The 72,089-nt window shown below is 38.0% G+C and overlaps 1 protein-coding gene across 2 annotated transcripts; it reads left to right on the forward strand.

Moving 5' to 3' along the window:
* The first annotated feature begins 9,414 nt into the window (after window positions 1-9,414).
* Window positions 9,415-32,615, forward strand: FAM199X (family with sequence similarity 199, X-linked). 2 transcript variants are annotated; one of them, XM_029240864.1, is made up of 6 exons: window positions 9,415-9,918; window positions 17,706-17,925; window positions 27,813-27,962; window positions 28,344-28,505; window positions 29,595-29,732; window positions 31,141-31,935. In XM_029240864.1, exons 1-6 carry the CDS (start codon window positions 9,722-9,724, stop codon window positions 31,309-31,311), a joined length of 1,038 nt encoding a protein of 345 aa, XP_029096697.1. In that variant the 5' UTR covers window positions 9,415-9,721; the 3' UTR covers window positions 31,312-31,935. The 2 variants fall into 2 exon arrangements, with proteins under 2 accessions (XP_029096697.1, XP_029096698.1); XM_029240865.1 differs by having other exon boundaries at window positions 9,539-9,918; window positions 29,595-29,861; window positions 31,141-32,615.
* The last annotated feature ends 39,474 nt before the right edge of the window (window positions 32,616-72,089 follow it).

Genomic DNA, 72,089 nt, shown 5'->3' on the forward strand with positions numbered 1-72,089 from the left:
ATTGTTAAGTAGTGCTGGTATGAACATTGGGGTGCATGTATCTTTTCAAATTAGAGTTTTCTCTGCATATGTGCCCAGGAGTCGGATTGCTGGATCATATGGCAACTCTATTTTTAGTTTTTTGAGGAACCTCTATACTGTTTTCCATAGTGGCTGTACCAATTTACATTCCTACCAACAGTGTAGGAGGGCTTCCTTTCCTAAGACTTTATTTTATCTCATGTTTATCAGAGGACTAAGCAAGCAAGGCCCTCTGTAGGCCCCCCATTGTAGGCAGAACAGTCATAACCATCTCTGGGGAAGCCAGGGGTGAGTTAAGGTGCAACTAGATAGGGACCCTCAAATTAAACTTGGATATATGACCTAACAAATGAAAATGAGGCTCAGCCTATTCGTAACATCTCTTGTCTTGCTGACATTAACAGACTACATTCACTGAAATTAGAAATAAAAGTAAATTCTTTCATGCTTCATTGTAGTTCTTTTTCAATACAGAATCTGAAAAAAATCTTATAATTGTTAGAAAAAGCTATGTGACACTCCTTAAAAATTTGGTTAGATTGTAATTATTTTGTGATAGATATTCTTGCTCTAATAACACACATCTTAAATTTATCAGTTGTTGGTTGTTTCATTTCTGTTAACTGTAAACCGTTACCGAAGATGGCCAAAGAACAAGCCCAAGGTTGGATACCCGATAAGGATGCTCTTATTAATCTAGAAGTGTTAAAAAAAAAACAGGCCAGATTACCAGTTTGCAAATAATAAAAATATATCCTAATTTAATAATTCTGCTATGACTCAGAAGACATATTGGGGTCATTATTATAAACCTTGATCATAATATTGTAGAAGTATATAGGTATTGGTTGAGTAGGGTTCAGGTTGAAAAAGGGTTTAGGTTGAAAATGACCAGATTTTTAAAATTACATTTGCAGACATACAAAGTCCTTAACTTCTGGCATCACATTCAGTTTTTTTCCTCCAACACATAAATCCTATTATATATCCTTTGTAAAGCCACCCATACCAAAACAGTTAACTAAATATCACTCTTCTGGCTTAAAATAAAAGAGCCAAGGCAATTCTTTTCACTGGGATTATCCTCTCAATTAACTTCCATCTAAATTAAGACCTAAACATATCTGAAAACTTATTTCTGTATATTTGAATATATTCCTTTTAGTGTGACCTCTCATCATTAATTCCCTTTTTTATTATTTTTATTTATTTACATGTATTTATTTGTATGTTATTATTTATTTCAATTCCTTTTTATTTGTTATTTAGCAAAATATATTGATTGTATCCTCCCTTGAAAAAAGTCAGATTATGGCGGGTCTTTTAGGTGGTTGTTTTTGATTTGGTAACTGAAATAAGCATTTCCTATTTCATAAGAATAAAATATCATTATTAAAAAATTTATACTAATCTGAGAAATATTGGTTGTTTCTGAAAAGCCCTTTCTACATTAGCCAAATAAATCTCAATGTTTATAGGTCTTATGTATTATTTTAGTTCTGTACAAGGTTTTCAGTATAGCATAGGAAAGAATACTATTTTAACTTGCATAACACAGGTATACTGAAGAGGAGAGATGACTTTCTTAACTTACTTGTAATAATGGTTAAATGAAGTCTTGGTAAGAGCAATTGAAGAATGGAGAATTACTCATTAAAAATTTTAAAGTGCTAAAACATTGGAATGGATAGAATTATACAGGGGAATAATATATCTTATTTCATTTTCAGAAATAATAAGAAAATTATATGAGGGCAGATATGTACATTTTATTACAATAGTACCCTCTGTTGGTATTTCTCAAACATTTTCTGGCCACCAACCCTTAAGGGTTTCCATGATTGTATATGATTAATATCACATCATCCATTTCTAATAAAAAACATTTGCTAAGTCCTTCATCTTTCAACATTCATCAGTTTCACCACAAAAATTATATGAAATTTCAGTGTCACTGTTTGATCCAAAATGCCCATCTTTCCTGGCCTAGTTGACAGATACTCATATTCTAAAATCCCAGGCTAAGTGTCACTCCCTCTGTGAAGACCTTCCCAGTCTCCTTTTTCCTACGCAGAATTCATCCTTTCCTTAAATGTGCACTCCTAGGTCTTTATACATACCTCTTTTAGACCTTACATCTTACTATATTATAATTATATGTTGTATCAATTAGCAATTGTGTTTGCCTGTCATTAAGAAACCCATTATTTTTCTATCACATAAAAGAAATCTGAAGGTAGGCCGTTCAATATTGTTACAGCAGCTCCTTTGATCTTCTTGCTATGTTTTCCAAGCTCAAGCTCTGCCTTCCTAACTCAAAGTTTCCTCAGTGTAACAATATGGTTGCTGTAGTTTCAGCCATCACACCCGTGTCCTAGGCAAGAATGAGTAAAAAGGTAATGCCTCCCAGCTTAGCAACTTCATAAGCATCATCACTCCTCCTCCCCTACCCCAGTGCATGTATGTGCACACACACATACACATGGACAAAATTATGAAGCTTTCTAGGAAGCCCCACCCAACAACTTCCACCTATGTACCATTGACCTATATTTAGTCACATGGGCACCCCTATCTGAATGGAAGGCTGAGAAATTACATTATTTCCCATTTGGGTACATAGCCACCCCCCAACAAAACCACATTTTATCACTTAGAAAGAATGGGGAGAAAGGTATGTGATAGACAACTAGCAGTCTCTGTCACATTTTTTTCACTTTTTAAAAAATCATATATGTTTCCTTACCTAGATTGTAAAATCTTGGATGGTTTAGAGTATGTCATATTTATTTTGTATTTCCAGGGCCTAGCATAGTGCAAGACACTGTTCACTGTTTATTTCCTTCACCTACAATATGAAGGGTTATTCTATGTAATCTGCCTAGATAAAAAAGATTTCATGTTTTACCAGAATAATTTTCCGTGCTTTGTATTGACTTTATCATGTCCTTGATTATTTAAGAAAACAAAGTTTCCTCACTTATGAAAGAGCTAATGTTCTTGATAGTCATATTACTTCTGTTTATTTTTAAATGCTTTATTGTTCCTTTCATATGAATAGCCAAATATTGTTTCTTTTCACCAACTCTCCTATTTTAAGTATCCAAATCCCCTGACTTTTGATTTTGTTTCCTTCCTAAGATTGACTCCTAAATGTAAAATGAAATAAAATAACTTTGAGGATATATTTTCTACCAGGCCCCTGGACAATCAAAAACTTGTTCTTTCACCTTAGAAAAAGATGCTAGAAACTATTATGTTTATTCAATATTACTATTGATGAGATGCATGGGAAGAGTTATCTAATCAGAAGAGATGCTCAGCCTTCTCCAGGTTAAATTTGTATGGGCAAAATATTATTAACATAAAAATTTCAGAATTGTATGCTAAATGGGAAGTACCTAGAGATTTCTCAAGGCCCTTGGTCTCCATGTTGTTTCTATTTGTCAGAGTCCTGGTGATTCTTTGCCTGAGAATATTAGGCAATAGCAGTATAGCATGATCAGTTATAATTTCAGTTACTATTTTAAACCGCTTCTTGGCCACAACCTTCCTATTAATTTGAATCTAGCATCTTCAAGGCCAGTGGTTTTTAAATGAGGATGTGCATCAGACTTAACCTATGGATTTCCATTAAAATAAAGTTTTTTTGGTAACTGCTCCAGATTTACTGAATCTCTTTAGTTGGTATTCTTGATATCCTGTCAATATATATTCTTCCTGTATGTTTGGTATGTTCATGGTATAGAATGTACATTATATCTCTATTATTACTTTTCTTACAGTTCTTTCCTCTAAAAAAACTATGTTCATCTCTTTTTGTAAATCAGATGTAACATTTACTGTCTGATGAAAATAAGCTCAATCATTATCCTTATAGATATTTTGTCTAAAACTTTGGGAATTGGCTTTATTATTGGGATTGTCTCTTATATCATACATTTTGACCCATTGGTTTGTCTTCTAGGAAAAAGGATAAGCAGATAATTTAATTCAAGAAAGAAAAAAAGGGAGGGGGACTCTGACTAGAGAACTGAAGCCCTAACTACTTTTGGGGAATTCTGGATTTCTTTTTTCTCTCCTCAGACCTCTTAATTTCATGCTTTATAAGAGGCCCAGAAAGTAGAGCAAATCCTACATGCTGTGGTTCAGGGACTATCAAGCGATTTAGACAATGCCACTGCAGTGGGCTGAATGGTAACCCCCTGAGACATATTTCCACTTCCTAATCCATGAAATCTTTGAATATTACAATATATGGTAAGCAAAAAAAATGATAAATTTAAGGATTTTGAGAGGAGACCTTATCCTAGATTATCCAGGTGGGCCCTACATCCAAAGACAAGTGTCTTTATAAAAGTGAGGCAGAGGAAGATTTGACAGACACACAAAGAAGGCAGTGTGATGAAGGCAGATGTTGAAGAAATGTAGCCAGGGCAGCTACAAGAAGCTGAAAGAAGCAGGGAACCACTTCTCCCCTAGGGCCTCCAGAGTGAGTGTGGTCCTGCCAGATTTCAGATTTCTAGCCTTCACAACTGTGCAAGAATAAATTTCTGTTGTTTTAAGCCACCAAATTTGTGGCAATTTGTTATAACAGCCTTAAGAAACTAATACAGCCACTAAGATGATAGAACTTCTTGCCTCAGAAGTTCATAAAATTGAGCAGGCCATGGTTCAGAATTGAACTGTCTTAGATACGATTGGCTTCTTGAGGGAGAATGTGAGCTACTTTAACAGTAGAATGTTGTGCTTACATCCCCGCAGACTTCTCTGAGATCTGTGATACTACTAAAAATCCAGGAAGTAAACCAAGAAATCAGAATTTGGGTAATCTGGAGAATGACCTCATAGCTGGTTCAGCAGACTCTTCAGATCAGGCATGGGATATATTCCCTTGGTTTAATACAGGCACTCTTGGCTCCTGGCTGAGAAGTGTACCACAAACTCTGATCATAATCAAACATACAAAATCTGATCATAATCCTTCTTTTAGTGTTTAGTATTGTTTGTTTTGCAGTTTCAGATTGATGATCTCCATCACAGCTGTTGTTCCATCAAACAATTGAGCAAATGATTATATAGCAGAAAGAGCAGAAAAACCTGATACAGAGATATAAACCACTGTGGGAAACTTGGAGACTGGAACAACCATAGACAGAAACTTGACATGTGACTGTGACACCTCAAGCAACAGTGAAAATCCAGAATGATCACGCCTTAGACATTAATGATGTATTTAAGGAAAAACTGAGAGCCCAAACTAGCCCCACACTCAGCCTGGACTCTGAGAATCAAAACTATGCTTTACTGTCTATATTAATATAACTTTGCTGTTCCTCTGTCTTCATGAGCATCTCTTTATTTTCAGGACTGTCCTGCCCAGGCAAATGGTTTGATTGCTCATCCCAAGAACTTCCCCAGGATACAAGGTTAATATACAAAAGTGTCACTTTCCTGTATACCAGCAATGAACAAGTGGAATTTGAAATTAAAAACACAGTACTGGGGCTTCCCTGGTGGCGCGGTGGTTGGGAGTCCGCCTGCCGATGCAGGGGACACGGGTTCGTGCCCCGGTCCGGGAGGATCCCACATGCCGCGGAGCGGCTGGGCCCATGGGCCATGGCCGCTGGGCCTGCACGTCCAGAGCCTGTGCTCCGCAGCGGGAGAGGCCACGGCAGTGAGAGGTCCGCGTACCGCAAAAAAAAACCCAAAACAAAAACAAAAACAAAAAAAACCCCACAGTACTATTTACATTAGCACCCCCAAAATGAAATACTTAGGTGTAAATCTAACAAGATATATATAAGATCTATATAAGGAAAACTAAAATTCTAATGAAAGAAATCAAACATGAACTGAATAAATGGAGAGATGTTTCACATTCATGGACAGGAAGACTCAATATTGTCAAGATGTCAGTTCTTTCCAAATTGATCTATAGATTCAATGCAATCCCAATCAAAATCCCAACAAATTATTTTGTGGATATCAACAAACTGATTCTAAAGTTTATATGGAAAAGCAAAAGACCCAGAATAGCCAACGCAATGTTGAAGAAGAAGAACAAAGTCAGAGAACTGACACTACCTGACCTGAAAACCTACTATAAAATCTACAGTAATCAAAACAGTGCGGTATTGGCAAAAGACTAGACAAATAGATCAGTGGAACAGCACAAAGAGTCCCAGTTTAGACCCACATAAAATAATCTTTAACAAAGGTGTAAAGGCAGTACCATGGAGAAAAGATACCCTTTTCAACAAATAGTGCTGGAACAACTGGACATCCACATGCAAAAAATTTAGTCTAGACACAGACCGTATACCCTTCATAAGAATTTCCCAAAAGACTCACCAATTCTTCACTGGAAAGCATCAACAAAGTTTGCACCCTAAGTTTCTCTGAATTTCTTACCTCAATTCTTGCCTTGCTGCTTCCACCACTCTTGGACTGTTGTATCATGATTCTGAATCCTAATTGAGTCTCCACACTGAAATCTCTACTTTAAACCAAACTTCCAATTTTAATGAATTCTATCCTTACCTCTTCCCTCTGAGACACTGCCAAATATTTGTGGAATAGATGTTCTCCCTTGCTGTGATAAGTAATATCCTCAAGCTTTGTTTTTCAGGTTGTGTTGGTGATATTTGGGGAGCTGATTATATATATATATATAATATATATATATTATTTAATATATATAGATGTAGATATAGATGTAAATACATACACACTCATACGTTGCATCCATCAATCACATGAAAGAATTATAAGGGTTAGATCATAGATCATTGGGTCAAGTTCAATATTTTTCTATCCAATAGTAACTACAACGATAAAGATTGGTTGGCAATTCTCAATCCTGTGCAGTCTCTCACAACCCTCTTGCAGTTCATCAACTATCTGGGTACTAAGTTATGCATCTGAGGAAGGTAGATCACTCCAGAGTTTCCTTCCAGGCCCAGACCCTCAAAGAAGGTAGGGAACTAATACATACATATTAGAATTATTCCATTCCATTATAATGGAAGGGAGGGACGAATTGGGTAAATGCATTCAGACTAGGTACACCCAAGGGACAAACCAAACAAATTGAAGTGGGGCAAGAAGGGAGGATGCACAAGAGTTATCAACTCCTAGTGGCTAAGAGCATAGTAAAGATGTATTAGTACATAATTACCACGTATTTAAGTAAACATTACACACATAGTGCACATACTCTATGTACTGTCATTATATCACTGTTTCTCAGCTGAAAATTATATTCAAGGGAACTCTTAAAAGAAAAACATTCTCTCAGACCCAATCATTTATGTAAATTCTTTTTATACTACTATTTCTTAAATATAAACAAACAAAACTAAATATGAACTCTGCTGTTCATAAAGCTATTATACAAATTCAACACCAAAGTAAATTTACAAACTATGCACAAATAAAAAATAATGTTCATTTAATGTGATACATGATGTTTGCTGAGACAAAACTGCCCTTAGAAACCTGAACATACTACTGACTGGCCAGTGTGTGCTCTTGACCTTCAGCATGCTTGTATGTCTTGTGAGGACTCTCCTTTCCCATCACTTTCCTCTCGCAAACTACTGGAAAATCTTCATTTGTACAGTAAGCCATGAAGTAGGAGGTTCACCTCACTTATTTTCTCACTAGCTTATGACAAAGTAGTATTACCTTGTGCCAACTTGATTTTAAAAACAGACTCAAATACATGTCCAAATTATGTGGCAGCTGTTATCATTCAGTCATCCAGGTACTCCAGAATATGCTTGAAACTGGATGTAAAAGTAAGACATACTTGTAGAAAAACTCAGACTGTCATTGGATTCCAGTTTGAAAAACACTGTCCTATTAAAGTATGTGTACAAAATATATGTTTAAATTAGGCTATTTTGTTAGCTTCTTATTAAGACTTTCTGGTGCTATTACCTGAGTACCTACATTATAATGCAGCACTTGACTCTTGCTTCATTTGGACAATCAAGTCTCTTGTTTGTGGGGACTAAGCTATGGGCCATTCTATCTCACTAGTCCCAGGCCCCTGAGAATGGGTGCATTGGGACCACAGGTCAAACCATCATCACTCTCACTTCTACAATCTCTAAATTAAGTTAAAGAAGACACACATACTCAACAGTTGGGTAAACAAATAACTGAAGCAAGACATAAATTTTAAGGAGTGCTTGAGGAGTTGTTTTCATTATAAGTTGCATTGGTAGGACAAGGCACCGAGTTTAAGACTGTTTGGGGCTCGGGTGAAAACTCCCCACTTCTCCAACCCCCTTTCTCCTTCCCTTCCTCCTGCATTCTTTCACTGTTCCTCTTCTTTCCACCTACTTTAGTTCTATGCTTCCCTCAAAGTTCATTGTGATGTTTTCCCGTGAAGCTAAATATATTTTTATTGAGAGATTATGTCCTTATCATTTTATATTAAAATGTTCTTCCTTTTATGAAATAGTAGTAGGTAGTTTTAAAAATTGTCTTTGTTTGGCAAAATAAGTAATTGGCAATGTTGTGTTTTCCTCCGACTATTTTTTAAAATTTTACGCGTCCAAGATCTGGAACCACTGTCTAGAAAACAGAGAAAAGGGAAACAGGAAGAAAGAAAAGCATGTAAGTTGATTTAAGTTGAACAAGTTTAGCGCCATAATATATCTTCTACGGGAGCATTGGCAGAAATACCTAAGTCTCATTTGGGAGTCAGGGAAGGCTTCACAGAGGAGGTAACGTTTGAGCTGGGCTTTAAGGATTAGCAGTGGAGAAACAGCAGGGCATTCCAAGCAGAATGCATAATGCGTGCAAGAGCACAAAGCACAAAAGAACACTACGTGTCCAGCAACTCTAAGTAGCCTGGTGGCTGTTGTGCAGTTCTGGGGTTAGGTGATCAAGGGTGAAGCAGGGACTATTTCTTCCTACTTGGCCCACTTCCCCTGCAGGTCATTGCACAGTGCTGGGCACACACACTTCAGGAGCTCAATAATTACTTGTTGAATTGGGACAGGGTGATCGAGTGTGCTGGGAACCAGAGCCTCCGGATTCTTTCTCACGCACCGCAGTGTGACCTTGGCCAAGTCCCTTTTCTCAGGACTGCGGCTTGCTGCTTAGTAATCAGCCGAGGGTGAGAAAGCGGAGGAGGAGGTTGGCCTGAAGCGCCTGGCCTTTCCAGCGTCTGGAATCCCTGATTCGACGCGTGAAGGGCAGGGCGGGGCGGGGCGGAGCCGGAGGCGCGGGCTGCGGCGGGCGGAGATTCAGTTCCTCCTCCGCGCCAGCAGGGGGCAAAGGGAGCGGCTTCCCGCCGCCTTTCCCCCTCCCTGCGGGTGTCGGGCAGACTGCTGCAGTTGCGAGCGGCGAGCGCAGTGGGCGGGCCGGGTGGCGGTGGCGGCGCTGCACTGACTGGGTTGGGCCGGGCAGCAGCAGCAGCGGCAGCGGCAGCGACGGCTGAGGTGCTTGCAGAGGCCACTGAGGCGCTGACTGAGTGGCCGGCAGGCGCCTGTAGCTTCAAGCAGCCCCTTCGTGCCGCCCGGCAGTCCCCGGGCAGCGGTGGGCCGCGGTGCGCAGCCTGCCAGGGAGCTGCGGCGGGCACACCCCGGCGGCGGCGACAGCGGACAGGTTAGAGTGGGGGCAGGGACGGTCGCGGGAGCAGCTGGGGGCCGGAGAGGGAGCCCGAGCCAGGCCATCTCCAACCATGTCCGACGAAGCGTCAGCCACCACTTCGTACGAGAAGTTTCTGACCCCTGAGGAGCCCTTCCCGCTTCTGGGACCCCCTCGCGGGGTGGGCACCTGCCCGAGCGAGGAGCCGGGCTGCCTGGACATCAGCGACTTCGGCTGCCAGCTCTCGTCTTGCCATCGCACGGATCCGCTCCACCGCTTCCACACCAACAGGTACAAACCTCCGCTGAGGGCAGGGGCAGACTGCCCACACCCCTGCTTCCAGCCGGAGAACGCCGGATTCCCCCCATTCTGGCCCTCCGCCTCGGGTCTGCGTTTCCAGTCGCCCCCTCCCCCACCTTCCTCCGCCCAGCGCTCATTCCCGGGCTCCTTCCCTCTTCCCCTCCCCATTTCACCCCTGTCCTCCGATTTTCCTTTTGGCCGGCATTTTACTCTCTCTCTTTTCCCCCATTCATCTTCTGACCCAGCGACTCCTCCCTTCCCCCTCCCGCCCCATCTGTACCCTGCGAATCGCAAACCCCAACCCTTGATTCTTAGATGCTTCCCTGTTTTCATTCACCCTCAAAAGTTTAACCCCTTCCATTTCCGGTACAATCCAATCCTCCATAGAGAGGATTTCGGATGGCTCAAAATCAAAAGTCGATCTTTTTGAAAGGTGGCACTTTAAAAGCTAGAATCTTCCTTTTCCCAATTTTTAACCTGTCTCATAGCCCTATTTTCACCCCCCAACCCCCCATTTTTTTAGTGAAGCTCTAGGAGACCAGGCGATTCTTTTTTTTTCTTTGCTCTATGAACTCTTTGCCCTAGCGCTTTAGGCCCTGCCAAAATGTATAAGCTTAAATCTGGAAGATTCCTTCCTGAAGCACATCCTTTGGTTTGCTCCCCCAGTGGAAGGATGCAGCGAAGCTTAGGATGGGCTTGCTTATACAAATTTATTCAGAGGGTGCATCCCCTAACTGGATTTATTGGAAGGTAGAATGTTCTGGAGAATTCTCTCATGCAGGCATTTGTGTTATATCAAATGTGGGGGATTTGAAGATGTTTTACACATACCCCAACCTATAACATAGGTGCATATTATATGTATATGTGTGTATACACACACACACACACACACACACACACAGAGGCCTGGGGGGGTGGAGAACAAGGGAGGAGGGAGAGAGAGAGGGATTCAGCTATGGAAAATACTGGAGTTGAATTAAGGAGTCTAGTTCTGATTTCTGGTCCACTTTACAATATGAACATGAACAAATCGTTCCACATTTTAATGACTTTTGCATGCTCCCCCCCAACCCCTTAAATCAATCTACAGAGTTACTAACCTTCTACCAAGTACAAGGAATATATAAAATATGATTCTTACCTAAAAGAAAGTTATAGTCTGGAAACAAGGTGTTACGATTAAATAATCATACAGAACATCGCTATAACACGTGTGAAAAGAAAACGGTAGTAAACTTGTTACAGCTGTTCCAAATCCTCATTGCAAAAATGAGGAAACTGAGGCCCAGAGAGAAAAGACTGTGCCCAAGTTAATAAAACTGAGTCAGGCAAAGCCAGGATTACTCCTTCGGAGCCAGTGATGAAACTTGGAACAGAGCTAATGGCTCTAGTGTTATAAATGGTTGTTATGGTTTCTTAGACTAACTCACAGAAACCCATGATGTGACTATAGCATGAATGTAACATATTTATGAAATCAAGTGTGCTTAGAATTGTTTGCATTGGAAAATAAGGTAAAAGAATACTTGTGCACATATTTGATGTTTTAAGTTTTGCAGCACTGGAATAAATCATATACACAGGAAAGTTAAATGATCTCAGAATTAGCCTGCTCTGATGGTGAGGGCAAGGGAGTGGGGACAGAGGCTGAGGGTAAGTGCTGCCAAAATGTGTGGGGGTGATGGGGAGTGAAGCATGGTGAATAATACATTTCTTACAGCTTGTTCTGTTCTTTCTCCTCCTCCCAATTTTATCCTTGTGTTTTTCTACCCCTTGTCTTACAGACCTTGGTAGGGTCAAGGTTGTTTTCCATCATGAGGTGGTGAAGGTAGAGGGGGAGGTTCTTGTTCAGCCCCAGTTTTCCCAAGTCAAGCATTTTTTCTAGTTACTGCCTGCTTTTTTAAACCCCCCTCTCCTACCCTACTTTTCACAAGGCTTGGAATGGTAGCAGGTCTAGTGTATCTTGCTCTGTACCCTCCTCAGCGGAGATAAGGGGAAGCAGAATTAGCAATTCTTACAGCAGGTGATGTTTCTGCCCTAGGCTACCTTGCTTTTTAAATCTTTTCTCCTTCTGGAACGTTCTGCCTTCTTACCCGCTCCTCAGGATGGCGTTTGAGAGGACCATATGCTTCCAGTCATTTCTTTTCAGGGAGAAGAAAACAGCTAAATCATGTATGTGGGCAAAGTTTAGTTTAGGGAGTTCTTTTATTTTGGAGTTGTATGGGTCACCGCACATTCACCAATTCAAGCAACAATCCAAAACAGAAATCAGATCTGAATAGTTGAGTTCTGATATCGTGCCTTGGGTTTAATCATTATAAAACAAGTTTCATTGAAAATAGAAAGCTTGTCAGTGGGTAGGTACTTGATTTACCTTTATTTTGCTTCTTCCTTGTTACCGGATAACAAAACTATGGAGATTGTTTAAATAATGCTGTTGATAAGGGCCTTATGATGATGATGATTTTGTGTCTGCTCATTTACTGGACTCTGGGGTATCTATGCAGTCTTCGTTAATCAAGAGAGTCAAGGCACTATTACTTATGATTCCTAAGTTTGAATGTTTGTTGCGTTTAGAGTCACCTGTGAGTTAGATTGGTGTGTCACTGGTCTAGGTTCAGTGGAAAATAAATTACATGAACATAGCCAGCTTCCTGAGAATTCACTTTTCTAGGAGTATCTTTTAGGATTTTATGACCAAGTTGGGTTTGTCTAGAATTTGGGGGGAATAAAATAAACGTCAGTAAGCCAAAAAAACTTAAAACTTATTTCATTTTTAATTGAAATATCAATATGGAATATATATATAGTTTTAAGGCTTTTATTTTAGTTTGGGGGACAGGATTTTTCTGGTGTAATTGTGGGTTTTCTCTTAGCATTTGTCCATGGTAACTTCCACTGTCATCAAAAAAGGATATCATTTAGCAAATTGAAAAAAATATAATGATATTGGTAGGTCCTGTAATTAAGTTGCGAGATGAAGGAGGTTAATATGAACTAATCAGTGTGTTATTCTCTTCCTCTTTCAGGAGTGCATCAGTACTTTGACATTGAACAATTGTGAAAAGCATGTGGGAGGACAGTGCCTCACTTTTGTATACCCTATTGGCAGGATACAAAATGAACTACATATTGTATAAAGCAGTTACTCAGTTCTGTGATTTCAGAGCCCCATTTTCAATCACCATTAACTAGAAAAAGCCCAAGACTACCGTGTGCCTTTTGTTCTACCCATAGTTTTCCTGTCTTGTTAGAGAATTAGAGGTGCAGAAGAGTTGTGAGTACAGGTGGGAGAATCACGTTTCATGAAGTGAGATATATTATAGAGGCAGGAGGAATTTGGTTTGGGGGCTTGTTGTGACAAATTGAGAATGGGGATCAGGCTTTGGAGAACTATTTAGGCTAGAAATGTCGATTTCTAGAACAGAGATTCCAGTAGTGTGATAGGAGTGGAACTGTGGGGTTACAGAGGCTGAGAGAATAGAAGACACTTTTCAATAAATTTAACAGGGAAAGGAAGGAGAGATGTGGTAATTTGAAAAAAAAAGTGAAGGTTTCTTCATTTGTTTTTTTGCCTTGTTTATTTATTTATTTTCCAAGAACAGATGTTTTAGCTCCTTAGAAGCAGCCCACAGGAAAGAGAGAAATTGAAAATACAAGATCAGGTGGGATGACAGGAGATGGATGGGATTAACTCAGAAGGCCAAATGGAAAAATTAGCCTTAGAAATGACATGGAATGTTGTTTACTTCCCAGACTGTAGAGGGGGTAGGAGGGATGGGTAAGGATCCCAAGACAATGGAGGTCCCTGGGAGGAGAGTTGGAAATTTGAATGAGTAAGTAGGGGGGTTGTGTCATCTGCTCTAACTTGGGACCTTGATGTCCTGTTGGGCTCCAGAGGAGTAGCAGAAGTCAGGGTGGCTGTATGGGGATTCTGGCAGGGAGTCAGTGATGAATACAAAGAGGACTGTTAACTGAGAATAAATGGCATGGATTTGGAATGGCTTTCATCAACTTGACAGTAGGACTGTATTCCACAGTGCTCATTGCCTGGATTCTTATCCTGAGAGGTAATAGGTCTACCTGAGAGTGAAAGGGCTGCAGAAGAATGTATGTGGTGCACATGCTTTTCTTAATTTTAGAAAAATACCACTGAAAGCCCTTCATCTGTGTATTCTTGCTGAAAAGCCTTGCAGATAAATGTTCTTGGCTTTTTATTTTTAATTAAAATTTGGGCAGCAAGCCTAGTTATTGAGTTAAACCCCATTTCATGGATTCTTTTCAACATTTCTTTTAAAATATGGAGAAAGTCTCCTTTGTGAATAATTGCATGGTTATAGCTAGGATCTTAGTGTTAGGTAGTTTTCTCTTAGTGGAATAAGATGTAAGGGCTTTGTAAATTTGAAGAGTTCAGTGCTGAGCACACGTACACAGTGCTCTTCCATTACACATTTGAAACCAACAGAACAGTCTAAAAGCATCTCTTAAATTTCTATTATAAAAGTTCATTATAGAAAATTGTCGGCATATACGAAACTATAAAGACCACTTATGATCCTTTTCACTAAAGATAACAGCTGTCAACATTTTGATGTTGTTACCGTTTTTGTTTTTGTTTTTTGGCTGTGCCACATCGCTAGCAGGATCTTAGTTCCCTGACCAGGGATTAAACCCCCACCCCGGAGTGGAAGCACCGAGTCCTAACCACTGGACCGCCAGGGAATTCCCTGTTGTTACTTTTAATGTTATTTCTTTGTACATAAATAATTTTAAAAATCAGGATCCGGCTATATATATAATTTGTGACTAGGTTATTTGCAGTTACATTTTATTTTCTTTTTCAATAGCCTGAAAATATGATTTTTAATGATTTTTAAAACACCATTATTCAGATATAGATATATCATTTAATTATTCCCAGTGTTTTGGGGGCATTTGTTTTTCTTTTTTTTTGCTATTATAACATTGTTTGGACATGTTTGTATATACATATTTTTTCCAAAATTCTATTTGGGGAAAGGGATAGATTCTTAGCAAGGCAATTACTGAGTCCAAAGGAATGAACCTTTTTAAAGCTGTTTGTATATACACTACCAAATTGCTTTTCAGAAAGATTATGCCAGTGCCAATTTAACATTCCCACCAGCAGTGGATGAAAGTACTTCCTACTTGGTTTTTATCTACCTTGTCTTAAAATAATAAGAATATTTGCATATTAGAAGATAATAGAATTTTTAAAAAACTCAAAGTACTAGTTTTCTATTTTGTAAATGATTGTTTCAAGTATGAGACCAATTTCCTTGCCACTGTTAATTTAAAGAAAAAAAAGAAAAGAACAAGGAGCTAAGGCTTCTAAGAATACCCAGAACCTTGCAGTATCTGTTATAAAGTTATAGATCTGGAAAACTGAGGAACATCCTGATTTTGCCCTAAGGTAAGAGCACAAAACCAAGCAAATTCCTGACTCCCTTGTCAGTGATGTAATGATTAGGTTATTAAATATGGCTTAGTTTTTAAAAAAGAGTCATTATTACTCATGAAGGGAAACACATTTCTACTAAGTTTTCGAAGCTAAAAAGAAATTCTCATTAAAAACGATTATCTAACAGCTTTTCCTAGTACACATGACACAGTGCTTTGGCACATTGAAGATGCTGACTAAATGTTTGTTGAGTGTGTGAAAGGACAGAACTTTCACTGTAATTGTCATTCACAGCTTTCTATTGCCTTATTGCATGACTGAGGCAATTTGGTTAATTCTACCAGGTTTGTTGATTTTTAAAAAATGAGGATACTGCTTACCTAGCAATCACGTGATGAAACTAGGTAATGTTACAAGGTATTCTAGGATTCTTAGGTGAGTTTTAGGTTTTTGCCTATTTATAAAAGTTTGTTGACTTCTGCTTTTATATTACTGAACTATAATAGTTTAGAGTGTGTGTGTGTTTCAGTACTTTAAAATACTTTACCTTTAGTACAAAGGAAAAGGTGCCATAAAATTGTCAGGATGCCCAAATTTTGTAAATCAAGAACTTTGGAATTAAGATTAGCTATATAAAATAAGAGGGGAAGTTTAAAAAATGAACACACGATTCAGGAAAAAACTGGTAATGAAAGGTGAGAAACAACCTAATGATAGGTAATAACAAGCTTTTATTCAGGAAGTCATTATTTTAGTACCTTATTAGTATCAGATATACTAAATCATGTCTTAAGGGTTAATTTCCCTAGGCTACTGCCAAAGCAATGAAGATTATCTCATTAATAATATAAAGCTAGTGGAAATTTATAAAAGAAAACAGATTTGTAGATTTCAAGATAAAAAAATTTAAAAAATATATAACCCTGCAACAAATAATACAGACAAATGTTAATGTCCTTAACATATAAAGAACTCTAACAAAATCAACAAGGAAAATATTAACACCTAGTAAAATGCTGTAGCAAAATAGCTAATAATTATTTTTAATTTTGCTCTTGCCAGTAATCAAAGAAATAAAAATTGATATAAAAATGTTTTCCTCCTAACAGCTAGGTAAAATTTTTAAAAATGAAAATTTCGGTGCTGTTAAGGTTGTGGTGAAATGAGCACTTTTATGGACTGCTTTGGGGAGGGCAAATTAGTGCAGCCTTTTCGGAAAAGGCACTTGGCTAAGTATACTGTCACCCTTAGAAGTGTTCATATTCTTTGACTCAGTAATTTCCTTTCAAATAATCTATGTTGAGAGATTATATATATTTATATAAATAATTATAAACAAAACGGTTTCATCTCAGTATTATTTGTAATACCAAAAAAAGAATTGGAAACAGCCTAAGTACCTATTATTGAAGGAATAATGTTAAATAAATTATGATACATTGAATCAGTGGAATATTATATAGGCATTAAAATGTTTTCAAGTAATATAGTTGGGTAAATGTTCAGTATATATTGTTAAGTGAATAAAAGTAGGATACTAATATCTATCTACACACACACGCACACACACACAATGCTGATTCTGTAAAAATGTACATATTCATGTAGAAAAAAGTGCCAAAACATTATGGATCATTTATTGTTAGTTAGTGGAATTATTGGCCATTTTAGTCTTATTCATCACTCCTTTCTTGTTCCAGCATCTTTGCAATGATCCTGTATATCATTGATATGTAAAAGTTATTTAAATATAAGAAACACTTTGAGCTTCTACCTGTGTACTTTGTTGGTGCTTTTCTTGGCCCTGCACTGGCTACTCTCTTCCTTTAATAATAATAGCTGCCATGTATTGAGCACATTTTATGTCTGCTGAGTGCTCTGTATGCATTCTCATATAATGTAAATAGTAACCGCATTTTAAAGATGATGACCCAGGCTTGGGGAGGATTTGTTTCACTTCAGATCAAACAGCAGGCAAGTGACAGAGCAAGAATTTGAACTCAGTCCGGCTCCAGTCAGACCGATAGGAAAGTAGAGAATAGTGTAATGAACGCTATATACCCATCATGCAGCTTCAACAATTACATATGGCAGTGTGCTTTATCTATACCCCTGCTCATTCCTCAACCCCTTCCTTATAATTTTGAGACAAATACCAGACATATTCATTCATAAATATTTTAGTATGTATCTTTAAAAGATAAGAGCTCTTTTGAAAATAATCACAATATCATTATCGTATCTAAAAATATGCTCATATTCCTCATAAATGTAATAATCGTATCCTATTTGTATCTTAAAATTGTGTGGATTCTGTAGTTTCTGTTGTGATTTCTTTTGTGTTGTTTTTAAGGTGGAACTTAACTTCCTGTGGAACAAGTGTGGCCAGCTCAGAATGCAGTGAGGAGCTGTTTTCATCAGTTTCTGTTGGAGATCAAGATGATTGCTATTCCCTATTAGATGATCAGGACTTCACGTCTTTTGATTTATTCCCTGAGGGGAGTGTCTGCAGTGATGTCTCTTCTTCTATTAGCACATACTGGGATTGGTCAGATAGCGAATTTGAATGGCAGGTAGGATTTTTTTTCTTATATTGCCATCATTACTCCATAAGTAGAAGTATGAATTTCTGTTTTGGTATTTTCATCTCTACCTCAAAGTAAATTTCTCCAATGTTTATTCAGTCCTGGAGATTCTCTGACAGCATTAAGAATTAGAAGAAATATGTATCCTTTATTTTTGCTAATGTACCTTTTAGGTGTCTCACGCTACAGATACCTTTTGTACATTTTCATGTAATTTAATACTTGTATAATGTTCCTATTATTATATATCATTAGTACCTTTCTGTGCATTAATCCAAGCAAATTTTCTCTTTACTGATAAATGGCCTTCATGTCCTTATAGGCACAATACCTTTACATCAAGGTCACGTTATATATCTAAGATCACAAACCACTGCATAATACATAATTTTTCATTGTTATTAGGAATATAATTTCTCATTTTGTATTCTCTTCATATGTAGAGTTGTTTTTCACCTAACAATGTTTTTTCTTCTGTGGCACATATACCACATAAAATGGCTTTGTGGCAAATTGTACTCATCATAAGGCAGCATTTCCAAACAGTCTTTCAGAAAATGTAGATCATGTTATGGCAACATCCATTTTCTGATTGTAAAACACAATAACGTTTGAAGAAGCTTTCCTTGCATACAGCAACTGTTATATTCAACAAATACTTGAATATCTACTATGTTTGAAAGCCATCTAAATACTTGAAGTTGTTTTCCAAAAGATGAATCAAACATTTTATTTCAAAAATATTTTTTTTAATTATTTATTTATTTATTTTTTTGCGGTATGCGGGCCTCTCACTGTTGTGGCCTCTCCACAACAGTTGCGGAGCACAGGCTCCGGACGTGCAGGCTCAGTAGCCATGGCTCATGGGCCTAGCCGCTCCTCAGCACGTGGGATCTTCCCGGACCGGGGCACAAACGCGTGTCCCCTGCATCGGCAGGCGGACTCTCAACCACTGCGCCACCAGGGAAGCCCTATTTCAAACAATTTTTATTAAAATATCAAATAATACCAAATAGCATAAAATTAAAAATAAGTCTCCAAGTCCCACTCTTCTGTGGTTACCACTGATAAGAGCTTGTGCAGATACAAGTGTGCTTGCACAGCGTTAAAAACACACAGAGGGACTTCCCTGGCGGTCCAGAGGTTAAGACTGCGCTTCCACTGCAGGGGCCACAGGTTCAATCCCTGTTTGGGGAAATAAGATCCCGCATACTGCTCGGTGAGGGCACCCCCCACCAAAAAAAAAAAAAAAAAAGACACACAAAAATGGGATCATACTTCAGCCACTGTTTGGCCCTCTGCTTTTTTCAACTACCTGTACTATATCTCATTCTTTTTGATAACTGCATCATAATTTAATCAGTTCCCTAATGATGAATGTTTAGGTTGGTTTCAGTTTTTTCTTGTTATAAACAATGCTATACTGAAAATTAAGAGGTTTTTAAAGAGGAAAATATAATCCACAGCCCCTCTGTTTTTAAATTTTATTTTTTTTCAAATGCTTCTATTTCATATACAGTTGTAAATATGATTTGGATAAAAATTTTTTAAATTTGAGATAAAATATACCATTTTAATAATTCTAACATGTATAATTCAGAGATTTTTAATATATTCACAGTGTTGTGCAGCCATCACCACTATCTAATTCCAGGACATTTCTATCACTCCAAAAGAAACCAATGCCTGTTAGTAGATAGTCCCAATTTCCCCCTGCCCCCATCACCTGGCAACCACTAATCTACTTTCTCTATGGATTTACCTATCTGGATATTTAATATAAATGTACTCATATAATATGTGGCCTTTTGTGTCTGGGGTCTTTCACTTAGCATAATGTTTTCAAGGTTCATCCATGTTATAGCATATAGTATTTCATTCCTGTCTTAAGTCAGCTCGAGCTGCTGTAACAAATACCATAGACTGGGTGGCTTAAACAACAAACACTTATTTCTCACAGTTCTGGAGCCTAAAAGTCCAAGATCAGAATGCCGTCATGGACAGGTTCTGGTGAGCACCCTCTTCCTGGTTTGCAGATGATTGCCTTTTGCTGTATCCTCACATAGAGGTGGAAGAGAGAGATAGCTCTGGTCTCTTGGTCCTCTTATAAGGTCACCAATCCCATCACACAGGCTCCACCCTCATGACCTCGTATAAACCTAATTACCTCCCAAAGGCCCACCTCCAAATATCATCATGTTGGGGATTAGGACTTCAAGATATGGATTTGGGGGGTGACAAACATTTAGTCCATAACAGTTCCTTTTTATGGCTGAATATTCCATTTTATGGATACATAACATTTTGTTTATTCATTCATCAACTGATGGATTGTTTCCACTTTGGGGCTGTTATAAATAATACTGCTATGATCATTCAGGTACAAGTTTTTATATGGATGTATATTTTTAATTCTCTTGGGTATACACTGGAAGTTGCTGGGTCATGTGATAACTTTATGTTTAACTTTTTGGAGAACTGCCAAAATATTTTCCAAAGTGGCTGTACCATTTTACATTTTCACTAGCAATACATGAAAGTTCCAGTTTCTCCACATCCTTTCTAACACTTGGTATCGTCTGTCTTTTTTATTATAGCCATCCTACTGTGTGTAAAGTGGTATCTCATTGTGGTTTTGATTTGCATTTCCCTAATGGCTAATGATGAAGAGCATCTTTTCATGTCTTATTGGCCATTTGTATATCTTCTTCGGGGAAAATGTCTATTCAGATCCTTTGCCCATTTTTAAATTGCATTGTCTTTTATTGTTGAATTGTAAGAGTACTTTATATGTGATGGCTACTAGGCTCTTATATACATGATTTGCAAAAATATTTCCCATTCTGTAGGTTGTCTTTTCATTTGATATAGTGTCCTTTAATACACAAAAGTTTAAATTTTATAGAAGTCTAATTTATTTTTTCTTAAAGTTCTGTTCTTCTGATGTCATATTTTAAAAACCATTGCTTATTCCAAGGTCATGCAGATTTTTCATCTTTTCCTTCTTAGAATTTTAGAGCTTTAGTTCCTACATTTAGATCTTTGATCCTTTTGAGTTACTTTTTATATATGGCATAAGGTAGGACTTCCAAGTTCATTCTTTTGCATGTAGATATCCAGTTGTCCCAGCACCAGTTGTTGAAAAGACTAATTTTTTCCTTATCTAATGGTCTTGGTACCCTTGTGGAAATGAATTGGTCATAGATGTTTATAGGTTTAGTTCTGGACTCTCGATTCTATTCCATTGATACATATATCTATCCTTATGCCAGGATATCCTTATCCTTATGTTTTGATTACTCTAGCCTTGTAATAAGGTTTGAAATCAAGAAGTGTGAGTTCTCCCACTTTGTTCTTCTTTATCAAAGTTTAGGATCAGGTTGTCCATTTCTGCAAAAAGGGAAGTTGGAATTTTGATAGGGATTTCATTGAATCTGTAGATCAATTTGGGGAATGTTACTGTCTTAACAGTATTATTAAATATTTCAGTACATGGGCTGGAATGTATTTAAGCCTTCTTTAATTTCTTTCAATGATGTTTTATAGTTTTCTGTGTTTAAGTCTTATAGTTCCTTGGTTCGGTTTATTCCTAAACATTTTATTCTTTTGATACAGTTGTAAATGAAATTGTTTTCTTAATTTCATTGTTTGGATTATTCATTGCTAGTGTATAGGAATACAGTTGAGTTTCGTATATTGATTTTGTACCTGCAACTTTGCTGTACTTATGTATTAGTTTTAATAGTTCTCTTTTTCTGTGTGGATTCTCTAGGGTTTTCTATATTTAAGATCATGTCATCTGTGAATAGAGATGGTTTTCCTTCTTCATTTCCAATCTGGATAGTTTTTTTTTTCTTGCTTAATTGCCCTGGCTAGATCTCCAGTACAGTGTTGAATAGAAGTGGCAAAAGCAGGCATCCTTGTTTTTTTTCCTGATCTTAGGGGAGAAGCTTTCAGTCTTTCACCTTTGAGTATGTTAGCTGTAGGTTTTTCACAAATGTCCTTTATTACCATATTGAAGCATTTCCCTTTTATTCCTAGTTTGTTCAGTGTTTTTATCTGAAAGGGTGTTAGATTTTTTTTGTTTGTTTTTTTGTTTTTTGTTTTGTTTTGTTTTTGTTTTGCTGTATGCGGGCCTCTCACTGCTGTGGCCTCTCCCATTGTGGAGCACCGGCTCCAGACGCGCAGGCTCAGCGGCCATGGCTCACAGGCCCAGCCGCTCTGCGGCATGCGGGATGCTCCCAGACCGGGGCACGAACCCACGTCCCCTGCACTGGCAGGACTGTCAACCACTGCGCCACCAGGGAAGCCCCTACATTGATTTTTGTATGATGACTCACCCTTGCATTCCTAGAAGTAATCCTAATTGGTCATGGTATATAATCCTTTTAATTTGCTGCTGGATTTGGTTTGCTAGTATTTTGTTGAGGACTTTTGCATCGGTTTTCATAAAGGTTATTGGTCTGTAGTTTTCCTTTCTTGTGATGTCTTTGTATCACCTTGGCCTCATAGAATGAGTTGGGCAGTGTTCTCTTTTCTTCTGGATAAGATACTATAATAAAATTCTCATTTAACATATAAACTTCTTCATGATCTGCAAATTATTCACTTAATGACTACATAATAGTCCTGGTACTCTAGTATGCCAGAACTTATGAAACCATTCCACTATTTACATCTGTTTCAGTTTTTTTTTCTATTATAGATAACACAGCAGTGAGCATCTTTGTGTGGGTACTTTTTTATTTTTCAGTGCCTCATTTTTAAAAAAATTTATTGAAGTATAGTTGATTTACAATGTTGTATTAATGTCTTATGTACAGCAAAGTGACTTGGTTATACATACATATATATATATATATATATATATATTCTTTTTCATATTCTTTTCCATTATGGTTTATTACAGGATATTGAATATAGTTCCCTGTGCTATACAGTAGGACCTTGTTGTTTATCCATCCTATATATAATAGTTTGCATCTGCTAATCCCAAGCTCCCATTCCTTTCCTTCCCTACTTCCCAGTGCCTCATTTTTTTAAAGTGCACACTTTGTATTGAAAATAAGACCACAAGGATTCTTAACACAGTATAAGCAAATGGAGTTCTGATAATTCTGATAAATATTTTTTCTGCTTATTTCATGTGACTTAATTTAGAGTTATCATCCATAATGTTGCAAAATGGCAGGCACTTTTTAATTTTAATTGCTGACTTCTTCACTCATTTTATGAGTAGAGTGGAAAACTATCCCCGACCACTCACTGTTAATGCACGTGACTGACAACACTGAAACAAAAATAAGGCCTGCCTTAGTAATGTGTTTTCCACTTCTGAAATTGGAGTGTAGGTACTCTGTTACCATGGATATTTGCTGTTTAAATATGCTGAAAGGTTTAAAATGCTCTCTTGTCTTTGTGGGATCTCATAATCATGAACAGTAAATTACCCCAGAAGATAATTACAAATTATGTATTAGGATTAACGTAGGCTAAAAATCGTTGACTGTAGTTTAAAAATTCGTATTACCTCTGTTGTGATTAAAATCTGCATCTGTTTAAATCTTTCTTTTAGACAGATGTTTCAGTTACTACTAAAGTAAATATAAATGATTCATAGATTCTCTGGGAAGAGAAATGCTAACTGCTTGGCAAGGCAGGATTTTAACCTTAGAATGAAGTAGCATTTTAGCATTTGAAGTCGCATGAAAGCATCTTGCCTTGTTGATAGTTTTCTTTGCTTGCAGTCCTTTTACTATTAAAGATATATTTGACTAGTCTTAGAACTTGAGAAATTATTTTATTGTTGAGCAGGAAAGCATAGAAAATTTAAAGAGTGAGTAATTCAGCTGTCATGCTTGAAACCTAGAGGTACAATTTGAAATTGCACATCAGCTGTTAAAGAAATGAGCTTACTCATAAAATTTTGCTGCATACTGCAGAAAATATGGCAGAGGTTTGATTTAATTCTCCTTACTTGTCACAATTACTGATTCTAATATAGATATACCAAATATTGTTGTCCATCAAAAATACGAGATGAGAATTATTAAGCATTTTTATCCTGAAATATATTATCAGTTATAAAATGGAAAATTGCTGGTCTAATATATACACAGGAGCACATACAGTTAATTCTCCTGTATATCTGCAGCTCTAATCCCCTATCTCCAATTGACTACTTGACATTTCCAGTTGAATGACCTTATTATTTAATGCTAGCCCATTATCTGATGCTGAGTCCTTGATCAGTAATGCAACTTCCAATTACAGTGTTTCCATGGGGGAAAAAAAAAGACTCTGCTTTGTGACATGTCTTACAGTGTATTGTAAAATGATTATTGTCATTTCAAAGGACACTTGTACTTGCTTTTCTCATTATCACTGCAAACTCTCCATATCCCAAATTGCATTCTTCTCTCATTCCAAACTACCTGCAGGGCAGGACAACCTGACACAGTCGAAAGCACTGGACTTGTGTCCTTTGGATGGTGCCACTAACCGTATGACCCTCCCTGGATATCATTTTTCCCTTATTTGTACAATGAGGTGTAGGACTAGAAGATCTATATAACATTACTTCAGGTCTCTTGCCATAAAAAATGAGGTCTTTAAGGGTTGTATGTTAACCAGGGTGGGTTGTATGACCGTGAAATGTTGCCAGTTTTCTTCTGGTCTCACATATGGCCATTTGACTATTATCCTTATCCATTCAGTTATCAAATAGTCTTATAAATTGTATTTCATTTGAAAATTTCCCTATCTGCTCCCATTTTTCTTTCCATTTTTGCTTATCTTAGTCCAGGCCCAGATCACAAGAAAAGAGCTTCCTAATTCCAATCTTTCCTCTATTTTGTCCCCATACTGCTTTTTAACTCATCTTCCCTCAAGACCAATTTCATCATTACTACTCCTACTTAGAAACGTTATTGGTCTACTTCTTCATATCATATAACAGCTCTAGTTCGTTTGTTAAACTTTCAAATCCCTAGCACTGATTTTCTGTTTTAATTATATTGGTCTCCTTAACCTCATCCTGTGTTTTTTTCTTCCACCTATGGTTTTATTAACTTATTCTCCTTACCTGAATACCTTTTCCTTTTCCCCATGCTGTCATTCCAAGAGACTACCTTGTGAAATTTAACCCAGCCACTTTAGCAACATGAGGTATTCTCTGAGGGTTTATGCTCCTTTTTAAAAAGGGTTTAAAACCATGGCAAGGTATAGAAAAAGGGACATACTGCGATTTATTGAGTATCACCCATGTGCCAGACATGTTACCTTTTGTAAATCTCTCAACAGTCCTTTGAGATGGATGACAGTAACCATAACTTACTGAAGACTCTGAAGCTCAAAGAAGGGAACTAACCTACACAAGATCACATGACTAGTGAGCAGTGGGGCTGGGATTTGATTTGAACTCTGTTTGGGGTCTTTTAACCTCTCCCCAGAAAAAAATGGCCAAAGAACCATTAATTGCTTATCTTTTTCCACCCCCCCCCAACAAACATGTAAACATAATTAAAGGCACAAATTAGGGGGCTTCCCTGGTGGCGCAGTGGTTGAGAGTCCGCCTGCTGATGCAGGGGACACAGGTTCGTGCCCCGGTCTGGGAGGATCCCACATGCCGTGGAGCGGCTGGGCCCATGAGCCATGGCCGCTGAGCCTGCACGTCCGGAGCCTGTGCTCTGCAACGGAAGAGGCCGCAACAGTGAGAGGCCCGTGTACCGCAAAAAAAAAAAAAAAAAAAAAGGCACAAATTAAAATGCTTAACATACAGTCTGGCACTTAGCAGATATAGGCTACAGATGAATTCTTTTCTTAAGTTTTGAGAGTATAGATACTTTTAGAGTTCCTTTCTCTACCTAATTTATCAAAGGAGCTTGAAGTAGGGGAGGCCTTTTATCTGACAAGGAGCATCTCATTTTGTTTTAGGAACCCCAGGGGGATCTTTAACATAGTAATGTTGTGATTTGAAGTTTTTCAAAGGGAAAATAGCAAAATGTTTTACTGACGTTAAAGGCTGAAAAAGAGATGGCCTTCATGTGTGCATTCAGCAATCATTCTTTCATTACACTGACTAGATAACATTTGAGCTAAGGGTGAACAAGAAGTGTTAGTTAATGAGATTTTAAAGGAAGTCGTACAGATTGTTGGATGTCACATATGCTTAGATTCATCAATGACAGAGTGAAAATGTGGTTTTTAAGAGTAATAGCTAACTTGGATAACTTCATTCTAAACATCATGGTCACCTTGCGTAGTGATCAACCCCCTTTTTGTGGCTTCACTCATCTCTTCTATGCAATTGACTCCCCAGTGCCTGCCCCCTTGTAGTTCTCTAAGCTTTAATCTTGTAGCTTCAACTCACGCTAGGTATTTCCATTGATGACTTGTCATCTCAGACATGTGTTTGTTATTTGCTATATTTATATTATAGCACAAAATTATATGTTTGTCCTATTGTATTATCTTTTCAATTAGAATATAAAGTTCTTATGTAAGGACCATGACTTTTGGATTCCCTGTGCCTGTTACAGTGCTGTGGGTACAATAGGAGGCCAAACACATGTGATTGCAGTAATCTGCATGGATAAAGTGGCTTTTCTTTTTGGTAACTTCAAAAGCCTAGTAATCACCTAGAGTTCAGATATAATTGCAAAGTCTGTAGAACCAAAACAACAAAAAGGTGCTGTTTTGTACATTGTAAAAATGAAAACTTTTTTTTTTAATTTTTATTTTTTTGTGGTACGCGGGCCTCTCACTGTTGTGGCCTCTCCCGTTGCGGAGCACAGGCTCCGGACACGCAGGCTCAGCAGCCACGGCTCACGGGCCTAGCGGCTCTGCGGCATGTGGGATCTTCCCAGACCGGGGCACGAACCCGTGTCGCCTGCATCGGCAGGCGGACTCTCAACCACTGCGCCACCAGGGAAGCCTGAAAACATTATTTTTGAAGATTGTTATGTACTCATTGTAGAAGAAAATATTTTATCTTTCTGAAAAATGACTTAAACACATTTATTTAAAATTAAATCCATTCTGACTTTTGGAGGTGATGGATATGTTTATTACCTTGATTGTGATGATGCTTTCATGGGTGTATGCATATGTCCAAAGTCATCAAATTGTATATATGAAATATGTACAGTTCTTTGTATATCAGTTATAGCTCAACAAAGCTGTTAAAAGATTAAATCTTAAAAAATTAAACTGATTTTTAATAGGCAGTATAAAATTATAGCACATATTTTTGCTGATTTGATTTTCTGTGTGTTAGGCTTCTTGCTTTCTCCTTTGTCTACATGTTGTCTCTTGCCATTTTTTTCCAATTTTTCTTTTATAATACTTCTGGTCTTTAAAGTATTTTTCTTTATATTAACAACATATTTTAAATTAGTTTAATTGTCTCGAGGTTATGAATACAGACATGAGGACAAGGGCCATGATTTGTCTTTATATTGGCAGTATGTCTAGCACAGTGTCTGGCAAAGAGCCAGGTGGTGGCAGATCACTCAGGTCTCTTGAGATGGAGGCTACTGCTCCTTATTCATTATGCTGTGTGGGTCCTAGCCTACATTCACATTATGAATTTAAAACCTTAATGATGATTGACTCTCAAGTTAGCATTTTAACAAGCCTTGATTGTGACTTTAAGCTTTTGGAAAATATCTCTCATTGAATAAGTGACTGTACATACAAAGAGTATGTTGATGTTGCTGCTTTGTCTAAAATAGGAGTGGATCAGAGTTAATGTCTTCTGATTCTGTATTTGTCATTAGTCTTTTATTAAAGTCATTTTTAATCAATACAAAACATGTGGCATTTAAATTTTAAAAAATTTTTCTTTCCCTGCCCCCTTCTCCTTATTTTTATAGTTACCAGGCAGTGACATTGCCAGTGGGAGTGATGTACTTTCTGATGTCATACCCAGTATTCCAAGTTCACCTTGCCTGCTTCCTAAAAAGAAAAACAAGCATCTGAATTTAGATGAACTTCCTTGGAGTGCAATGACAAATGATGAACAGGTAGCGATCTCAACATTCTTAATTAAAAGCATATATGTGGGGGACTTCCCTGGTGGTCCAGTGGTTAAGACTCCGTGCTTCCAATGCAGGGTATGTGGGTTTGATCCCTGGCCGGGGAACTAAGAGATCCCACATGCTGCCTGGTATGGCCAAAAAAAAAAAAACAAAACACATATATGTGAAGCTTGATTTATTGCCTATTTAAAGCTACTGGATAAATGTGGATTGCTTAGTAAATATGAATTTGAGCTCTAACTAATTGCTTTGCAGGGAACAAATATAATATTAAGTGCTTCTGATATTTAAAACATTAAAAATTACACACTAAAAGATCAGAGGTTTTGGCATTGATCTTGTTTATTGTAATTTTTCATCATATAGGTGGAATATATTGAGTATCTGAGTCGTAAAGTCAGTACTGAGATGGGTCTTCGGGAGCAACTTGATATTATTAAGATAATTGATCCTTCTGCTCAAATATCCCCTACAGACAGTGAGTTTATTATTGAACTTAACTGTCTCACAGATGAAAAACTGAAGCAGGTATGTAAAGAAAATACAGATTGTACAGCTATTGAAAATACCATTGTTTTATAATATGTATACTTGAATAGTCATATGTAAATACATAAATAATTAAGGTCAAAATCACTGCTGTGAAATGTAATATTAGAACATGTGGTTTTAAGAGGTTTTATGTACATCTTACCTGGCTGTACCTTTCTGGGACCATGTGGATCTAGAACCTGCTTTTTAGTTATGCAGGTTTTGAAACCTAATTTCACAATTTAAGGGGTGGTTAGGCTAAATTATAGATTTATTCTAACTCAGTTTACAGAAGACCAATTGACAGAATCAAAATATTGATTATTGAGAGCTGTACTTGAGTGAACATCTGAGCTGGGGGATTTGAATAGTCTTATGCAGTAATTGAGCCTGGCTAGGGTAAAACAATGAATTTTCCTTCCGCTATTCTGAGGTACACATTTCTGGTATCTTCTAAATATAGGCTTTACTTCTCTTTCTCTGATACATAGCTGAATGAGTACTTATGTTCTACTTTTTATTTTTTTGCATTTATCATGATTTATGAAAAATTTCTCTCAGTATTTCTCTCAACAGACATACTATAATTTTCTACATTCCAGCCCATTTTTCATTAGTATGGTAAATTGATGCCTTGCATTTGAAGACAGGTACTGTGGGCCCCTAGCTAAGATCTAGGAAACACTCTAATCTTAGATATAATCAGCAGCTTACTTAAATCATCTTAAGGTGCAACCTTTAAAAAATGCCTACTCTTATGCATTTTATCTTATTGTTAGTTTCTATTTCTGAGTGTTGTTTTCTTATAATCCTAAATTCTATAGGCTAGTAGCCTTCCATTTACTGATTATATTTTATATGCTTTTAAAAATCTAACTTCATAATATGTATTCTAGAATTTTGAACATTGTCAATTTTTCTGGTACTTGTTTCCACATTTAGAGATTTTTTTTGTCTTTATATTCTACCTATGTGCATCTGTAGCACATTTGACAATTTTAAGTACAATATTCTTCTTTTCTCCATTATTCTGAAGGCAGAATGTCAAGGAACAGCAGTAACCAATTTTTGTCTGTCTGTTCCAAGGTCAGAAACTATATCAAGGAGCATAGCCCTCGCCTACGGCCTGCAAGAGAGGCCTGGAAGAGAAGCAACTTTAGTTGCGCAAGCACCAGTGGAGTGAGCGGTGCCAGTGCCAGTGCCAGCAGCAGCAGTGCCAGCATGGTCAGTTCTGCAAGCAGCAGTGGGTCCAGTGTTGGAAACTCTGCTTCAAACTCCAGTGCCAACATGAGTCGAGCACACAGTGACAGCAACTTGTCTGCAAGTGCAGCAGAGCGGATTCGGGATTCAAAAGTAAAACGTCTAATCAATACAAAACTTTACCTTTCAATATTAACATTAGTATTCCTTCATATAAATTTCTTGAAGAGTTATAATTATCCTGCTGTATAGATGCCTGTGGGTTTTGGTTTTAATTGAACAAGCAGGATTCTCTCCTATTGATCAAAGCCCTCTAGGCTGAGTGCTTTGAAATGCTGTTTTGACCCACAGCCATATTACCTTCAATTTTATCTGATTTTATGTCTGTTTTAAGTAAGATAAATTGATGGAAATGAGTGAGTCTCAAGATTGCAATACTGACTGCAGCTTACTACTAAGCGGATCTTACTATGTTGCTGATGTTGCTGTCTATTAGCTCCTAAAAATGTTCTGTATGTTTTTTGTGTGTGTTAAATGTTTTCTTAATGTTTTAATCTTGAATGTTTCTTCTTAGCTCTTTTTAAAATGTAATAATGCTTTCTCTAATTTCTGTCTACTCTTCTGACAGTTGAAAAAATTCTGTATAATATTATTGGGCACATAAATAAGAAGTTTAAATGTGTACAGAATGGTTCTGTGATGCTTAGCAGGGGAGTTCGGTTCCTTGCAGTGGCGACAGTGTGGAGCCAACTTATGGATGATAAGGGTTTCTCTATAACTCTTTGGGAACCCAGTGGTGACAAGGATACACAGTGATTTATTCCCTGATTCTTACCAAAGTAGCAGAAACATAGCCAGCTTTGTTGGTTGCCATGTGTTTCCTTTGGATATGTGGTCATTCCTTTTTGGCATCAGTTTACCAGTGACAAGGAATAGAGTACCCACCTCGTTTCTAATGGACTTTTAAGATGGTATTTGCTTAATATGAAAAAGACATGGTTCTTTCCCAGCCATTGTAAAATTGCTAGTGCTTTTGGATGAAAGGCACCTTAAAAGCATAAGCATTAGAGATTTTGACAATGTTCTCTATATTTGTATTCAGTATTGTTCACTACATGTTTCCTCTGCACTGACACCAGTGTGCCTTAATTTGATATAAAAAAGTCTTAGAAATGATTGGTTGTCCATAACTAGTCAAATGATGTTTCAACCCTTCCTTATAAGAAGATTCACTAGTCAAATACCATTGAAATAGAATCCTGAAGAATCGTTTTCATGTCTAAGCTAATGGCTCACTTACTGGAACCAGGATTGTACTGCAGAGGAATTTGAACATCTCTAATCAGAAAATATAGAATTTGATCCATAAAATACTCTGGGGTAGATAGGCCAGAACTGAACCTTACTGATTTAGAAATTTTTATTTTGACAGAAGCGATCCAAGCAGCGGAAGTTACAGCAGAAGGCCTTACGCAAGAGGCAGCTGAAAGAGCAGAGGCAGGCTCGGAAGGAGAGGCTCAGTGGGCTATTCCTTAATGAAGAAGTGCTGTCCTTGAAAGTGACTGAGGAAGACCACGAAGCAGATGTAGATGTTTTGATGTAATAAGGGTGAATTTATCAGCATTCTTTCTAAGCATTATTCTATCCTTATTTGTTTACATGCATCTTGACCAAACTTTTGTTGGTTAGGGCTGTGCTGATGTACTATTCATAATTTAGGTCTGTGCTTCTCAGCAGGTGGTCCTCAGACCAGCAGCTTCAGCATCAGCTGAGAAGTTATTAGAAATGCATACTCTTGGGCCCCACCCCAGACCTAGTGAATCAGAAATGCTGTGGGAGGGGCCTAGCATTGTGTTTTAACAGGCACCAGGTTATTCTGCCACACCCTCTAGTTTTAAGAACCACTGATTTAGTAAATGTTTTGACTATTTAAACTTCAGGGTGGTTAAGTGGGCTTTTTCATAGACTAGTACTTTTACAGTTTAGAAGACTTTAAGGTACTGCTGACAAATAGTTTATTATGTCAGTATACATATGTAGAGATCATAATTCAGTTTCCTTCTTAATGTTATGATTTCTTAGTTTAGTTTTTCTAAAGGGCCATAGCATAATTCTCAATTCCTAGTGGACATCTTTTTTCCAGGTTGGGGCAGGGTGTGGATTGCTGTTTACAATAGTGCCTTCATTAGGTTTAGTTCTATCTGTTTTCATTAATTATTAACTCAAAGGTGTAAAAACAGGCCCTGATATCTTTCGTTAGGTTTGTTTTTGTTTTTCACTTTATGTAAATTCAGAATCCTTTCTGCAAGTGATGACTACTGAGAAAATAATGTTACTAGTGGCGAATTTTAGACATGATGCTATGTTGATTAATATTCAAAAGGAGAAATCAATTAAGCAAAACAACCAATTCTACTTTTCCACTGCTTTTTGAAATTTTAGGCTGTGAAACTGCCTTAAAGGCAGAAAATATCTCTATCAAGTTCTTTTGTAGGTCTTTTTATTTTCAGCACAGCTCTAATTTTTAAATATTTGGTGTAACAGCTTCTGGCATGTGAACAGGTTGATGTTCAAAATTAACTAAAGAAAACCCTTACAGTTCTGCTAAACTCTATAAATCGCTAGAAATACACTGAGCAGTGAGATATAAAAAAAACTTAGCTTCTTGGCTACTAATAGAACTCTAATTTTAAATGTGAAATCATGGAGTCCCTTTAAATGTTTTCATGGAGAGTTTGTTATGAACATTAGAAGTAGTGTGATTCCTTTTATTTTTCCACACATCTTTAAACATTCACATGGGTTAAAAAAAAAGGAAACTGATACTACTGACAATCAAGCTGCTTTCTGACTTTCATAATTTTCTTTTTGTTGTGGAAACTTGGGAGGTAATCATAATTTTGTAGGAGGAGTTGTAATCAATACTTTTTTTTTTTTTTTTTTTTTGCGGTACGCGGGCCTCTCACTGTTGTGGCCTCTCCCGTCGCGGAGCACAGGCTCCGGACACGCAGGCCCAGCGGCCGTGGCCCACGGGCCCAGCCGCTCCGCGGCATGTGGGATCTTCCCAGACTGGGGCACGAACCCGCGTCCCCTGCATCAGCAGGCAGACTCTCAACCACTGCGCCACCAGGGAATCCCTAATCAATACTTTTTTAAACTCTAGAGTCAGCAGTTGATAGATTCCTACTTTTTTTTTTACATTGTATCATATCAAGTAACCTGTTAAAAAGATTAACAACTTAGATTCTTAATTCTCAGTTGATAGAAAGGCTTAACCTTTTCTTACAGTCATGTGTTTTGAAATTTTGATTTTATTTTGGTTCCTCAAAGGTTAAAGAATTGAAACTGAGGAAAAAAATTGATATATTGCAGCTTTGCTGAGAGGACTGTGGTATGGTTGTAACATTTCGAAGACTACTAAATTCATACTTTAAATTTTTACTAAAATAAAAGTATATACGTATATATGGTTATCAGTTGGAGTAGTCCTTCTGACTTTCCTCCTACCCCCTCTTTGTGCTTCTAACTAGCTTAAAGGGCCCAAAGAGAGCTTGGGGATAGATCCCAGAATATTCTGAGGAAGACAGAAAGGGTCCACCTCGTTGTTTTCCCTTCCAAATATATGAAGAGTAAATGGAGAGAAGAGCAAATACAGGTGAATTCTCTACCTGCTTTTAGCAAAAGCAAAATTCCAGGGAAGGATTGCCTGTTTTCTTTACCTACTCTTCAAGGAAAACAGGCTACTTTTGGAAATCATAGAGCAGCATTTATCTATTAAATACTTGGAAACAGTTTACTTGACAGTGACCAGTAAAAGAAAATCCTAATAAGACCAATTCCTCTACTCTCCCAACAGTCACATAGTCTTATTACCCTAGATTTAACTTACGTCACTATTAAACAAGTTTACCAAAGCACCACAGAGCCAATTTTTAAAGTTTATAAAGGTTTGAGTGTTTATAGTAAAGTGCGCCATGAACTTTTGTGTAAACTGGATGCGCTGTTTTTACGGTACCATAAATTAGAGATAGCTCATTAAGTTGGCTTGGAAGAGATTGAAAGAATGAAAAGAAAAGAAATTAAGCAACTTGGATTTGCTTATGATCGAAGAGGGAGATTACAAAGTTTTTCTCTACCTAACCCGCCCTCAAATAAACAGCAGAAAAAGACAAAAAATTCTCGTCTTTGTTAATGCGCTTTCCTTTTTTTCGGTTTTATTGCCTCTTGTAGGTAATTCAAGTTTGAATTATTTCTTTCTTGGAATAAGTAATAAATTCAGTCTGGTGTCTTTCTGAGTTCAATTTAAAACAAATCCAACTCAATATTTATTTCTTTTTAAATATAAACCGCAACTAACCAATTAATAAAAATGTGAGATTTATTTGCTCCAGTGTCAGTTCTCATCTGTAGAGAGTTGATGTTGGAGCAAATAAGTCTTTCCTTTTAAAAATAAGCCTTCTTAACTGAGGGCATGATAAAAAATAAGCCTTGTTAACTAAGGGCATGATAAAGTCACATCAGATTTATCCAGAAACATTTTATTAGAGATCTTGTATGTATGTCAATTATATCTCAACAAAACTGGAAAAGAAAAAGATTTCGTAGAAGTCTGTCAGTCCCTACCACAGCTTTTAAAAGTGTGAACCTTGAGTTTAAACAAAATGGCATGTCTTTTTCCACAGTTTTGCAATGGAGTTAAAGTAAGACAATGTAGTATAATGTGTAGTGGAGTATAAAGGGCTAATTCATTCTATCCCAAGAAGAACTTAGAGTAAAATAACTTTTTTTTTTCTTGAGACTTGTCTCATTTTTAGTTAGGTGTGTTGGCAGTTTTGTCCATTTCGTCAGTCCTTTGTGTTAACTAGATATTGCTGAATTAATCCCAGAAACTGACTTGTAATTTGATGACTCCATGAATTGGGTGGACATTTCATTTTATTTAGCTCTTAAAAGTGCTAAAACCCCTCATGAAGGAAAAATTTCAAGAAACTATAGTTATAAAGGTATCCAGATTCTGATGAGCTTTAAAAATTGTGAAATTGATCAAATGTCTTCATATTTAAGCCAAAAATGTTAGTGCATGACAAATATAGAAGTCTTGTTCCCAGGATTCTCTAGCAGAATTTTTTGTTTGTGGCTTACTCTATATAGCCTCATGTGCCTTAAAGGTGAACTCTGTACTTTTCGTCAATATCAGGCTTTTCCAAACTCAAAAGTAATCTAAATGTTTTAATTCGTTTTATAAAATGCCCATGCTGTTGGATATCAGTAAGCAAAGGCATTAAGTCGAGCTACATAATCAATGATAAGAGTGTATAACAAAACAAAAACCTTCAGATCTGAAGTTTCATTTGCATAACTTGATTTTTGGCCCAGCTAGATCATGGTAGAACATTGAAGTCAACTAAAGTATAGCTTAATGTATTCTTTTATTGTTTCCCCTGAAAAAAGTCATAAACCAGAATACTTTTTTTTTTTTTTGGCTACGCTGTGTGGCTTGCGGGATCTTAGTTTCCCGACCAGGGATTGAACCCGGGCCCTCGGCAGTGTAAGCACAGAGTCCTAACCGCCGGACTGCCAGGGAATTCCCAAGAATACTTTTTAAAACCAGATAACTCTGGAAAGATAATTTTCAAGGCAAAAATACTTTCAAGAACAGAGATTATATGGCAAGTTGATTCTCTTGTTAACTTTAGGGATTCTTTGTATTCATTCATGTAATAGCTGAACATTCCTTTTCCCTTTAACAAATTACCTTTTAGCACTTCTATCTAGAAGAAAAAACGTTTGCTTCAAATTGGGAGGGGGTTACTTAAAGTCAGTATATAGTATGAGATGGTTGATAGGAAAATTTCCAGTTACATTCAAATAATAGTAGTGATGTTGATTACACTGACATTCAACATGTCTAAACTTAGAGGTAAATTTAATCCTTAAAAGGACTATTAGGTAGAAAATAAGTATTTGTATACACATGTACTGTGGTAATTTTGGATTCATTTTAAGTCTGACAAAGTAAGATAAGTTTTATCTTTACAATGAAATTATGCTAAGTGGCAGGAAGTATCTGAGAGATATTTAGACCTAGGCATCCCTGTCAGTATCTGGAACGTAGCTCCTTAGAAATGCTTAATTCTTATTTCTTTGGAAAATAACTTACTTATTTACTTATTCCAAAAGGCTTAGAAGGAACTATGAAAATTCCTCTAGGTTAACTGGCTATTAAGAGTAAGAAGTCAACTATACTTAGATAAAATTTTTTTTTAAGGATAAAAAAGAGTAAGGAGGTTGCATGGTATAGCTGAGTTGACTCACTAAAATTTTATTTTCATATTTTTTCTAATATTAAAATTATTTGTTTTCAGCCCCCCTTCACAATTATATTTTAAATTAAGGTTATTAATGTTGTAACCTAGATCACATAATGGTAAATTAATTTTTAATTAAATATTCGTACTGAACTTGGAGGAACTGATTTGGTCTTCTCTGATTTCAATATGTAATACTTTTTATTGTTAAATTTCTTTGTTACATCTTTGTGGTCAATGGAACCTGTGGAAATATGTGTTATTTTTTTTGTGGTGAGGGATGGGGGTAGAAAAGAGGAGAGTTGTTCTAATTATACATATGCATTTTGACTATATAAAGGTAGATGTAGAATTAATATGTATAAATGACAAGTTAACACTTACTTATTCTGAATTGTTCTAAGGAACAGTGGCCTGAAGCCATGGCTTGTTTTGTGGAGCTGCTTGCTCTTTAATAGTAGCTGACCAATTGGATTTAAGTTGAGACTTTGGGGTTAGGTTATCAAGCTGAGGCTTTTAGGAATGGAGCAGACCATGTCTGTTCCTATAGTGGATCAATTTCATTTCTCCTTTGAGTACTCTAATTTAGATATAGGTATTATCCATTCTAAATCTTTGTGTTGGGAGTTTTATAGAACTGTTTTCAAAAGCTATTAAGGATAAACACAAGTGTATGTAAAACATATCACAGACGGTTAAAATTTTCAATTTTTTGTTTTAGTTTCAAAGGTTAGTTATGTAGCATCAATATCATAACCAAAGCAAGTAGGAAGTTGACTGGTTTGGAGAATCTTCAAGTAGTCTTAAATACTGTAATGTATCAGGTTGTTAACCAGGATTTTTTTCCTGTATTTCTGCTAAATGTATTACTATATTAATGCACTTTTGTATATATAACTGTCTTCTGTACATTCTGTACTTACTACAATGTATATAAAAGCTGTTTTTCCTGAAGCTGTGAGGGAAAAGCAATAGCTGTAATACAAGTCATTTCTATTTTGAGTTTCTTCTTGTACTTGAAAGTAGTTGTTCAGTAGTTAAATCTAAATGAGTATATATGGTTGTAATTAAAATGGCAATGTGGCAGAGCTGTCTTTTGAAACTGATTATCAGAATGAAAAGTGTTTTGGTTATTAAGAACTCTTGTAATATTTTAAACTGTCTCTTTTGATGTACCATGAATTCTTACAAACCCACTGCTGCTTACTACTTTATACTTCTGATTCTACTCCTTTTCTTGTCTCATCCCAGAACATTTATCAACAGAGAAGAATTTCTCTCTTTTCTTTTGCTCATGGTTTGGTTAAGGCTCCATAAACTTGTGTTTTGTGAAAGCTCCAATTTCTCAAATGTCATTGGCAAATCATTTTTTTTCCTGGAAAGATCAGATTTCTAGAGAGATTAGCATTCATAGTAAGTGAAAATTAGGTCTAACATTGTTTACAAAAAACCAGATCTATTTTCCTTATATATTGTTCTAGAGTCTTTTTAAGTTATAATTATATAAATGTCTGTGAGCAGTTTTTATGTATAGGTACAGAAGCAGTTCAGCTTTTCAGCAGCAACTTTATCTCCTGCCACTAGAGGGAGGTCTGTGGTTGCTCTCTCCTTCGGAAAATGTCTTAGCTGCTTTTCTTTTGTTTTTAATTTCAGAGGTTGGAATCGGCCTCATGCTCAAAATTTCTTTTGTGATATTAAATGCTTTGATTTGTTAGTCAAAGGTAAGTTAATTGAGCTTCTTTAATAAAGCCAATATTATTCATGCTTTTCTGTAATCTTCAATTTTTAATAAATGAGTTAGATATTAAGTGAAGTGTCTGTGTCTGTGTGTTTCTTAGGTAGTCTAGAGCTGTATATGCTGTTCATTATGGTAGCCCCAGCCACGTGTAGCTATTTAAATGAATTAAAATTAAAGTTAAAATTTAGTTCCTTCGTCCCATTAGCACCACTTCAAGTGCGCAGTAGCCACAGACGGTGAGAGGCTACTATATTGGAAAAAATACAGAACATTTCCATCATCACAGAAAGTTCTGTTGGATAGTACTGATCTAGATATTTGATGTTTTATGCAGCGACCACTGTCGTCATTTTACCAATAAACAGTAATCAGTGACTCAGAGCTGCTGCCCACTAATCATTTATTAGTGATTGGTGTGAGAGGAAGAGTGAGCTGTATTTCATTTTCTACTTCATTAAAGCCACTATCTATGTTGGGAACTTGGTGGTTTAATGGAGAAATTTCTCAAATATTGACTATTTCATTTGACTATGAATACAATTTAATGTTTGAATAATGTGGAAATTGGGTGCCAGTTTCTGTTTTGATTGTTGCAAAGAGTGATACCATGGAGCTTTTTATGAGTTTATCCTTCTCTGATGCAAAATCAATTTTAAGTGACAATACTGGGACATAAATTTTTAAAGAATCCATTTTTTTAAAACTGTGCTTACAGATACGTAGAAGTATAAATTTCAGAATCATCCCTCAGAGTGTTTCTTTATTCTTGTGATGTGAGAACCTTAATAGAATCACTGTTACTTAGGTCTGACAATCTCTACCTTCTCCCTCACTATCAGTTTGAATCTCATGGTAAGTGGGATGTTTATATTACATTATCTGTGTTTGTTAGTAATAGCTTGATAGATACTAGATTTAGGTAAAATGTTACTTCCCTTTGTAATGGGTGAATAACTAATATTTTTAACATTCCAGTTTATTCATTTGGTTGCCAGGATACCATTATATGCTTTTTTTTTTCTTAAGAACAGCAGATAATTGAATTGGTACATTTTCTGCTTTGTCTTATAGAAATCTTGAAGTAGGACAGTAAAATGAATCCCCACATACCCATATTTGAGCTCTTCTCTCATGGCCAATCTAGTTTTCTTTTTCCTCTCTACCCACTCACCTTAACACTGATGATACTAAAGCTCACAGGTAGCATACTTCATATATCATCATATCTCATTAAAAATAATTCCTTAATATCAAATATCTGGTTTACTTGTTTGAAATCAAAACCATAACCATTAGTCTTAATTTCAAAATCATTCTGCTTTTGTTAGCACTAAGGTTGAATAATAATTTTTATTATTGCTTGATAAGTCCTGATGGTGTGTCTTGAGCACATTTTCAGTGAAAACGAGATACGTGTTGCTTTTAGATAAAAACAAAGTCCAGTTTTTTTCCATACTTCTTTGTTAATAAAGCCATGGAATAATTTGGATAGTAGGCAATAGGGAGGGAAATAACTGTTCAAGATAAGCTGAACCGGGTATTTTCTGTCTCACCTACCTCTGGGTTGAAAAATTTCCTTTTTCAGCCAAATTGGACCACATGGTAAAGATATGAATGTCTAGTATTTGTAAAGAGTTATGCATGGGTACTATAGGGGACATAAGGTAAAAATAGAGATTCTTATGCTTTTATCCCTCAGAAATTAATTTTAGAAAATCTTTTTCAACAGATGTGACCGGGACTATTGGTTCTGGTTTTCTATTTTAATGAAGTTTATACTTTCCAAATAAATTGTAGAATTTGAGAGCTTGAAGAGACTTTAGAGATCATTTAGCTTGGTGGTTCTCAAACTTGAGTGTACATCAGAATCCCGTGGAGGGCTTGTTAAAACACAGATGGGCAGGCCCCACTCCCAGAGTTTTGATTCAGTAGGCATTTTTAATGAGTTCCTAGGTGATGCTGATGCTGGTCCAATGAACACATGGAGAACCATTGGTATAGCTCATGCTGGTCCAATGAACACATGGAGGACCACTGATGTAGTTCAATCCCTTTTCCTCTTCCACTTTGCAAATGAGGAAATTGACACTCAGAGGAAAGTGACTTCTTCGCTCCAAACTGGTTAATGACACAGCCAAATCATCCAAATCCTGATGTGCCTTGTTCACACCCCAAGCCCAATGCTTTTCGTATTGTGCATTTGTTTCCTTCAGAGAAGGTGCCTCCAAAGGATTCCTTCTGAGTCTTTTCAGAACATTTAGATTTTCTTAGTAGTGGTACATCTTTATTTCCCCAGACTGGGAGTTTCTGAGTTAGAGTCTAGGGATTAAAATTGTCAGCAAAAATGTTTTGCATGCTGATGTACTTTTCTGGGGAGGGCTGTGTATCTTTCATCAAGTTCTCAAACGAGTTTTCTTTCCCCTAATGGCTAAGACTCTGTTCTTTTAGGGCAATTTTGGCTTTTAGAAATAACTAAGGGTCATTTGGAGGGCTGTCTGGTGGTTACGTGCCGATGAGAAAGCTGGCTACGTTTGGTCAATGAGGTGTGATTTTAAAAGACTTTCTTGTATGGCCTAAAAACTGGCTTTGATGTATATTTTAAAAAGAGTTCCAAAAGTATTTTGGGCAATGACAACATCATTGGACTAGGTGTTTGGTGATGACATGAAATATGGATCTTATTAATTTGAATATATTAGCTCTGGCTTATTGATTAAAGTAGCCTTCATTACTTCATAATCATAGCATGTATTCTAGAGAAAAATCTTCCACTAATGTTTTAGAAATATTGGGTTAGATTTCATGGAATTGTTTATCAAGTCTGAGATAACAGAACTAGATGGTAATCTGAAAAGTTGAAAGAGGTATAGATTTTTTGATTTAATGGTCATTAAACCAGTCTCTCTGTTTTGTAGATGAGGAGCTTGAGGCTAAGAGAGATGAAGTGCTTCATCCACGTCCTATAGCTGAATGATGACAAATTAAGGACTAGAATCCAAGTCTCTTGAGCTATAGACTAGTGCTCTTTGCACTGTATAACACTGCTTTGTATCATGCTGTTACTTTTCACACTGTTTTGAGAGAAATCACTATAAGATTTTGGTATAGAGCAGTAGTTAAAGTGTGGACCCCACACCAGCACAATCAGCATTACCTGAGAACTTTTAAGAGGTGCAAATTCTCAGGCTCCACCCCAGACCTATCAAATCACAAACTCAGGGGATGAGGGCCTAGCAATCTGTGTTTTAACACGCTCCACCCCCACCCTGCTGAGAATTCTGACGCATACCTGAGTTTGAGAACCACTAATATAGAGTAATAATTCTCTACTCTGGCTGAACACCAGAATCCTCTGGGGAATTTTTAAAAAATAATCGTGCTTAACCACCCAACCCCCTCACTCACCCAGGCAAATTAAACCAGAATCTCAGGAAGTGAGGCCTGGACATCTATTTTGTAATGAGCATTTTATTTTGGAATAATTTTAGGTTTACTGAAAAGTTATAAAGATAGCACAGAGAATTCCTGTATATCTGTTACCCAGTGCCCTAATGTTAACATCTTATAACTATGGTACATTTGTCAAAACTAAGAAATCAACATTGGTACATTACTATTAACTAAACTACAGATTTATTCAGAGTTATTTCTTCATTCATGATTTGATTTCACTAGTTTTCCCACTAATATCCTTTTTCTATTCCAGAATCCAATCCAGGATCCCTCATTGCATTTAATCATCACATCTCCTTAGCTTCCCCCAGTCCGTGACAGTTTCTGTCTTCACTTGTTTTTCATGATTTTGACAAATATAAGGTGAATTGGTCAGGTAATTTGTGGAGTGTCATCCTCAGTTTGGGTTTGTCTGAAGTTTTTCTCATGGTTAAACTGGGGTTTTGAGATTTGGGGAGGTGAAGTACCATTCTCATCACATCATCCTGAAGGGTGCATCCTATCAACGTGACTTTGACACTAGTCATGCTAACTTTGGTCACCTGGCCATTGCAAAGCTATGTTTTCCTTTTCATAGTCTGTTCTTCAGAAGCAAGTCTCTTCTCAGTGCAGCCCATACTCAGTGGTGAGAGGAAATACATTCTACCTCCTGGAGATTTGCCTCTCCATTTATTTATTTATTCAGTCATTTATATCAGTATGGATTCATGGATATTTATTTTATACTTTGGGTTATAACCTAATACTATGTTATTTATTTTGTTGCTTAATTTTTCCAACTTTGGATGTCGGGAACTCTTTTATTGGAGTATAATTGCTTTACAATGTTGTGTTAGTTTCTGCTGTACAGTGAAGTGAATCAGCTATATGTATACCTATATCCCCTCCCATTTGGACCTCCCTCCCCCCCCATCTTAAAGGTTGGCTCCAGTGTCCCTTTGACCTACCCCTATTCTTTTGTATTTTTAGTGCTTTTTTTTTGGCACTACATGATGCTCCAGTCCTAGAATCAGAATTTCTCCAAGGAGCTTTTGAAAAGCTCCTCAGATGATTCTAGTGCAGAATTAAGTATGGGAACCACTGATATTGAGAGTCAACCATATTCTTCTGTAAATCTCCTAATGCCATGATCAGACCAAATCTGATGTTGTATTTTCAAGAAACATAGTCATCTTTGATTCATTTCTCCTCCTTTTCCTTCCATGTTCAATCTTTTCACAGAAGCTGTTTTCTCCTTCTCAGCAACAGGAGCGGCATTTTAGAGACTTTAATGTTCATAGGATCTTGTTAAAATGGCAGACTGATTAAATGGGTCTGTGGTAGGAGCCCAAGATTCTGTCTTTCTAGCAAGTATTTAGGTGATATGAGTGCTGCTGATCCATGAACTGCATTTTGAGTAGCAAGCATCAGAACAACGTTCAGACAGCTTAGGACATCTCAAGAGCCTCCACAGTCGGCCTGACTCCAGTCTACTTTCCAGCTTCATCATCTATGCATTTCTTCATTTACCCTACACTCAAATCAATCAGTCTACTCAGCATTTATAGTATTCACCTTCTGATGTGGCCCCCAAAGTTCATATAATTCACTCCTTTGTGTAATCCCCTTCCCTTAGGTGTGGGCTGGACCTAGTGACTTGCTTCTAACCGACAGAATACAGCAAAATGGATGGGATGTCACTTCTGTGATTAGGTTACAAAAGACTGTGACTTCTGTTTTGCTTGTACTCTCTCTTGTCCCCTTGGTTGCTCACTCTGATGAAGCAAGCTGCCATGCTGTGACATGCTCAGTGAAGAGGCCCTCATGACAAGAAACCAAGGGACTGAGGCCTTGGTAGTTCTACCAAGGCCTGTTCAGCCCATGAGGAACTGAATCCTGCCAACAATCGTGAGTGAGCTAGGAAGCAGATCCTTCCCAGTGGAGCCTTGGAATGACTGCAGCCTTGTGAGAGATCCTAAGCTCAAGCACCCATCTAAGTCATGTCCAGATTCCTGACCCACAGAAACTGTGAGATAATAAATGTGTGTTGTTTTAAGCTGTTAAATTTTGGGGTAATTGGTTATGCAGCAATAGATAACTAATACATTATTTACTAAATATACAATGAAATGACTTCCTGTTGCATCCTTGTTATCCTGCAAAGGAAAACTCAGCTGCTGCTTCCTCATCTATGTATTCAGCAATAGGATGCTTATTATGTAGTAGGCACTGTGGTAAACACTAGGAGATAAGTGGTAAATAAGCAGACACAGTCTCTGCCCTCACACAGCTTACATTATTTTGCTTTGGTTTTCAGAGTTTCACAAAAGATGGAACCAAGATGCATTTCATTAAAGGAAAGCTATTTTTTAATGCCGAGAAAGTAGGAAGGAAGTAATCTAAAGGAGCTTTAGCCTGTATGCCATTCTTTCTTACAATTAGCAGGATTTGTTTGTCTTCCCCACTAGTCCTCATTTTCATTTTTACATCCCCATGGTTCCTTCCTTGCACATGTGCAAATAACTTTGCTAATTTAATATTAATAATAGCTTTGTTAATCTGAGATTAATGAAGATTTAAAATCAAATAGAGTTCTTTACAAAATCCAAACGATGATGTTCTTCATTTTCTCCTGTTTTTGAAAGAGGATATTTATTGAAAGCACGAATACTGTTTGTCTCTTTGTAAAGCCCTGTTCCTTTCAACATGATTTAGGTCATGATAATGCTACTTATTAAGGTTACAAGTTCTAGTCATTGCAACATGAAGTACAGCCATTTATAGGCTGATGAAATGAAGATAATTTATGATTCTTTAATGTTGTAGTGACATGTATTGAAATTCTCTTATTTTAAAATTTTCTTCCATTAAAATAGTTCTCTTAGTATTCTATTATTCAAAATTTATCTGTAGGTATTTGATTTCATTTTATATATTTGTATAATACCATGTATGATAGAAATATGCCAAAATATATTTTAAGATAGTCATCATTTTAGGTTAATTGTGTACAAATTTCCTGAATACTCTGATGCTTGTGTCTGGTTATAGCTAGAATTAACTCATTAGCTTATAAATTTAGAGTTTCTCACTGCCTTGCAAGGGAAGGATAGTCACTCAGTGAGCCTAGCAACACTGATTTGTGATTAATCATTTTACTTAGTGACTCATCTATGATCACAGTACAACAAAAGTTTCATGTTTGCTTAATGGTATTAACTCCATTTATCTCATGTGCAGTCAGAAAATTGCCTTGTCACCAGAGGACTATATCTAAATAAGACAGTTATTAAAAGATTTATTTCCATTGAGAGTGTGACCATTTAAAACCTCCCCAAAGAATTCAGATTAAGTAAATACTTTATTATATAATTTAAAACACCATCATTTGTAGCAGAGGAGTGTGACACCTAGCTTTTCCTTGATTTTTTTTGTCTTAACTGTATATTTTTATTTACTTCTTTTATTGGAGAATAGTTGCTTTACACTGCTGTGTCAGTTTCTGCTGTACAGCAAAGTAAATCAGCCATATGTATACATATATCCCCTCTTCTTTGGATTTCCTTCCCATTTAGGTCACCACAGAGCACCAAGTAGAGTTCCCTGTGCTATACAGTAGGTTCTCATTTTCCTTGATTTTTGAAAGAAATATGTTTTTAAGTTAAAAATTTCAAATTCTCCATCTACCTTTCCCCACGTTACCACATACATTTCTTCAAGTAGTTGATGTTTTCCTCACTTTTTAAATTAAATTGTCGACCAGTTCTATCTGATATCTGATCTTTTTGTTAAATTTTGTTAGTTGTTTTAAGTCACCATTTGGTATACATGTAAAACACTATAAAGGAATAGGAAGTAAACATGGAGGATGCCTGATTACCTAGCACTTCACATTGGATGGAAATGATGCCATCCTTGTTTGCATACCTCTGGAAGAAATTAAGTGTAAATTTTGATGGCCTGGTTTATATGTGTGTTCTTTGATTCAGGATTGTGCATAGCTAGTTGGTTTGAGTTCGAATGAACCAAAATGAAACCAAAAGGATACAATTTGCAAAATCCATACTCTAGGAAACACAACAGAGCAAACAACCGAATTTCCTGAACAAAAACTTGCAGGGAAAACAAGAAGATGGAGGGGGAATCCTAGCAATTAAAAGAGATATGAGAGGGACTTTCATGGTGGTGCAGTGGTTAAGAATCCGCCTGCCAATGCAGAGGACACGGGTTCGAGCCCTGGTCCGGGAAGATCCCACATGCTGCTGAGCAACTAAGCCCGTGCACCACAACTACTGAGCCTGCGCTCTAGAGCCCACGAGCCGCAACTACTGAAGCCTGCGTGCCTAGAGCCCGTGATTCACAACAAGAGAAGCCACCCCAATGAGAATCCCTTACACCGCAACGTAGAGTAGCCCCTGCTTGCTGCAACTAGAGAAAGCCTGCGTGCAGCAACAAAGACCCAACGCAGCCAAAAACACTGACTGGATATTCAATAAGCTCAAATATTAAAGAATAATCATTAATTTTTCCTAGTGTGATAATGATTTTGTAGTTATCTTTAATTTTTAACAGTTTTTATTTTAGGGATCTATACTGGCATATTTATGGATGAATTCGTATGATGTCTGGAATTTCCTTCAAAATAATTCAGGTGTGGGTAAAGTATGTGGGGTAAAGATGAAAGAACGTTGGTATGATTGGATAATTGTTGAAGCTGGGCAGGAGGTACATGGAGGTTAATTATATCAATTTTTAAATATGTTTGAATATTTTAATAATTAAAAGTTCAAAAGTATGAGGGCAATATAAAGTCATTTTAAAAATCAAAAGCAGAGATTATCGCCAACAGACTCTCTAAATATGTTTCTAAATATGTGATTCAGGAAAAAGAAAAAAATAATCCGAGAAGGAGGTCTGATATTCAAGAAGGAAGGATGATTACACTTAAGATCTGTGCATTTCACTGTGTGTCAATTATACTAAAAAAGAGACATGTCTATGACATGAAGACCCATAACAGTGGGGAGACATATATCAGGCAAATATTAATCAAAAGAAAGGTGGTTTAGCTGTATTAATATCAAACAAAATAGACCTGAGGGCAAATATCATTACTACAAAGAAGGTGATCACAAGTAATGATGTTTCAAGTTACCATAAGAATACAAAAATTCTAAACTTGAATGTGCCTAACAACCTAGGGATTCAAAATATACAAGGCAAAATTTACAGAACTACAGGAGATATTGACAAATCCATATCATAGTGGGAGTTTTGAACAATTTTCTCTCTGTATTTTTTAGACCAGGCAGATAAAAATTCAATAAAGATATAGATTTGAACAACACAATTACCAGGCTTAACCTAATGGAATATATAGAAGACTATGCCAAATTATTACAGAATTTTCAGCAAGCTGACACAGCATCTGAGCAAAGTTTTAAAAAATCTTCTTCAGACCACTTCCTCTGACCACAATGCAGATAAATTAGAAATTTTTAAAAGATGATTAGGAAAAACCCATATTTTTGGAAGTATGAAAATGCACTTCTAAGCAGCTCGTGTCCATGAAGAAATTCTGAAATTAAAAAATGCAACTGAATGGAGAAGAATATTATGCATCAAAACTCATGGTATGCAGCTAAATATTATTCATGGGAAATTTATAGCCTTAAATGTTTATATTAAAAAAAGAAGAAAGGCTTAAAATTAATTCATTAAGTGTACAAGTTAAGAATTCAGAGACAGAACAACCAAGTAAAACTACAGAGAACAGAAGGCAAGTAATAATAAAAATAGCAGAAATGAACTAGAAAACAAAGCTGCACTCTACAGAATCATCTTTGACATCATCCTTGAATCCTTTCTTTAACTCACAATCTACACTCAATCTATCAGCAAAGCCTGTTGGCTCTATCTGCAAAATTTGTCCAGAATTTGAACACTTCTCACCACTAGCAGTGCTACCACTGAGGTCTAAGCTGTCGTCACATTACTTGCCTTTAGACTGTGATGCAAGTCTGACACATGTGAAAACAGAGAGAGAAGAAAGGAGAATTGGGGAAGAAAAGCCTCAGATTGCAGCACAGCTCTAAAAAATCTCTGCCAGCTGAATGGGGCGCTCTGCAACGATTACTCGTGTGCAAAGATCATCCTGTGCTGGCCAGAAATGGCAAGGCTTTGTACCACTACCATGCTCAGTCATAGGCTGAGAGCTGCCTGAGAAGCACATGGTCTCAACTTAAAAACAGCAGGCCCTAAAGGAACCTGCATATAGAAGCTGTTGGATGATTGCATTCTTGGAGGCTGATTGTCTCTGACTGGGGCACCTTCATGGCTACCACAGTATTCATTTTTCTTTGATGTTGTCAAGATGAGACTCAGGACACAGTACAGGGCTCAGCAAAGTATGGCCTGTGGGCCAAATCCAGCCTGCTACCTGGTTTGTAAATAAAATTTTATTGGAACATAGCCACACCTATTCCTTTATTTCTTGTCCATGGCTGCTTTCATGTTACAGTGGCTGAGATAAGTAGTCAAAATATAGAGGCTATATTGCTTATGAAGTCTAAAAACTCACCCTTTACAGAAAAAGTTTGCAGACCCCTGACTTAGTATATATTTAGAAATATGCAAGGCACTGTGGAGTCTATGAAGTTATATGTTAGCTTTCTTTTAGGAAGAGTTAGACATACGCACAAATACATATGATTCTAGGGCTATCTTACAAATTCTATTCTTCATACTACATGTAACCACTTTGGAAGAAGCAGGGATTTGAGAAGGGCAGTTCTATATTCTGATTTAGGCTTTTAAAGGTTTATTCTGGCTGCTCTGTGGAGACTGTATTATAGGAAGACAAAGATGAAAGCAGGAATATCTGTCAGGAAGCAATTGGTATAGTCTAGGCAAGAAATGATGGGAGTTTGGACTAGGATGATAGTGGCAGAAAGGGAAAGACGACATTTTCTGAGATGAGGAAAACTGGGAGAGGGATTGAGTAGTGTGAGAATCAACGTTTTGTTTTGACATGTTGAATTTGAGGTATCCAAGTAGAAATACCAAATAAAAAGTTAGATAAACGAGGCTAAAGTTCAAAAGTGGTCTGAATGATGATGTAAATTTGGGAGACAGCAGATAGGTAGTATTTCAACTTAGGCCTAGATGGAATCATGTATCAAGAGAATATAGATAGAGAGGTGTTTCTTACGACCAAGACTTGAGACAACAACATTAAGCTGTTAGGGAGAAGAAAAGTCAGAAGAGGAGCTCGTGTAGTGTTTCTGGAAAGAGGCAGTGAACAACTGTGTGGAATGCTACTGAGACTAAGATGAGGTACGAAAATGGTCCATTGCATTTGGCAACATGGAGGTCATTGGTGACCTAAAAAGTAAGCAGGTTTTTTTTTTTTTTTAATGTTCAGGAGCAGAAGCTAGAATGAAGTGGGCATAAGAAAAAAAAGGGAAGTAAGGAAATGAAGATAGCCAGTGTAGAGACAACTGTTTTGAAGCACTTTACTATGAAAGGGAAAAGGGAAATGAGGGGTAGTTGGAGGGAGATGTGGCATCAAGGGAAATACTAGAGCTAGTCTGAAGGCTTTTAAGCAGGGTGGTGACCCTATTAGTGCCTTAGGAAGTCTGATCATCCTTATCTTCTTTTGCAGAATAGAACTTACAGAGAGAAAGCCAGGTGAGAGACGATTAGAGTCTCAACTAAGGCAATGGTAATGAGGATGGAAAGGGGGGACAAATGCATTCCTCATTTTGTAGAAGCCACTTGCCTCAACTTATTTTATTCTGATATTTATATATATATATATATATATATACATACATACACACATAAATATATATATTAGCCATTCTTATCTTGATATATTTCTTTCTTGAATGTATAACTCACTTAGATTTTTCCTTTTCCTATAATACTTGAATTAGCATTAAATGTTAGAGATGGAATGAAACTAATGAAACTAATTAGCCAGCTCTAATCATATACCACGCAAGCTGCTACATTGCCCTTTGTTTTATTACTTATACTTTGGAATCAGAGAGACTAGCTTACCATTGCTGTGTCTCCCACTTTTTAGCTATGTGATGCTGAGAGAATAATTTGGATTATTGTGAGGCTTATGTGAGGTAATATTTTAAAATAAATGTTTCAAGCAGGATTTCCACTCTGGTAATGGTGGACTAGGAATTTGCACAAAGCTCCCATTGAGGGATACCATGAAAAGTGTATGTGTATGTGTACGTGCATGCATTCACACACATGCACACACACACACATACACATACATTACTTCAAAGCAATAAAGAAATTTGGAGGCCAAGATCTAGAGGGCCAAGAAAAGGCAGAAACTCAGAGAGGTGAGTCTGACATTTGCGGCAACTTTTCCTATAAGGCCTCTGTTGATTCCAGAAGACACTGTTCTATGACTGAGAAGCCAAGCAGTACCTTGACAGCTTCAAGGGGCAAGGAGATAAAAAAGCTGCAGTCCAGAGCTCACCAAGGAGAGAAGGGCCTGACAACTCTGCCCAAAGCTTTTAGTTGGACTTCAAAAGGCTACATCCTAGGAATAATGGGAAAATAGAAATAGACCAATCCTTGCAGGAACAAAAGCCCAGCTTCCAATAATCTCAATCCTTGAAATTGGATTAAGATAATACCAGATTGCTTGGGATTCTAGTCACTTGCAAGAAAGCTCTCTGGGTAAGGCAATTTCATTCTAGGCTTCAAATTATCTTTTGCAATTGTTCATATGCAGTGTTCATCACTCATTCAAAAATAACTATGTATAAAAGTGAACAAAATGTGAACAAAACCCAAGAAAAACAACAGATAATAGAAACAAGCTCACAAGTACTCCATATAATGGAGTTATCAGACACAGACTTTAAAATAACTATCCTTAATATGGTAAAGAAGATAAAAGGCAAGATTGACAATTCAGGAAAAAGACTAAAAACTGGGCAAGAGACTTCTTAGGTACTTCACAAAACATCTCCAAATGGCCAATGAACATATGAAATGGTGCTCAACCTCTTTTGTAATTAGGAAAATACAAGTTAAACCAATGAGATACCACTACATACTCCTCCAAATAACTGAAATTAAAAAGGCTGACAATACCAAGTGTTGGTGAAGGATATGGAGCAATAGGAACTCCCAGACTTCACTGCTTGTGAAAGTGTATTTTGGTGCAACCACTTTAGAAAAGAACTTGGCATTATCTACTAAGCTTGAACATATACATGCCCTTTGACAAAGCAGCTTTATCCCTGGGTATATATACAACAGATATGCATGCATATGTACACCAAGAATATTCATAGCCACATTACTTGCAACAACCCCAATTGAAAGCAGTCTAAATCTCCATTAACAAAAGAACGGAAAAATTTTAAATGTGCTGTCTTCAGACAATAGCATACTATATAATATAGTGTACACAAAACTGTATGGATGAATATCACAGTTACAATGTGGAAAATAACAATCCAGACACAAAAAGAGAACCTATTGTATGGTTCCAATTATATGAAGGTCAAAAACAGGAAAAGCTAGTCTCTGCTGTTATAAGTGAGAGTGATGGTTGCCTTTGGAGAAGAAGAAATAAGTAGTAATAGGGAGAGGGCAATGGGGGGAGCATCTGGGTGCTGGTTACAAATTTGTAGTGACCTTGTGACAATATATGGAGTTGTACATTTATTTCCTATGCACTTTCCTGTATGTGTTATACTTTACAATAAAAAATTAAATATTGGGCTTCCCTGGTGGCTCAGTGGTTAAGAATCCGCCTGCCAATGCAGGGGACACAGGTTCGAGCCCTGGTCCGGGAAGATCCCACATGCCATGGAGCAACTAAACCTGTGCGCCACAACTACTGAGCCTGCATGCCACAACTACTGAGCCTGTGTGCCACAGTTACTGAAGCCTGTGCACCTAGAGCCCGTGCTCTGCAACAAGAGAAGACACGGCAATGAGAAGCCCGTGCACTGCAACGAAGAGCAGCCCCCGCTCACCACAACTAGAGAAAGCCCATGTGCAGCAGCAAAGACCCAATGCAGCCAAAAATAAATAAATAAAATAAATTTATTAAAAAATTAAATCTCTCTATCTCATTCTCCAATTCCAAGCTACTTTCACTCACTGTTCATTTGACACAAATATATCCAATTTGGCTCTCACAACTTCCTCACCTCCTCTGTGAAGCCCTTCCTAACTCCTCCACATAGAGTTGTAGACTCCTTTCTTTGGTCCCTTACTGTATCATAATCCTTGTAATAATAGTCTTATGTGTTGGTTGTGTCTCCTACTACAAAATTGTAAATTCCTTGCAGATAAAGATTATTCATCTTTTTACCCTCAAACTGAGTGGAATGCCTGGCACCACAGGCATTTAATACATATTTGTCGGTAGAATGAGTTGCAAATATTATCTTTCCCATTTTACACATATGAAAACCAGTACTCACAAAGGTAAAGTATCCAGCCTAAGGTCACACAGCTACTAGATTGTTGAACTAGGTCTGAACCCTGATTCTAAAGCTGGTGCTTCTGTCCTCTACAGTGACAAGTTACCTGTGTTAGTCTACTTAATCTTCACTACATCTTTATGACCTCAGTACTAGTATCATCCTCATTTTATAGATGAGGCAGCTGAGGCTCAGAGTTGTTCACTAACCTAGATCACACCCCCAGGAAGTAGTTGATCTGTGATTCAAATTCAGGTTTCCCAAATTCTTAAAGCCCTTGCTCTTAACACCATCACAATACATTTATGGTGTACCTCATAATACATTTAGAGTACATAGTACTTCATAATACATTTAGATTTGCTTCCTGTCAAAGCAGCATACAAATACAACATTTTCATTTCAGGGTTTGGTGGTCAGAAAGTTCCTATTCTAACTTTATTTTGCTTCTTTCAAGGTGGTATCTTTTTGCAGTAACTTTCCAAATGGGATTTTTATCTTTGAAGCCTCCAAGTTACAGATAGTGGTCAATAGAACTCTGGACCAGATCTGGGTTTGAATTTGGGCTAATTATGTAATCTCGCCAAATCTCGATTTCTTGATCTCTAAAATGGGGCTAATGATAGCACTTATTTAATAAGACTGTTGTATGGATTAGCGCCTGACAATAGAATTGCTATTGTATCATTATTGTTGATGACATTGCTTAAGTTCCTGTTTTATGGAAAGGACAAAAGAAGCATGAGAGAGGTGAGGCAGTTATCTATTCTAGGCTGTGTTCACCCACAAGGATTTACTTAAGGAACTAGTGCACTTGTAGAACCTGACTGGATTTTGCTCTAGTTTGTTCTTTTAGGATAAACTCTGTTAAACCCTGTTTTCATTATTTCTTCCTATTCAATAACCAAATGATTTTTTCCCTCACTGCTCTTTAAATCATGTACATCCTCACCCTAGCATCTGTGGTTTTGCATCCTACGTGCTCTTCCTGTTTCCTCCATACCTTCCCATTCCTCCAATGACAGCATTCAGTGCTTCCTAGCCTGGCCCCTGGGCCATGAGCTGGCTGCTCCCCTCTGATCCCCCTCCAACCCCCAACACACTCAGGTCATTGATCCTTCTATTCTAGTCTCTTCACCTGGAAAGCTAGTTTCCCTTCTGATCCATGGACAAGCCCTTTAAGACCTGGCTGAAGACTCCTATCTTCCAAGTGTCTCACTCATGTACTCAACAAATATTTTTTGAGTGGCTACTCACTGGGAATATTGAACTGAGAGACAAGACGTGCTTTCTTTCCTGGAGCTTACATTCTAGAGGTTGGGGGGGAAGAGAGGGGAAGAGAGAGAAAAGGAGAAAGTGAGGGAAGGAGAGAGAAAGGGAGAGAGGGAGAAAGTGAAGGAGAGAGAGAGGGGAAAAGGAAATGATAAATTCAGGTACACAAAAGCACTATGAAGAAGATAAAATCAGGTGATGTGATGGAGAGTGACTGGCAAGTGAGTCACTTAAGACTTGGGAAGACTGAGGAGGATAAATTTAAGCTTTGTCTTAAAAGACAAGATTAGGAAGCAGTCATGCATTCTTGGCAAAGGGACCCACTAGGACAAAGAGACAGCACAGAGCACAGTACTGCATACCAAATAGGCGATTTGCAGATTCCTGTTGAACACATAAGGATGGCTGCCTATTACCATGGCTTTTCTAATTAAAATGTGATGACTCTTTCTTTAGGCAAAATGGTTCATGATTTTTAAAAAATTCATTCCCATACAAACACTGTAATTGATAACACTAGACCTAACTCAATACCCACACAGACGAGAGAAGGGAGAACAACTAAGGTCACCAAATAGATCTGGCCAGCCACCATCCACTTCCATTGGATTTGCTAACCAAGCCTTGTGGTCTTGCCAAGGTCCAGCTGGACTCCTGGAGCCACCATCATATGCACAGTGCACTTTACAGGGGCATACACTTCCTAGGAACGAGATGCTTTTTAGGCCAGGGTTCAGGCTAAACAAGAATGCTACCTGGCAGCACCCAGTGATTCCCTAAGAGGGTTGTTTCCAGGGAGCAACATAGAAAATGAGTCCGTTTATGGGTTAATTGCCAGCACAATATATCAGCAGAATTGCTACAATTCTCGGGGACTTCCCTGGTGGCCCAGTGGTTAAGAATCCGCCTTCCAATGCAGGGGATGCGGGATCCATCCGTGGTCAGGGAACTAAGATCCCACATGCTGCGAGACAACTAAGCCCGTGTGCTCCACGGCAACTGAGCCTGAGTGCTCTGGAGCCCGCATGCCACAACTAGAGAGAAGCCCACAAGCCTCAGAACAGGGTCCACAAGCCGCAATGAAAGATCCCGCGTGCAGCAACTAAGACCTGATGCAGCCAAATAAATAAATACATATTTTAAAAAAAAGAATTGCTGCAATTCTCCTTAATCTCCTCTCTCTGGGTCTCCACCTCTCAGTAGCTCCCTCTCTTTTCCACCGATCTGCTGCAGGGTTGAAATTCTATCATAGGTCATTTAAGATTTATTTCCTAGAATCCTGTTAAAAAGTTTACAGCCCTAGGAAGGGGAACATGCCATACCATTACTTCCTTTTAACATACTTCTATAACCTGATTAGGCAAATTGTCCTAAGTGTATATACAACCTGGACACAGGAGCAGGCTTCCCAGTAAGTTCTGGATGCAGAGTCAGAACAACCAGCAATAGTTCTGCCACTGCCTACGCTCTGCCCTTCGTGGGTGAGGGGGAACAGAAGAGTAAAAAATGAAAAAGCGTGAGATGAGCAAAGTTTTTCTTTGACACTACCACCCTCTTTTTCTATACAATCCTCCATGCTCTCATTACCCTTCCTTCCATCCTCATGTGGATTTGCAATTGAGAGTTGCTTAGAAAAAGAAAAAAAAATGTCAGATCCCCAGGCTCTATGCCTAGGGATTCTGATCCAGCAGATCTAAGTGGGACCTGGGAATCTATATTTTAACACTTTCTTCCAAGTGACTCTGATTCTTGTCTTCCCCATACCACACTGAGAATTACTGATTTAAGGTCATAGAGATGACTGGAGGGCAGTTGCGACTGAGGTTTTACCCCTGAGTTTGTGCATTTGGGCTGATGTTGCTACAAAGCCTGGAATAAGGATAAATCATTTATAACAAAATACACTACCTAGGTGCTTGCTGGTCAGAGCAATGATTTCTAACAACTTAGCAACCATGTTTGAGGAAGAGTTCAGAAAGTCATGTCAGGGCGGGGGACGGGGAGGAAAGTGAGACAAAACGGCTGTCACTGACCAATTGCACATGCACAGTAAGGGGGAGATGTGGAGAGTGGAGATGGTTATCGATCTCAGAGGGGCTTTTCCTGTCCAGATATAAAGGAGCATAGGCACCTACCTGAGTAGGTATAGCTATTAAAGTGGTGTTACAGAGCAGAAAAGACAAGAGGGGTGCTGGGGTGAGAGAAGTGGAGTCAGAGATGGAGCTAAGAAGGGGCAGGACCAGAGTTTGAACCTATGACCCTCTCACTCCAAAGCATTACTTTTTAATCCTTCCACTATTTGAGGAACTCAGCAGAATTCAGTTCAACTCAATAAGCCTTCATTGTTGGCAATCATGGATGTTCTCTGGACCCTGCAGTAACTACAAAGATGATGATACTAAAGCACTCTACTCACATTTTGTCATTTATCTTCACTGCAGAGGTAGGTACTATTATTGTTCCCATTTTATAGATACTCACATTGAGGCACATAGGCGTTAAGCAATTAGTCCAGATCACACAGCTATAAGTTACAGAGCCAGGATTTGAACTGTGGCAGCAAGACTCCTGAGCTTCACTGTCCAATTTGATAGCCACTAGCCACAGGGGACTATTGAGCACTTGAAATATAACTAGTTCAAATTGAGACATGCTGTAAATTTAAAATATACACCTGGTAATTTAACCAAGGAGGTGAAAGACCTGTACACTGAAAACTATAAGACATTGTTGAAAGAAACTGAAGAAGACATAAATAAATGGGAAGATATTCCATGCTCCTGAATTGGAAGAATTAACATTGTTAAAATGTCCACATTACCTAAAAGCAACCTACAGATTCAATGCAATCCATTTCAAATTTCCAAGGACGTTTTTTTCACAGAAATAGAACCAAAAATTCTAAAATTTATGTAGAATCACAAAAGACCCTGAGTAGTGAAAGCAATCCTGGGAAGAAAGAACAAAGCTGGAGGTATCTCATACCTTGATTTGAAACTATATTACAAAGCTGTACTAATCTAAACAGCATGGTACTGGCAGAAAAACAGTTACATAGGTTGAGAGATCAGAAATAGACCCTTAAGGGACTTCCCTGGTGGTCCAGTGGTTAAGACTCCATGCTCCTAATGCAGGGGGCCCAGGTTTGATCCCTGGTCAGGGAACTAAATCCCACATGCCACAACTGAAAGATCTTGCATGCTGCAACTACAGATCCCGCATGCCTCAACGAAGATCCCACATGTGGCAACAAAGATCCTGCATGCTGCAACTAAGACCTGGCGCAACCAAGTAAATAAATGAATATTTTTTTAAATAAGAGAGAATATTTACATTTATTTAAAAAAAGAAATAAACCCTTACATATATGGACAACTAATTTATGACAAAAAAGCAAAGAGCATACAATGGAGAAAAGACAGTCTCTTCAATTAAAGGTGTTGGGAAAACTGAACAGCCACATGCAAAAAAATGAAACTAGACAGCTGTGTTACACCATACACAAAAATCAACCCAAATGGATTAAAAACTTGAATGTAAAACTTGAAACCATAAAACTTCTAGAAGAAAACATAGGCAGCATACTCTTTGATATTGGTCTTAGCAATCTTTCTGGATATACCTCCTCAGACAAGAAAAGCAAAGCAAAAATCAACAAATAGGGCTACATCAAACTAAAAAGCTTATGCACAACAAAGGAAACCATCAACAAACCAAAAAGACAATCTACTGAATGGGAGAAGATATTTGCAAATCATATACCTGATAAGGGGTTAATATCCATAATATATAAAGAACTCATATAACTCAACAACAACAAAAACAAACAACCCAATTAAAAAATGGGCAGAGGACCTGAATAGACATTTTTCCAAAGAAGATATATGGATGACCAATAGACACATAAAAAATGTTTAACATTAATTTTCAGGGAAATGCAAGTCAAAACCACAGTGAGATATCACCTCACGCCTATCAGAGTGACTATTATCAAAAAGGCAAGACATAACAAGTGTTGGTGAGGATGTGGAGAAAAGGGAAGCCTCATACACTGTTGGTGGGAATGCAAATTGGTGCAGCCACTATAGAAAATAGTAGGAGAATTCCTCAAAAAATTAAGAATAGAACTACCATGTGATCCAGCTATTCCATTTCTGGGTATTTATCTAAAGAATACAAAAACCCTAATTCAAAAAGATATATGCACCCCTATGTTCATTGCAGCATTCTTTACAATAGCCAAGATAGGGAAACAAACTAAGTGACCATTGATGGATGAATGGATAAAGATGTGGTATATATATATGTGGTATATATATATATATATATATATATATATATGCGCAATGGATACTACTCAGCCATAAAAAAGATGAAATCTTACCTTTTGTGACAACATGGATCAACCTTGAGGTATTATCTTAAGTGAAAAAAGTCAGACAGAGAAATACAAATACTGTATGATTTTACTCATATGTGTAATATAAAAGCAAACAAACAAAAACAAAATAAATGAAAAAGCAGAAACAAATATGTAGATACAGAGAACAGAGTAGTGGTTACCAGAGGGGAAGGGGTGGTGGTGGGGAGGGTGAAATGGGTATGGTGACAGATGGAAACTAAATTTTGGGGGGCCATAAGCATGCTGTAGTGTATACAGAAGTAGAAATATAATGTTGTACACATGAAACTTACATAATGTTATACACCAATATTACCTCAATAAAAATAAACTTTAAAAATACACACCAGGTTTCAAAGATGTAGCATGAAAGAATATAAAATATCTCAATGATATTTTTATATTATTACATATTGCAATGTTAATATTTTGATATGAATTTAAATATATGAGCACAATTAAATTTATCTATGTCTTTTAACTTTTTTAATATGGCTACTAGAGAATTTTAAATCACATGTGGCTCACATTACATTTTCATTGCACAGATCTGCTCCAGTGGCTGCATGCTAAAACCACAACTTTTGCTTGAATTAGAGATTAAGCAGATGGTTCACACTGTCAAGAAGCTTATAATTTGAGTAGGAAGGATAAAAGAATCAAAATTTTTCTTAAAATTGTATTATAATTAAGTGCTATGAAAGAGAAAGAAGAGAGACTTTCTAGCATGTCATGCGGCAGGGGGAACATTTAAATTGGTCCTTAGAAAGATTAATAGTGAAGGTGAGGATAAGAGGAAACATGGGTACATTTGGGAAAAGGCTAGTAGTCTAGTTTGGGACACATGGTACAGCAAGGAGAATAGAAGATGAGGCTGGATAAATGAGGATCAATTCTTAGCAGGACTCAAATATCAGGCCGTGAAGTTGGGACTTTGTGTTGTCCGTTACAGGGAGCCACAGACAGGTTTCAAGCAAAGTTGTCATAAGATGACTTGGTTTTAGGAATGTTAGCCTTCCAGCTATATTGAGGGTGGCCGTGGAGAGGTTGGAGACGAAGAAACTGGTGATAGGAAACAGTTAGGAGGCTGTACCAATAATTCAGGGGAAAGCACAAAGCCCCTGAACTTGATTGTTGGCATTAAGAATTAGGAAGGCATGGGTTGACATGGAAAATAATGCTGAAGTAGAATCATTAGATTTGGCAGTAGGTTGATGCAAGTCCCAGAGAGTGAGTCAAGGATTCAGTAAATGCAACCAATGGGGTTCCCCAGTTTTGGAGACTGACAAAGCAGGTCAAAAGGGTCAGGGGTTCCTGCGTTCTAGACATAAAATGACTTAAATGACTAACCTTAGAGTCTAGGCTGGCTCAGAGGCAAGTGAAGGCTAGCAGGAGGGAGGACAGGAGGGAAGAAGAAAGGCAAGCCTCGAATCGCTGGGATCTCAGTTTTCCTGTCTGAAAAAAGGAGATTGAACCAGATGATCTGTTAAGTGTCCTTCCAAGGCCAATATTCATTCTAAGACTTGTGCTGACAGTAGAGGATGTCAATAGGGCATAATAAAGTTACTATTTTGTTCTCAAGATCTATTTCTATTAGCTGCTTCTCCCACCCACTCCCACCCCCCGGAACTTGTGATCAACTCTCTCCAAAGAAAGTTTTCTATTGCAAAAAATTTCTAGATGCTAAATTTGATGACAGGGATGGGAAAGAAAAGAGAACTTGTGAAATATTTAAAGATCAGTTAAACGGTTTGCTGCCCAAGAGGCTACAATGACTAAGAGACGAAGGAAAAAATATATAACTTAACTACAAGGAGTTACCAAACCAAAGTGATTAGCATCAGCTTAAAACTTTCAGGCCTTCCCTTCTTATTGATTTTAAGCAGAATCAACCCGTAAACGATTATAGTGCAAAATTTAAATTACCCACAGCAAGTGCCGCTTTTCAGGGCCTGTCAGACAGCATGCTGTTCTTTCAACTGCACTTTGCATGTACGAAACAAATTAATGTGGACAGAAAACAGTTGTAATTTGGGCCAGTTTACCAGTGTATCTTTTCACTGCATACAATTACTTTTGACATTAAATGGTCTTAATTACACATATAATGTGATCCATGGTTTTGTACATAGATAGCCCTGCTGATGAAGAGAGATGATCCCGGTAGCAAGCGCTGCTGTCAGGCTCCTTCAGAGGCTAAGGAGAGGAGGAATGACCAAGAAGGTAGAGAAGCAGGAACAAATATGATTTCAGCAGGGAGGGGTCCACAAAACGCTTCTCCCTCTGGGAATTTCACATATCTCAATACATAGCCAGTCCGTATCAAATTGTCACGTGGGCAGCCAGAGAACAGGGAGGAAGCCTGGAAGAGAGTGGGGTCCTCGGAGGCAGGGGTAGAGAAAGTTTGAAGACTATGTCTTTGTGGTTTAGGATGCTATAAACCGATGACTTGGAAGCTGGAATGCTAAGTGACAGTGTAGTCATCCAGTACCCTTACAGCAAAATTAGGTTGCCATATTTGTGATGTCTTTATTACAATATGTATCCAATGGACTCTAGGAACCACTTCCATCAGTACCAGGGATTGAGAGAAGCTTTTAAAAACACAGATTCCCTGACTCCCAGGCTCCACACCAGACCTACTGAATTAGACTTTAATACGTTCCCAGATGTTTTGGATGCATACCAGAGTTTGAGAACTATTACCTCACTAGAGCAGAAATCCTTGAGGTGCGTATCGTGTCCTGTGTAGTGCCTGGCACAGTGATGCTTAGTGAATTATTACAGAGGAAGAGATTCTAATAAATGACTGGCTTTTACATTACTTGCCCAAAGCCAAGTTTTCTTTTCCTTCTTTGTTAGTTCTTCAATATCTGTGAGCAGTAACAGAGTGATAGACTTAGAGAACCCAGTATAGGCAGAGAATATTACCTCCTTCAGAGAAAATTGAGTCTATAGCTTCAAGTCCCTCAACTTCCTCCTTGCCTTGCTTCTGTTCTTAAGCAGAAAGAATTCAGTCTATTACCATTACAATATTAACTGGAGATTTTTCATAGTTGCCTTTAACAGATTAAGGAAATTTCCATCTATTCCTGGATTGCTAAGAGTTTTTTTTTTTTTTTAATCAGGAATGGAGGTTAAATTTTGCCAAATGCTTTTTCTGCATCTATTGAAACCGTTTTTCTTTTTTGTCTGTTAATATGGTAATTACACCGATTTTTGAATGCTTAAACTGTGTGTTTCAGCAAATCATGGAAGATTCCAAAAGTTTTCACTAAATACTCTTAACCGGAGATAATGGCTTAGCTTTGGTCCTAACTTATTTGCTGAGATAATTTCAAAGGTTAAAAAATTTTTTGGTTTGTTTCATTATTGCTGATTTCTTTTTTTAAAAAAGAATAATATTCCTGTATTGAGAGAAACTGAAAAGGTAACATGATTTGAGGTAGTATAAAAACATAAATGCTTTAGGGAAGTGTTTGCTATATATCTTGTATATGTGTCTATTGTATTTCCATTTTGTTAACACTATTTAAAGAGTGATATTATCATGCTCATTTTCTGTTAGACCCAGCTTTATTTGCCTGTGCTTACAGGAGGCAAGTGATCTTAGGACTGAAAGGAATGATCTCCCAGTAAATTACTGTTAGCTCTGATACCGGATTCTCACTACCTTCCCCATTAACCATCTAAGTATCTATGGAGATAACATTGCAATTTGTTTGCTTTATCCTATACTTGTAGGTGACATCCAGCTCTTCTCAGTCAAAGAAGTGATAAAGTGTTAGAGATACCAGGTCGGCTTCTCTTGGAAAGTTTACTTTGATTATGTAGTAAGTGTCCTGCTGTACAGTAGCCAATGTCAGTTTGTTCACCCTATTTGATGGTTCTTCTTTTTTATGGTTGATTGGGCCAGGGCAGATGTTTGTGTGAAAAGTCAGGCAGATTATCCTTTTTTCGTGATCCACGATAAATAAGATTCTCATTCTCACTCCAGTCTCTCTGTCCCTCCCCCCCACCCACGAATACAGCCACTTATATAGAATAGACAGTGTTCCTGTCACTACATTTCATTATTTGGACCTCCCCCTTTCCCCAAACTGGACCATCACAGCCACAAAAAGTATCCTTTTCCCCCAAGGTATCATTAGATCTAGACCTCTTTTGGGCAGATCTTATTCCCTATTGCCAGACACATTTAGGCATTGTTACATTGCTAGTAGAAAAGCCTGATGCTATGGCTTCTCTCCCTGTCCATATTGCTGCCAGAGGGAGTTTCCTAAAACACAGGCCTCCTCTAGTCAAAAGTCTTCAGGAACTCTCCGTTACCAACAGAATGAAGATAAAGCTTCTTAACTTGGCATTCAAGGCCTCCCCAAAGTTGTATTGTATGATAGCATCATTTCTTTTTTTTTTCAACATCTTTATTGGAGTATAATTGCTTTACAATGGTGTGGTAGTTTTTGCTTTACAAGATAGTGAATCAGTTATACATATACATATGTCCCCATATCTCTTCCCTCTTGCATCTCCCTCCCTCCACCCTCCCTATCCCACCCCTCTAGGTGGTTACAAAGCATGGAGCTGATCTCCCTGTGCTATGTGGCTGCTTCCCACTAGCTATCGGTTTTACATTTGGTAGTGTATATATGTACATGCTACTCTCTCATTGTGTCCCTGCTTACCCTTCCTCCCTGTGTCCTCAAGTCCATTCTCTACCAGACCTACTAGAGGATAGCATCATTTCTTAAAGACTGTCCCCACCCCCAACTTTGCTCTCGTTTCTTCCCCACTATGCTCCGAACTGCCTTGCCTCTGCTCCTTTGTGCAGGCTGCTCCCGCTGCCAGAAATTCTCTACCCAACTTCTCTGTCTGTTGAAATTCCATTTATCCTTCAAGGTTCAAGTAATCGTCACCTCTTCTCTCCCTCCATTCAGAAGTAACTGCTTCCTCCTCAATACCTCTGAATAACATTCTTCAGCAACCCTGGCGGCACTTGCCTAATATCCTGCTGGCTACTGTCTGCCACTGGAGGGCAGGGACCAGGTCTGCCCTGTGTCTGTAGCCTCCATAATGTCCAGCACAGTGTCATGGACTCACTGGGCTCTCCATTTTGGGTCTGACAATGCTCTGCATGATCTGGCTCTTGCCTGCTACCTTAGCCAAATCTCTAGCCACCCTCCTCCTTTCCACAGCACACTGGCTTTCTGTCAATTCTTCAAAAGTGCCAACTGCTCTCCTACCTTGGGGCTTTTGCCCACACTGTCTTCACTGCCTGAAATCCTTTTCCATCCATTCGCCATCTGGTTAACTCCTACTCATCCTTCTCATGTCAGCTTAAAACATCGCTTCTCAACGAAGCCTGCCTTGACCTCTCAGAAAAACTGTATGTTTATCACCTCACCAGACATCTCATAAGCTCGCAGTCACGGGAGAGGGAGGGAGGGAGAGTGGAAGTCTCAGAACAGACCTACCCTCTCCCTCCACCGCCATGACTAAAGGCCTGCCCTGTGGGTTGTTGGTCAGGAGTGAATACTTTGGGTTTCAAGGATAACACAAGACCTGCTGCTCCCCAAGGATGCCTTGCCCTTGCCAGCCCATTCTCTTGCCCCTTGGGGCACAGTGTTTCTTAAGACTCTGCCAAGTTACCTGCTTATCATGAAAAAGAGCAGCAAAATGTGCCAGAAAGAAGAGTCAGGTCAGGTGGGGCCTAAAGCTTCGTTTGTTATCGTGAGGCCTCTTGTCTTAGAACCTCATGATGTCTTTGTTCTCAGTGGTCTGGGATTTGAGATCAGAACTAGGTAATAAGAGTAAAAGATAAAGTTAGACAAACTCAGAGGTAGGAATGGAGGATGGAGAACAAAGCATATATGGGAGCGGGACTTGTAATGAGGAAGATCAGGGCAGAATGATGGCATTCTAATTTTGTTGATTTTGGAAGGGCTTTCCATTACTTTCTACTGCTTCCGAGTTGTGAAATTTGCCTAAAGTTAGCCTTTTAGGCAGAGGTTACGAATTGGCAATTGCAGTCTGGATCTGGTCCTCAAACTTGTTTTAGTTGGCCAACACAGTGTCTATAAAACATATTTGAATTAGTTACCAACATTTAAGGACTGGAAGATTTCATATAAAACTTTTTATTTTTGGCTTCTGTTGAAAAAAATTGGAAAATCTGGCTGCCCAGGCCCACGTTCCCATCCAGCAACAGTCAGCTGGAACTGAGTACCGCCATCCCTTTTGGATGAGACATATTCTTTCCCAGTTCCCATCCAATTTGCTTCACTTATTTATGTTACCTGCCTGACTCTGTAGGAATGTGAGTTTGCAACCCTTGACTTTTTCAAGTTTTATTATGGAAAAAATCCAACATATACAAAAGTAGAGAGAATCATAAGATGAACCCCCATGCACACACCATCCAGTTTTAACAACTGCACTCATAGCCAATCTTGTTACATCAGTGCCCTCACCCATTCTCCAGCACTGCTACCTCCTACCCCTGGATTATTTCGAAGCAAATCCAGACATTATATCATCTTATCAGTAAATATTTCAATATGTGTCTCTAAAAGATAGACCCTTTTTATCAACAGAACCATAGTATTACTATCACAGCCAAAACATGACCAAGTATCCACTCTAACGTTTTAATTCTTCTCCATGTTATTCACTTCATTTGATTTCCTTTCTCTTTCTTTGAGGAGAAATAAGAATAAGAAGTGTTGGTCTAGGAACGGGGAATGGGAGTAGAAATATGACTAGGATATCCTGTTCTCTAGAAGGTAACAGATGGAATGATTCCTTGTGTCTGTGTGAGATCTTTATCCCTTTATACGTTTCTGATTTTTTAAAAAAATATGTCTGATTTCACTTGCTCCCTACAACAACTTTGTTTGCATGAGGCTGGGTTTTGCTTTCACAATTTTGTATGAAACCACATAGATACAATGGGTTAAGTGGGTTTTGCAAATTACAGAGATAGTAATAGAGCTGCCATAAGAACCCAGACCACCTGACTCGTAGTCAGGCCTCTTTCTGTTGTGCTGCATATGAAAGGCATATGTGATGATAGGACGCAGTATAGAGTAATAGTAGTGAGCCTTTCCTGAGCACTAACTCTGTGGCCAGGAGCTGTGATAGGTACATAAGTTATGTTATATTATTTATTCCTCTCATCAGTTCTCTATTATTCCAATCTTAGAGAGAAGAATGCTGAAGACATAGAGGTTAGGTAACTTTCTCAGGAACAAATAGCTGGAACAAACAACCGGCAGAGCTAGGATTGGAAGCCAGATCACTCTAACACTAGCATCCCTGTGCTTTACCACGTTATTAATCTTGACAGAGGAAGGGCTTTAGAGTCAGAAGGACTTGACTTCGAATCCTAGCTTTTATTCACTTTGTGACTGTGGGCAAAAACTGTCTCATCTTCATTTATTTATTTTTTTCCTCATCTTTAAATGAAAATAATAGTACCTAACTCCTAGGATTAATGGGACGATCAAATAAGATCATTCATTTTAATTATTTAGCACATCACTTGGCACAGAGTAAAGGCTCAATAAATGAAAGCTACCAAATGGGGGAGGTTTATAATAGTACTATAGCCACCAAAGTGCCTCAGCAAAAGGATCAGTTCTATCTTACGTTATCCCAGCAACATGTGGTTCATGATTGGTGTTTCTATACATTTCTATATGGGAAGTAAAATGAAAGGATGCTTTATACTTTGAAATGAAAGAGCGTTTTTCATTCTAATTCTAAAGATTTTAATTGTCAAAGGCACAACAGGTTTGATGTGGAAATTCCAAATCCAGTCTGCCACAAAGCCTCTTGGCTTTTCATCCTAAGAGCTAACTTCTCAGATACTTGGAAACTAGTGCCAAGTGATTCTGGAAACCTTTTCTGGAGTTTAAGGGGAAGACGTATGTTTGAGAAAGTCTTGGGAGGGTGTAAACATTTCACAAATCTGGTCAATCGCCAGCCCCCAACCCCAGGGAGGTGGTATAATGGGAGGGTGATTTCAAGCTCCCGTGCTCACTTTTCCCCATTTCTTATCACCTACAGATTCCAAAGTATTTTAGGGATGAGGTCAAAGAGCAAAAGTGGGTGGGCTAAACAAAGTGGTATAGAATATACCAAACAGAAACAACTAATTTTTTGAAAGATATTGCCTATGTTCTGGGAGCCAAAAACGCAGGGGCCAAGGACAGGCCTGCTAATTTTTACTGGCCTCAGGGAAATAAGGTTAAGGGCAGAGAGCACAAGGGTCCGTATAAGGAGAATCCTTGCACAGCTTTCACTTAGCTAATGTATTAGTTTCCTATAGCTGCTGTAAATAATTATCACAAACCTGGTGGCTTACAATACATATTTATTATCTTTTAGCTCTGTAGGTTAGAAATCCAACATGGGTCTCACTAGGCTGAAATCAAGGTGTCAGCAGAGCTGCATTCCCTTCTGGAGGCTCTGGAGACTAGTATGTTTCCTTGTCTTTTCCAGCCTACATTCTTTTTGACTCATGATTCCTCTCTTCCATCTTCAAAGCCAACAAGGCCATTCAGAGTCCTTTTCACATCTCATCATTCTGACCTACTCTTCTGCCTCTCTCTTTTACTTTTAAGTGCCTTTGTGCTTACATTGGGCCCATCCAAATGATCCAGATCTCTCTATTTTAAAGTCAGCTGATTAACAACCTTAATTCTATCTTCTACCTTAATTCTCCTTTGGCATATAACGTAGCGTATTCACAGGTTCCAGGGAATAGGACATGGACATCTTTGGGAGGAGGTATTATTCTGCTTACCACAGCTGCTGAATGTTAGAAAGAGAATTGGCCCCTCTTACTAAAGAGAGAATAGATTAGGGACAGTTGTGGGACTTCAGCAATACCGACAGATTATTTAAGTTTCAGGTGTTATTTGTAAAATGGCCTGCTATACACCTGCTCTTGAATGGGAAGATAGCATACTTGTAAGTATGACAATTCGTTCCCAATGGTTTTCTAACTTTAACACAATTTTGATTAAAAGGGGAAAATAATCAAGAAAACCAAAAAATAGTCTTAAAAGTAATAAGGAAGACTCATCTCACCACAAATTAGAGCAAGCTACAAAGCAGTAATTTTTAAGATGGTCATGCTGGCTCAAAAGTGAGATATTTATCAGTGGAAAAGAGGAGAGAGGTTGGAAGTAGCTTTAGCATATATAACATTAACAGATGTCAAATATACACCATAAAGCAATGAGCAAAATATTTTATATTAAGTAAGCACTTTGAAACAACTGGATAGCAATGCAGAAAAAATTAGAACTACACATCTCCTACTATAGGGCACAATTGATCTCAGCTGGGATTTTCACTGAGCTAAAATCAGGTAAGGGGCTTCCCTGGTGACACAGTGGTTGAGAGTCCGCCTGCCAATGCAGGGGACACGGGTTCGTGCTCCAGTCCGGGAAGATCCCACATGCCGCGGAGCGGCTGGGCCCGTGAGCCATGGCCGCTGAGCCTGCGTGTCCGGAAACTGTGCTCCACAACGAGAGAGGCCACAACAGTGAGAGGCTCGCGTACCGCCAAAGAAAAAAACAATCAGGTAAAATCAAATCTAAGAATAGAATAGACAACTCTTCATAAGCACAATTATTTGATAAAGTATAATTACAACTGTGGGGAAGAGGACAGACAATTCACAGAACAAAAAAAGCACATAACATAAATCAATACTTGAAAAAACATGTATACCTCATTATGGGATAATGAAGTAGAAATACAAAAAAGTTCCATTGTATACCTACTTAACCAAAAAATTGTTTTGAAAGATAAAACCCAATATTCTTGAGGCTGGGGGAAATACAAAATGTTAGAAATGATGATCATAATAACTGCAGTAGCCAACCCACATTCCTCATAACATTTCTGTGCAGGGGGACTTGGTTTCTCCCATGTAATAATGGAGGAAACTGTGACTCAGAGCGGTGGGGTAACTAGTCCACCCTCACATAGCTAGTATAGGCAGAACCAGCTTAATCAAACTTTGTTGAAGTCCAAACCCTGTTTTTAAGCAGAACTCCTTCTACAGCAATATGCAACTAGAGCAATGAAAAAATTCTTACCCTTTGACTAATGTATTCCAGGCCCAGAAATGTAGCCTGCGAAAATAATTTCAAAGAAAAAACAACCTCTCTATATCCATGTCTATATCTAACTATGCACACAAAGATGTCTATTAATTCAACCAATAGCTATTGATTGCTCATAATCTACCGGGGGAAAAACTATAAGCAAATTCCAATATACGAATGTAAACATTAAAATGATCAATGTGAAGAATATGATCAAACATGTAAAAGAATTTATGAAATGATGTTAAAGGAAAAAATAAGTTGACCACACTATTGGATATCCTCTGTGTAGAAACAACTGGTCACAGGGTGAGATTCATGAGCTAAATTTAATCAGAAAAGTTTTGTGACTTGGGATGGGAATTGCGGGAAATTTCTAATAAGGACTTTTTCAGTGGGGAACCCTGTTGCTTGACCTTGGCGAAACCAGGGGGTAAGTTTTAGTGTTGATTGCCTATAAAAGCCAACTTTGCAAGAGTGGTGGTCTACGCGCCCCAGGGTTGGCGGGTAAGAGCTTTAGTTCCAGAGAGAACACTCCCTCCCTTCCCCGCCCGCCCGCCCGCCCTCTGAGAGGCCAGCAGCACGTGCTTCTTGATTGGGAAACCGCGGGCGGCAGAGCGCACAGGCAGGCAGGCGCGGGCAACGCGTGTAGGCGTGCTTGCCGCGGGCGGTTCCAGTGGAAGCTCAGTGGAAGCTCAGCTCAGACCACAGGATGGAATCATTTTCATTTACAGAATCACTACACTGATCCCCTTTTCGCTGAAGTTAAACCACTGTGTCGTGGGCTAGGGGGGCATTCGGCTTCCATTCGCTACCCCTCTTTTCAATCTGAGACCCTCTAGCGGCTGTGGCTGGCACCCAGAGCCCCAAGGCAGAGGTTTGGGGGTGGGACTGGAGGGGCGGGGGTAGGGATGGGGGTGGGGCCTTTTATAGTCTATGTCCATTTGAATATGTGGGTCCTTACCAATTATGCCACTAATTGTTTAAACGATTGCAAGACTAAAAAAAAAAATTTAATCACTAACCTGCTTTTGAAAGGACTTTTTAAAATTTCCTTCCTGAATACCTCTTAGTTAATGCAGACTTGTGAGCAGGGGCACCCTTCAGGGGCGCTGGCTTTGTCAGTTCCTGGCTCACCAGGCTTTCTTCTCTGATGAAGAATTGTTCATGTTTTCTATAGGAAGGAGTTTGATGATATTAAGCCAGCGGTCCCCAACCTTTTTGGCACCAGGGACCGGTTTTCGTGGAAGACAATTTTTCCACGGCAGGTGCGGGGCGGGGAGGGGAATGGTTCAGGTGGTAATGCGAGTGACGGATGAAGCTTTGCTCTCTCGCCCGCCGCTCACCTCCTGCTGTGTGGCCCGGTTCCTAACAGGCCGCGGCCCGCTACCGGTCCGCGCCTCGGGGGTTGGGGACCCCTGTATTAGGCCATTAGATTTACAAAATATTTCCCGAACTCCTTGGGTTAGCCAGTTGGAATTTCACATTGGAAAAACTCTGCCATAAATGGACAATTGTTTCTTGTTTGACCTCGCTGGGAGCAACTCGGCAGCTACTGGGGGACATTCTAATGCCCAAAAGAAGGACAGAATGAAATAGACTGATGTGACCATTGGGATATTTTCAAGCTGAAGATCTCATGTGCACGTTTGTGCAAAAGAGAAAAGAGCCAGTAATGCCAAAAAAAAGAGAGAAGAGCCAATAATGCAGAGCTCAGAGCATGACTAGGACAGAGCATTTGAGTGCAACAGGTCCCTAAGGGAAGAGGTTATTTAGGTTTTTGATCCACATTGAGGGAATTTTTGGATATGGTGTAAGGTAAGAGTCCACCTTCATTTTTTTGCAAATGGATATACAGTTTTCCTAGCACCATTTGTTGAAGAAACTGTCCTTTCCCTATTGAATGGTCTTGGCACCCTTGCTGAAAATCATTTGGCCATATATATGATCCATGAACTGCTTTTATAAGTATTGTCAGACAAACTATACCAATAAACTAAACACACACACACACACACACACACAAAACCACTAAAATAGGAACATTTTGGAAGCATTGGATTCAAAGTAGGAGAGAGTTGGTCACATTCATGCTCTGATTTTGCCTTGCTTTTTAAAGTATGACACTTCCAGATTCCAATGATATTGTATGTTCATAGACTGCTTATAATTCACCCAGAGGAAGGGAGATCATGTTCTCTTTTAAAAAGGACAGCTTAAAACAGAGGAAAAGGGATGCAATTAAATATTCAATAGTTCAGGTAGAAGAACAAATTAAAAAAAAAAGCCAGGTTGATACAGAATGATTTTACCTGCTTAAGTTTTATCCAGAAAATTACATGATGATATATTAAAGTAAATGCTTAATACATCAGAGTGTCCAAGAAATGGGGTTCTTCTTCTTAATGGAGCTTTCTGATGAATTGAAATTTAACAAGAAATCATGTTTTTGTGCATTTCCATCTTTTCTGTTGAAAAACTTGTGAAAACATTCATTAGTCCATTTTCCTCTCAAACTTAGAGCATAGTAAACAAAATTCAATGTTTACTTCAACGATTATGTATACATCAAAGTGAAAAAGACTTTGGTTTGAATTCTATTATAGCCACTCATCAGCTGTGTGATTTGGGGCAGGTTACTTATCCTCTTTGTGTCTTAGTTTCCTTATCTGCAAAATAGTGATCATCATAATCCATGCATATTGCTCAGCACAGTATATGGCACATCATAATCCCTCAGGAAATTTTAGCTGTTACCATCCATTACCACTGTTTTGTTTTTGGTTTTGCTTTTTTGTTTTTTGAATTCTGCAACATCCTCGGTGCAATTGGGGAACAAGAAAATAGGAGACACGGTGGGCAGAAATTTCAGGTGCTTCCTGTGCAGGTAAGGGATATAAGAATAGCATCTATGAAATGGTTAAGTTTCAGTGAGATGCCAGAAGCTATGAAGGTTCTGATCCATACCTCAAGCCTACAGGAATGTAGGGAAGGGAGGCAACAGCTGGGTAGGCGGGATTAGGAAAGGGAGGAGCAGTGACAGGAGGAGGAAAAGGCAAAAGAGAAGCAGGTAAGCCCTGAATGATTCAGCTAGATGAGGGAAGCACACAGGAATAGTACAAGCAAGGATGTAGGGTCAGAAATGAGCATGGCATATGGTATTTGTCTTTCTCTTTCTGACTTACTTCACTCTGTATGACAGACTCTAGGTCTATCCACCTCACTACAAATAACTCAATTTTGTTTCTTTTTATGGTGGAGTAATATTCCATTGTATATATGTGCCACATCTTCTTTACCCATTCATCTGATGATGGACACTTAGGTTGTTTCCATCACCTGGCTATTGTAAATAGAGCTGCAATGAACATTTTGGTACATGACTCTTTTTGAATTATGGTTTTCTCAGAGTATATGCCCAGTAGTGGGATTTTAAGAAAAAAAAATGTCATGAAGAACCTAGGGGTAAGACAAGAATAAAGACACACACCTACTAGAGAATGGACTTGAGGATAAGGGGAGGGGGAAGGGTAAGCTGTGACAAAGCGAGAGAGAGGCATGGACATATATACACTACCAAATGTAAGGTAGATAGCTAGTGGGAAGCAGCTGCATAGCACAGGGAGATCAGCTCGGTGCTTTGTGACCGCCTGGAGGGGTGGGATAGGGAGGGTGGGAGGGAGGGAGGCACAAGAGATATGGAAACATATGTATATGTATAACTGATTCACTTTGTTATAAAGCAGAAACTAACACACCATTGTAAAGCAATTATACTCTAATAAAGATGTTAAAAAAATAAAAATAAAGAGATACACTTCAGAAAAAAAAAAGAAATGAGCATGGCATGTTCTGGGGATAGGCTGTGAGGTTGTAGTATTTCAGACTCATCATTCTGGAGATCAAATTTCTTTGCTGAGACAGTAACTGGGAAAGATGTAGGCAATTAGACTGAATGTGTGCTGACCCCTGGACTTTCTTTAAAAGATTATACAAAGCATAACACTATGAAAGTAACAGGGAAAAAAACCAGGAAAATTAAAATTTAAAAAAACGGAGAAAAGGGAAAAAAAGACTTTCCTGGCAATTTGTTTTTCCCTGTAATAAATATACAGTCCTGATAAACTGAAGTTCCTTGCAAATGTGATGTTATTTAATAGAGAGGATGGTGTATAATGTTATAAGGCTTATCAGTTATATGGGAGAAGAAGCTACACTTGTGCACAGGTCCCTGAAATGTAGCAGAGGAGGTATTAAAAATACCATTTGACACGTATATATGGAATCTAGAAAAATGGTACTGATGAACCTAGTGGCAGGGCAGGAATAGAGACACAGATGAAGAGAAGAGACTTGTGGAAACAGCGGGGGAAGGTGAGGCAGGGGCAAATTGAGATATTAACATTGACATATACACACTACCATGTGTAAAATAGGTAGCTAGTAGGAAGCAGCTGCATAGCACAGGGAGATCAGCTGCTGCTTTGTGACCACCTAGAGGGGTGGGATAGGGAGGGTGGGAGGGAGGCTTAAGTAGGAGGGGATATGGGGATATATGTATATATATAGCTGATTCACTTTGTCGTACAGCAGAAACTAACACAACATTGTAAAGCAATTATAACCTGAT

Source organism: Monodon monoceros, unplaced genomic scaffold (assembly GCF_005190385.1).
Source record: "Monodon monoceros isolate NGI ecotype Baffin Bay Population unplaced genomic scaffold, NGI_Narwhal_1 Super_Scaffold_22, whole genome shotgun sequence".
Taxonomy (NCBI): Eukaryota; Metazoa; Chordata; class Mammalia; order Artiodactyla; family Monodontidae; genus Monodon; species Monodon monoceros.

Coding starts and splice junctions, on each gene's coding strand:
- FAM199X (XM_029240865.1), top strand. CDS start 9,722: ATGTCCGACGAAGCGTCAGCCACCACTTCGTACGAGAAGTTTCTGACC. Junction 9,919..17,705: donor CACCGCTTCCACACCAACAG/GTACAAACCTCC, acceptor GTTGTTTTTAAG/GTGGAACTTAACTTCCTGTG. Junction 27,963..28,343: donor CAATGACAAATGATGAACAG/GTAGCGATCTCA, acceptor TTCATCATATAG/GTGGAATATATTGAGTATCT.